Source organism: Gossypium arboreum, chromosome 3 (assembly GCF_025698485.1).
Source record: "Gossypium arboreum isolate Shixiya-1 chromosome 3, ASM2569848v2, whole genome shotgun sequence".
Classification (NCBI taxonomy): domain Eukaryota; kingdom Viridiplantae; phylum Streptophyta; class Magnoliopsida; order Malvales; family Malvaceae; genus Gossypium; species Gossypium arboreum.
The window spans coordinates 53,550,102-53,611,049 of record NC_069072.1 but is presented as its reverse complement, the minus strand read 5'-3'; the positions used below and the strand labels follow the sequence as shown (position 1 = coordinate 53,611,049).

The following is a 60,948-nucleotide window of genomic DNA, read 5'->3' as shown; positions in this document are numbered from 1 at the left end:
AGATTCAAGAGTTATTAGATCGAGGGTTTATTCGCCCTAGAGTGTCTCTGTGGGTGCACCGATTTTTCTTGTGAGGAAGAAGGATGGAACCATGCGTAAGTGCATTGACCATCGACAACTGAACAAATTGACTATCAAGAATAAGTACCTCTTACCGAGGATTGACGATCTATTTGAACAGTTTCGAGGAGCTTCGGTCTTCTCTAAGATTGATCTCTGATCGGGGTACCATCAACTAATGGTCAAGGAGACGGATGTTTACAAGTCAGCTTTTAGGACTCGTTACGGTCATTACGAGTTTCTAGTGATGCCATTTGAACTGACAAATGCACCATCAGCTTTTATGGATCTGATGAATCGAGTGTTCTAGACCTATCTGGATCGGTTCATAGTGGTGTTCATAGATGACACTCTGCTGTATTCAAAGACTGAGGAGGATCATGATGCACATCTCTAAGTTGTTCTACAGATTTTGAGGGAGAAACAGTTATATGCTAAATTTAGTAAGTGGGAATTCTGACTACGAGAGGTAACTTTTCTGGGTCATGTGGTGTCTGTAGAGGGGATTAGGGTTGATCCTTTGAAAATTGAGGCTATTTTGGATTGGAAATAGCCTAAGTCGGTATCTGAGATTCGAAGTTTTCTAGGTTTGGCAGGGTATTATAGACAGTTTGTTAAGGGGTTTTCATTGATTACTGTACCTCTGACTAAGTTTTTGCGTAAAGGAGTGCCATTTAACTGAACTGATAAGAAGCAGGAAAGTTTTGAGAAACTCAAGAAAATTCTGACTGAGGCCCCTGTCTTAATATAGCCAGATTCTGGAAAGGAATTCACTGTCTACAACGATGCATCACATGTGGGTTTAGGATGTTTGTTAATGCAAGGGGGTAAGGTAGTGGCTTATGCATCTCGTCAACTTAAGATACATGAGAAAAACTATCCGATGCATGACTTGGAGTTGGCCGCAGTGGTGTTCGCACTGAAAATTTGGATGCATTACCTATACGGTGAGAAGTGTATCATTTACATGGATCACAAGAGCCTCAAGTATCTCCTCACTTAGAAGGAGTTGAACCTTAGACAGCGTAGATGGATTAAACTACTTAAGGATTATGACTGTCCAATTGAATACCATCCTAGCAAGGCTAATATGGTAATCGATGCACTGAGCCGTAGGGCTGTTACTGATTTGAGGATGATGGTTGCTCGTCTTAGTTTATTTGACGATAGTAGTTTACTGGCTAAACTTCAAGTTAAAACGAGGTGGATTGAACAGTTTAAAGGCAAGCAGATGGAGGATGAGTCACTGGGTTCTCGCTTCTGACAGATAGAGAATAGGGAAACTTCAGATTTTGGACAGAATAGTGAGGGGTCCTTTGTTTCCATGGGAGAATTTGTGTACCAAAAGATACTGATTTGAGGCTATCTATACTACAAGAGGTGCATAGTAGCCCTTATGCTATGCATCCTGGAGGGAATAAGATGTACCAAGACCTTCGAGAATTATATTGGTGGCTAGGTCTTAAGCGGGAAGTTACCAATTTTGTGAGTAAATGCCTGACTTGCTAGTAGGTTAAAGCGGAGCATCAGTTGCCTTAAGGGTTGCTTAAGCCAGTTAAAATTCTGCTTTAGAAGTGGGAGAGAGTAACTATGGACTTTGTTAGTGGGCTACCCCTAACGTCTTCTAAGAAGGATTCGATGTGGTTCATTGTGGATCGATTGACCAAGTCTGCCAATTTCATACCTGTTCGTACTGATTACTCGTTGTAGAAACTGGCTAAGCTATATGTTTCAAAACTGTGAGACTGCATGGGGTACCAGTTTCCATCATATCCGATAGAGATCCTCGCTTCACATCTTGGTTTTGGAAGAAATTACATGAAGCATTGGGTACAAGGTTCGAATTCAGTACTGCGTTCCATCCTCAAACAGACGGTCAGTCAGAAAGGGTGATTCAGATATTGGAGGATATGTTAAGGAGTTGTGTGATTGGCTTTCGGGGCAGTTGGAAGGATTATTTACCGTTGGTAGAATTTGCGTACAACAATAGCTACCAGTCTAGCATATAGATGGCACCTTATGAGACATTATATGGTGAAGTGTCATACTCCTACATGTTGGACTGAGTTAAGCGAGCGGCGTGTTTTAGGTCCCAAATTGATTTCTGATATAGAAGATAAAGTTAGATTGGTTCGGGATCGACTAAAGGCGGCATCTGACAGGTAGAAATCATATATTAATCTAAAGCTTAAAGAGATTGAGTATTCTGAGGGGGACCTGGTGGTTCTTAAGGTCTCGCCATGGAAGAAGGTACTGAGGTTTGGTCGGAAGGGCAAGCTAAGCCCTAGGTTCATTGGGCCTTACCGTATATTGGAGCACGTAGGACTAGTTGCCTATCAACTTGAGTTACCTCTAGAGTTGGATCAGATTCATGATGTGTTCCACTTCTCTATGTTGAGGCGATATCGCTCTAATCCTACGCACATCGTCTCGAAGGAAGAGATTGAGGTTAGGCTTGATCTGACTTTTTATGAGGAGTTGGTTTAGATTTTAGACCCTGATGTGAAGGTTCTAAAGAGAAAGTCGGTTGTATTGGTTGAGGTACTTTGGCATAATCACAGCTCTGAGGAAGCCACGTGGGAACCCGAGGAGGCGATGCGACAACAATACCCCCATTTATTTTAACCAGGTGAATTTCGAGGCTGAAATTTTCTTTTAGGGGGTAGAGTTGTAATGCCCCAAAATTTAGGAATCCATTTTTATGTTGTGTTGCATAAATGTATACTTGCTTCAATAGTTGAGTGTTCTGAGGAGTGTGGGGGAGGTCCTGAGTTCGAACCTCGGCTTGTGCAAAATTTTGATTTTGGCTTGAATAAACCCTGTCTTCTGTTAGTGAGTTTCTTAAATAAATATGGTTAGGATGTGTCATGAAATGCTTGATGGTCTAGGGGATAGAGGCGTGTAGAGTGTTTTAGGGGGCCTGGGGTTCGAGGCTTGGTAACGCAGGAGGAGCTTTTTATTTTGCTGTTAACGCTAGGGAGGTGTTATTGTTTGACTAAAATTGACTGCTTGTGTGGTGGAGAAAGTTGTGGCCGAATTCTAGGTGTGTGTTGGAGAGAATTTCGACTTGTTAAGATATGGTTAGGTGGGATGTTTTTGAGAAATCTTAGGAGTGATATAGGGAGAGAAATAAGGGAAGTATGAAGGGAGTGAGGAGGGTGTGCCGTTTGGGGACTCTGCCTCTATGCATTTTTGGCTTTGTGCTATTGACTGAGGGAGGTTTTTGGTTCTTTTCTTTGCCAAGACTAATATCGCATTTCGAGACATTCTCTTTATTTTGAATGAATTTTCTCTCTTTTTGGGGCTGAGCTCTGCATTCAATTTTTTTTGTGTGGTTGTTCTTTACCATTACCGATTAAACACCTTTCTTGCTTTTCTCAATTGGTAACATTTTTCTTCTCCTTTCTCTTAAGCCTTGCCGACTACTCTTCCCTCCTTCCCTTCTCGTGAACCTTTTTTCTCTTCTCAATTTGTTGGCCGAACTCCTCCATCTTTTTGTCCCACTTTCGGTTTTGGCAAGTGGTCTCAGATCTGTTGGGTTTGGTTACACGACTATTTCTCCTCTCCCTCAACTGTCTTCTTTGGCCGAATATTGGTAAGTGAACCTATCTCACTCTCTTCTTTTACCCTGTTTTGGTTCTCCCTTTTCTAACATCATCTCTTTCCCTCTTTTCCCTTAACATCGATTATCTTCCTTTCCTGTGTTACTCTTATAGATTAATCTTTATTCACATTCTTGTTCATTTCATCTTCGGCCTACAATCCCCTTTGTCGTTATTGGTAAGTAGGTATAATTGAGGAAGTGTGATGTTTCAAGTATAAGTTTTTTGAAAAGGGGTGATTTTTTTGTAGGAAGTAATTGAAGTCGGTTGACATTCCTCTCTGGAAGCCGAAGGTGTGATTGCTATTGTTTGGGGTAAGAAGTCGGTGATTGTTTTGGGGACCTCGTTAATTTCCTTTGTTACTTGGGTTAAGTAACTGGTTAATTTTTATACTATTTTCTTTTCAGGTAGGGAAAGTGTTCGGAGCGTGGATTAACTACAATCACATAAGGTGTGTAATCTCACTACAAAGATTGTGAATTGACAAAAGCCTGAAAGCATGTTCATAGACGCCACACGAGCGTGCATTCGCTCATATGGTGAATCAAATGCATAAACATATGTGTTTGACAGTAGAGGCCACCATTAGCGATCTCATGGGTTTTACATCATTTTGGGCCACGTTGGGCTGAAATGGGCCGTGTGGGCCCTGTATGAGCAAACCACACTGTTATGTGGAGATAATTGGGTTGATTGTGTAGTTTACACGGCCAAGGCTATTATTTGGGATCATTGGGCCACACGAGCGTGTGGACCCACATGGGTCGTATTATGGGCTTTGGGCCCATTTCCATTGTTTGACTGTTAAGGTTACACGGGTCTCCTAAGATGATTGTAGGCCTACTAATGTGTCAGTAGGTACAATTAGACCCCATACTGATGAAACGACTCTTATACCCCTTAAGGTAAAATGACTGATATACCCCTATGTTATATTTGACTGTATTTGAGCATGACATTTTGCATATACGTATATATTATGACATGACATGTTGCATGGGGTGGGTTTGATATATTTTGAGAAAGTGTACTATACTAGCAGCTCTACTGCATATACTGTTTCGTGCCGTAATTGGTGCTATATTCTGGAGTGTAGGGATGGGTGGGTCGATTTTATCCTCACATAGATTGTAGGGTTGGATGGGGTGGAGTGTAGAGGATGGATGGCTAGGATCTCTGTTTGCATCTCTGATACTATACTGAATTAGGCTAAGGCCCACACTGATACTGTTATCGTAATGGGCTAAGGCCCATACTGATATTGATACTATTAAGGGTTTAGGCTCAGACTATTTGCACTGCATGATTTACTGCTTGATGAATAGGGATTACACACTGAGTTTCCATAAACTCATTCTTCTGCTTATCTGAACAGGTAACCCTTAGGCAGGTCAGTGCTGCGAGGAACTCATAAACTCACTCTTCTGCTTATCTGCACAGGTAACCCTTAGGCAGGTCAGTGCTGCGAGGGACTCGGAGATGGCCACACCACTGTTTATGTTTTTAGTGTTTGATTTCTAGTAAAGGTAGTTTTATTTGGGTAAATTTTATGTAACAAGGTCGTTTTAAGTTTTTATTTTTATTTGTGGATTTAATTAATTTGACTTAAATCTGTTAGCAGTAGGACTCAGATTTTTAAAAGGCAAATGGTTTTCAACTACCATACTACGTAACTTGTTTTAAAAGTTGTCACAACAAACAAAGTTTTAAAGTGTAATAACGATTTAATATGAAACATGTTTTACTAGACAAACCTGTAACTTAGTAAATGAGTAATATAAGTTAGCTTCTCATAAAGCACACAAACGAGGTTTTAACACAAACAGACTTTTCTAATAGAACTACGTTATTCAAAACTCACTCCAGTGTGACATCACAGATTCGACCATAACATCTAGGTCGGGTTTGGGGTGTTACATAAAGAAAAGAAGCAAGCAGAGAAAGAAGCTCGGATTTCTGGTAAAAGATTTATGGGCAAATCACAATCATCTACATCATAGAAATCAAAAAAGTACCATGATCGTTTTAATGCTTCTGCGGGATATTTTGAAAAAAAGCAGAGCTCTTAACGCTCTAACCCGAGATCCTCATCTCTATCTGTAACAAGTGTTTGAAGTGTCGATAATCCCAAACCAAAATGAAAATATTGCAATAAATTTCATTTTGGGGAGTGCCATTTGAGAAGTTGAGCCTGTTACTAATGTGGTTCTCTTGATCATTTTGTCAAAGATTGCCTTGAAAGAATTGAAAAAGATACTGATCAAACTTCTAAGCCAAGTAATCTCGCCTCTCGAGGCAGACCACCTCGTCACCCTGGAAATGTCAGTGGTAGTCGAGGTATTACAAGGGATTCAACAGTCAAATCTGAAGCACGAGCACCGGCAAGGACAAATGCTATTCATGCTAGAGAAGATGCTTCTGCACTAGACGTCATTACTGGTACATTTTCTCTACTTGATACTGATATTATTGCTTTGATTGATCTTAGTTCCACACATTCATACATATGCACAAATTTATTGTTTGTTAAAAATTTACCAGTTGAATTCACTGAATTTGTGGCTAAAGTTTCAAACCCCTTAGGACAATATGTTATAGTGGATAAAATTTGTAAAACTTGCCCATTGATGCTAAAGGGTTATTGCTTTTTGGCTGATCTAATGTTGTTTCCCTTTGATGAATTTGATGTGATTTTGGGAATGGACTAGCTAACCTCAACATGATGCAGCGGTGAACTGTAAACAGAAATAAATTGTGTTAAAGTGTCAAAATGGTGAGTTATTTCACATTGAATCTGATAAACTGGATGGGCTATCTACTGTGATCTCAATAATATCAACATAGAAATATATCAGAAAGGGGTATGATGCTTATATTGCATATGTGTTGGATACTAAAGCATCTGAGTTGAAAATTCAGTCAATGCCAGTTGTTTGTGAATTTCCTAATGTATTTTTAGAGGAATTACCTTGTTTACCACCAGTTAGACAAGTAGAGTTCTCTATCGATCTTATTCCAAGGACAACAACGATATCTATAGCACCCTACAAAATGAGTCCTACTGAATTGAAAGAGTTGAAAGTACAATTGCAGGAATTGATTGACAGAGGCTTTGCTCGACCTAGTTTCTCACCTTGGGGTGTACCAATTCTATTTGTAAAGAAAAAAGATGGATCATTGAGATTGTGCATAGATTATAGACAATTAAACAAAGTCACAATAAAGAACAAGTATCCACTGCCTCTAATTGATGATCTATTTGATCAATTGAAAGTTGACACTGTATTTTCAAAGATTGATCTTTGTTTCGGTTATTATCAGCTACGTGTAAAAGATTCAGATGTGCCAAAGACAGTTTTAGAACCAGGTATGGGCACTATGAGTTTCTTGTGATGCCGTTTGGGTTGACAAATGCACCTGCAGTATTCATGGATTTGATAAATAGAATTTTTAGACTGTATCTAAATAGGTTTGTGGTGGCATTTATTGATGATATTTTGGTATATTCCCGAGATGAAAATGAACATGCTGAACATTTGAGAATAGTGTTGCAAACTCTGCATGAGAAGCAATTGTATGCCAAATTTAGTAAATGTTAATTTTAACTGCAGGAAGTTGGTTTCCTCAGACATATAGTATTTGTAGAAGATATTCGAGTGGATCGGAACAAAATTTCAGCCATTGTTAATTGGAAGCCACCAAAGAACGTGTCTGAAGTCTGAAGTTTTCTAGGATTGGCTGGATATTATCATATATTTGTTAAAGGATTTTCAATGATAGCTTCTTTAATGACTCGATTGTTGTAGAAAGATATGAAATTCGAGTGGTTTGATAAATTTTAGCTGAGTTTTGACAGGTTGAAAGCCTTATTGACAGAAGCACCAGTATTAGTTCAGCTTGAATCGGGGTAAAGAATTTATAATTTAGAGTGATGCGTCATTAAATAGTTTAGGTTGTGTATTGATGCAAGAAGGTAAAGTAATAGCCTAATGCTTAAAGATAGTTAAAACAATATGAAAGAAATTACCAGATACATGATCTTGAATTTGCAGCAATGGTGTTTGCATTGAAAATCTGGCGGCATTACTTATTTGGTGAAAAATGTCACATATTCACTGATCATAAAAGTTTGAAGTATTTGATGTTGCAGAAAGACTTGAACTTAAGACAACGCATGTGGCTTGAATTATTGAAAGATTATGATATGGTTATTGATTACCATCTAAGAAAAGCCAATGTGGTTGGAGATGCTCTGAGTAGAAAATCCCTATTTTCTTTGCGAGCAATGAATACCTGATTGTCATTATCTGATGATGGTTCAATCATTGCTGAGTCAAAAGCTAGACTGACGTTTTTGCAGTAGATTTCTAAAGCTAAAAAAATGATGATGAACTACGAGCTAAATGGATATAGTGTGCGTTGAATTCTGATTTAGAATTTTGGATTGGTTCTGATGGTTCTTTGTTATTCAGAGGTAGAATATGTATACCTAAGAACTTGGAATTGGTACAAAAGATTTTACATGAAGCTTATAATGGTAACATGTCTATTCATCCTGGTAGTAATAAAATGTCCAATGATCTAAAAAAGATGGACTGGTGGCCGGGAATGAAATGGGATATTTCTGAATTTGTATCAAAATGTTTGATATGTCAGCAAGTAAAATTTGAACATCAGGTGTCTCTGGGATTATTACAGCCAGATTTAATACCAGAATGGGAATGAGAAAGAATTACCATGGACTTTGTATCAGGGTTACCCCTATCTCCGAAGAAGAAAAATTCCATTTCGGTAATCATCGACCAGCTGACAAAGTTTGCACACTGTAGTCCAGTATGTATGGATTTTTCCTAGGATAGATTGATTGAAGTATATGTTTCTGAAATTGATAGACTGCATGGAGTGCCTGTTTTCATTATATCTAATAGAGATCCTCAGTTTACATCCCGATTCTAGAATAAACTACAAGAAGCCTTGGGTACACAGTTACATTTCAGTACTGCATTCCATCCTCAAACTGATGGACAATCAGAATGTGTTATACAAATTTTGGAAGATATGCTTTAGTGTTGTGTGCTAGAATTTGAAGTTAGCTGGGAAAAGTATCTACCTTTAGTTGAACTTGCCTATAATAATAGTTATCAGTCTAACATTAAAATGACACCGTATGAGGCTTTGTATGGCCGGAAATGTAGAACTCTATTGTATTGGATGAACTCAGTGAGAAAAAGATACACGGAGTTGACTTGATCCGTGAAACAGAAGAAAAGGTAAAGGTGATTCAAGACAGTTTAAAAGTAGTATCTGATCGTCAAAAGTCTTATGCCGATCTTAAACGAAAACAAATAGAATTTCAAGTCAGTGACAAGGTATTCTTGAAAGTATCACCTTAGAAGAAAGTTCTCAGATTTGGCCGTAAAAGAAAACTGAGTCCACAGTTCATCGGACCATATGAGATTATTGAAAGAATTGGACCCGTTGCTTACCGGGTGGCATTACCACCAGAACCTGACAGAATTCATAATGTTTTCCATGTGTCCATGTTATAACGGTATCTATCCGATCCTTCACATGTAATTTCTTAGACAGAAGTTGAGATTCAACCCGATATGACGTACAATAAGTAACCGATTAAAATTTTGGCACGTGAGACAAAAGAGTTGAGAAATATAAAGGTAGCTCTAGTAAAAGTTCTCTGGAAACGACATGGAATAGAAGAAGCTACATGGGAACTGGAGGATACCATGAGAAACCAATATCCAAATCTCTTTACTGGTAAGATTTTTGGGGACGAAAATTCTTAAGGGGGAGAGTTGTAACAACCCATTTTTAGTGAAATCAGAACAGTGGTTTCGAGACTATAAATCCGAACCAGAAAGAAAAACTATTTTAATATTATTGTATGGTTTGCATTATGATAGGATTATTCTATAAAAATTCTGATAAGAAACTTTTATCGATTATGTGTTTAGTTATGGAAAGGACCAAATTGTATAAAATTCAAAAGTTGAGTTCTAAGAGCTATAAGTATCAAATAGCTATGGAATTCAAAACTTGAGGTCCTTATATGGTAATTAGACCATTAAAGAAAAGTTAGTAGATATTTTTGGTGATTTTCATCCATGGAAAAATTAGAGAAGGCTTAGGACTAAATTGGAAACTAAAATTAAAATATGATAATAGAAATATCATCTTATTTTATATCATCTTCCCCAAATTAAGACATGGAAACTCTTGGAAAGAGAAAAGTCTTCATTGGTTCAATTGAGTAAGAATTCTTGTCCCATTTTTAGTGAAATTTATATTTTTGAGATCGAGATAGTCTAATCTATCTATTTTGGGGATTAAATTGAAAAGTTATGAAAGTAACAAAGTTTTTCCATGGATGAATATGCTAAAAATTTGAAATTTATGGTAGAAAATGAAAGGTTGTTGATAGATAAACAACTTTTACGAAGGGAATTTTGATGAAAAAATGATTTAAGGACTAAATTGAAAAGTGGTAAAACCTATGGAAAAATTCTAAATTTTGTGAAATACAAGTGTTGTAAATGTTATATGAAAATTTTGATTAGGCTTGGAATAAGGATTGAATTGCATGAATTTCATTTTCCGAGCCTAGGGACAAATTGGAATTTATGGAAAGTTTAGGGGCAAAATGGTAATTTTGCCTATGGTGTAAATTGAATTCAATTGAGTATGAAATGGATTAAATTGATGTTTAAATTTATTTATATAGATCCAAACAACTCAAATTCGAAGCTAGATCAAGGAAAAAAAAAAGTTTTGGATTAGTAGATTTCGTATACAAACAAGTATCGAGGTAAGTTTGTGTAACTTAATTATGCATGTTAATATGTTTGAAAATGAATGTTGCATTTGGGTGAATTATATAAATGCTTAAAGTATGAAAGAAATTATATGCCTGATATTGCTCGAATAAATGACAGGTTTCGGTTGAATTAAGAAATTCGATGGATATATGTGATTTCTCTTATTAATGTGGTCCTTCATATGTTGCGGATAGAAAATAGCTCGGACGAGAAATCCTGTTATAGCCCTCTCGAGCATCCTGTTAAATAGTTCTTATGAGCATCCTAATCGATAGTGATCCTGCATGTGTTGCACACTACCACAGCTCTGTGTGAGCGTCCAGTTACATGATTCGATCGGTTGTGATCTAGCATATAATGCAGACACAAACGCAGCTCTACGTGAGCGTCTTGATATAAGATCTTATAGGCTTTCTGACATGGCTCGCTTGAACTCCCTGTTACCTTATCCTGTGCTCCCTGATAATAACTCTTCGGAGTTACCTATTAATCTCTATGAGCTCTCTGAATAAAACTCTTATGAGTTTCCTATTTAGCCCAGATAAGTGTCCTGTTACATGGCTCATGTGAGCATCCCGATATGTGACTTGAGAGTGTGCTCCCTGATTAAGTGCCCTAATGGGTACCCCTGATTATGAGTTGACGGTTTATAGTTTTGTATGCCTTGTGTGTACTACCTGAGTATGTATCGAAATTTCAGTGTTTCAATGGATAAATTCCTAAAATGAGAATCTATGAGATTAAATGAATTATATCTTGAATGTTCCTGAAATTTTTGAAAAATTGTAACATGATGAGCTCATCTATACTATTTAATGTACATGTGAATTATGTAACTAACATACTTGTTTGAATGTATGTGATTAGATAAATTTTCCAAATTGTTGGGAATCATGTTATTGTATGCTTATTTGTTTGAATGTAAATGGTAAGTTTAATTATTTTTATACGAACTTATGAATAATTAAATGCTTACTAAGTTTTATTTTCTCTGTTTTATAGTGCTCGGAAGCTCATAAAGGTTGGAGACCAGTCGGAGCGTCATCATACTATCTCCAATTCGTTTTAGTATAAATAGTAAACTTACTCTAGTATAATGGCATGTATAAGCTAGTGGTAACAAAGAAGACATATAATGGTTGGTTGAAAATCTAGCCATTTGAAATGGCTAGAGTGGTATATTTTGGTCTGTTTTTTTAAAACCATAATATGTTTGATGAGTTTTGAAATGGTTAAATAGTAAATGAAATTTAAAATAAATGGTAAATGAAGTTGAGTTGGAATCATTGATATAACTTGTAAATTAAACTTAATTCGATTTGAGGTAAGTTTGGGAACACGTGAACATAAGTGATAATATATCACACATTATTCTTGCAATTGGCCTGAATAATATGTATTGAATAGATTGTTATATATCTACAAGTGTGGTTGTAGTTTCATGGAAAATTTGGGTGAGAAATAAAGCTAGAAAATGGCTTTATTTTGTCCAAACGGGTAGACACACGAGCGTGTGTCTTGACCGTGTATGACACACGGCCTGACACATGGGCATGTGGTTTGGCCGTGTGTCCCCTGCATCCTAAAATTGAGAAATAGAATGCTCAGAATTGGGCACACAGGCGGAGACACGGGTGTGTGTCTCAGCCGTGTGAAACTTGCACCTAATTTGTGAAAATTAAATTGACCACACGGACTAGCACACGAACGTGTGGCAAGCTGTGTAGCACAATTCAGGGAGTTATAAGAGTAAGGACAAGGGCTAGGACTCGATCGTGTGCCTCACATCGAATGCCCACACGGCCTGAGACATGGGTATGACACATGCCCGTGTGAACCACACGGCCTACCCACACGGGGTATGACCCCAGTATATAAGAAAAATTTTGAAATTTTATGAAAAATTTTCTAAGTTCCAGATTTATTCTCGACTTAATTCTAACATTTAAATTGGGCCTCAAGGATCCATTCAAGGGACAATATGATTAATTTCAGATATGAAAAGTAAATGACATGAATTATATGAAATTTCTCTGTAAAATCTGGTAATGCTCTGTAACTGTAACACCTCTAACCCGTATCCGTCACCAGACCAAGGTTATGAGGCATTATAGGACATATCGAAACATTAAACAAACATTTCACAAACAACAATTATACGTCATCATATCATCAATAAGTCCCTTTCTTAGGTCAACAAGACCTTAAATAAACATTAGGAAGGGGTCCGGACTAAGCCAAACACATACAAAAATTTTTCGAAACTCAACATTTTTCCTAAGTTACAAAGGTAACACGCCCCTGTGAACTGGCCATGTGCCTCACATGGCATTAGACATGCCCGTGTGTCAAGGCCGTGGCATAACAGGGCATACATACTGACTTATCCATACGGTTGTAAGACACACCCGTGTGTCTAGTCTGTGATTGAAACTGACTTGACCACACGGCCTGGCACACGCCTGTGTGTGTGCGACCATGTGGTCTGCTCAGGCTCAGTTCGAAATGGCCCTCGAGCAACACGGCAGAGACACACGCCCCTGTCCCTACCCGTGTGGGCAAAAATAGGCCATTTACAATGCCAATATGCCACCCGTTTGGTTCCTCCCTACAATACCAAAATCAAGCATCATATATGCAACATTTTCAGCCAAATTCAACTCCAAACATATATTAATCAATCCATAATATCATCAACCAATTTCATGCTCATTCTCTATATGAAAGCATATTAAAATCACATGCTAAACATTACTAAATTCCCAACTATGAACATACCAAAATGACCATTTCACTTGGCCATATACATATATATATCTCTAAACATATCACATTATTTATCTTTTCAAACCATATTCAAATAACTAATGCATCATGAATGTTATACTCATCATTTTACCTATAGAAATATGAACCATAAGTTGAAAATACATTCGAGATTTCACCATAATGCTCAAGCCAAATCATATAACCAATTACACCATACATATAAACCATGAATCATACTTCCCAAAATAAGCTCTATGCGTAACCAAATATACACAATATTAGCATCATAATTAAGCCATTTTCGCATGGCTATATATATACTCAAATCAAAATGAACCATCTCAAAACTAGCCTATACATGCCACATAACCAAAACTCAAAGCTTTTATTTACCGAAGCTATAACTAGATAGTGTGATGACGTCTCCTACAACTTCCAACCCAAACAAGTATCTAAAACTCTATAGACATAGGAAAAAACACACAGAGTAAGCTTTGAAAGCTTAGTAAGCCGTAAGCAAATAAATCATTTCAATAATAATCTATAAACCAATATCACTAAACTGAATTTATAAAATCTAAATCACATATACATTTATTGTACTCGCAAATTCATATAATCACATTAAATAACTCCACTTATCTTATTTATCAATGAACGTATAACCATGCTTTCAATTTTGAATAATAACCGTTAACTCAATCATATAAGTCCAGTTCACACATATTCATTACATCGCTAATCAAACTATGTTCATTTTGTAACACCTGAAACCCGGCCCAGACATTATGGCCAGATCTGACGTGTCACATGGACTTACGACTTAGTATGCATTCGCTGGTTTAAGTGATTGGGGTGGTCTTTGTAAAAATAGCAATTGAATGAAAAGTCGGTTTATCAATCTTTAGGCTATCTATTTATTGTGCTTGTTGAGTCTTGAAAACGTTCATTAATTTTGAAAACCTGTGTAGCCTAACATTAGCAGTTTCGTCATAGTATAAATATAATCAGAAAATAAAACCATAGCGGAAAAAATAAATTTAAATAGTGGCCTTATTACAACTTAAAACCAAAAATTAAATCAGAATATAAAAATAATAAAAATAAACTAACTTAGAAAAACCAACTTTGCAGATGATGTGGCCACTCCGAATCTCTCACAACTCCAAGCCCACTATGGTTGGGGATTTCCTGCAGAGATGAAAATAAAGGGTGAGTTCGGTAAACTCAGTGTGTAACATAACCCAACCATAGCCCAAAACAGATCAAACCTCGAGTCGACTTATCGGGCCTTGGCCCAAGATGAAATCGAATGAAACCCATAGGCCCATAGCAATATAGAACAAATATATCATGAATGCAGAAATCCCAACCCAGAGCCATCTATAACACCCCCGTACCAGCCTTACACCATGTGGGGAGACTACTCGACCCACCCAACCGCTACACACCACAGAAGTTGCAGCGAGGCTGCCAGATATTGCGACAAAGTCACCAGATACAGATATTGTGGCTAGGCCACCAGAACAGATATATATATATATGTGGCGAAGCCACCAGATTGCAACGAGGCTGCCAGATATTGTGACGAAGTCACCAGAACAGATATATGTGGCGAGGCCACCAGATTGCAAATGAGGTCGCCGAACGCTTCCTCCATCAATATAAACCCATGTCCCATGCAATGAAATAATATGTCATGGCATACGATACGTAAGCAGAACATCATGCTTTTCGGAAAAAAAACCCTAAGGGTAAAATCGTAATTTTGCATGCATAAGGGTATTTCAGTAATTATTACCTATTGCTAAGGTTTCATGCTCATTCTATCATTTACCAAGTAATCAGAAGTACTTACCTCGTCTTTTTACCAAAGTGGGCCTGTTGGCCCATTGGCCCGTTTTCCGCCCATTAAGCCCAAAATACCGTTGTGCGAAAATGCACACTCTACACTCTAATCATCCAAATGCACCATATTCATTAACAATCGTCTCACGAAGGCCAGACGTCATGAGCTCTAAAATACCAATGTTTCGGTATTTTGGCTTTTACCGATTCAGTCTAAGGGAGGGTGTCGTTTACACACCTGGTTGATGACGATTGATGACGATATCTCCCACGCGATAATCCTGTTAGGAGACTGCAGTTAATCCGCACTCCAAACACTCTTAGCTGAAGCCCAACCCAAACGAGCACATCACAAAATGAAAGGGATTAGCCAAGAAGGGTATGCCTACTCTCCTCATGGTTTGCGCTATTTAAAGCCAGCTCTCCATCTACTCTTATGTTAGCTTCTTGATATGGGATCCCTCCATCACCAGAGTTTAAAACCAACACCAACTCTTGTCATCCCAACATAGCAAAATAATCAACCTTTGTGTGCCAAGGGATTCGAACCAAAGTCCTCTCACATGCCTACTCACGCCACCACCACTAGGCCATCAACTCATTTGTGTCATAAATCCAACACATTAAACTTTAAAGCGCACCTACTTGCTTCCAGATTTATTGAAAAGAGAAACCAAAATATATTGCAAGAGCCAAGACTTAAACCTTGGACCCCTTGCTTCCTTTATGGTGTCACTTCCTTGTCCCCTAAGTGGCGCCACCTTGCCACTACACCATACTCCTTTTTGTGTCATCTTTTACACCTTTACTCTTAAAAGCCCAAATGCCAATTGCATCACCTGTTCATAAAATTAAAATTCCGAAGACTACCACGGATTTAATTTAAGTTTGGGCCTTCCAAAGGCTTACTAACCTACTAAAATATATATTTTAACCAACCAGAACACACAAAAAATTTTAAAAATCATAGAAACACAGAAAACCCGAAAATTGGGGCGTTACACATTTATTACAAATCATACATAAGGTTATTTCAACTTCTTTATAAACACTTCCAAACTCGAACGTCCATAAGTCCCTTATTCACATAAACCAAATTTGCCTATATGAACCATATAGCCAACTCAACCATTTAAATTTCATTATCTATTCAAGTTTTCAAACCAAGAAATCATACATCAAAACGATGTTTCATATGTCATAACTCTCATGTCCGAAACATAGAACCACAATTTCATATAACGAGCATATATAACACATCATTCATTTATATACATTCATATCATTTGTTGTCATATATTTCACATATAGTCATATGATTCATACTCACCTTTCATTTTGGAATTTCATAACAAATCATAGGTACCTAAATCGGATACAATTTCACATGGTTATTCATTTCTCAGAATGCCCTTTGAACCATTCAAAATCAATAAGGATACTCGGATAACTCATGAGCTCCTACAATGCTAACGTTCCAGATGTAGTCTTGCATGTAATAAAATATCGATGCCACTGTTCTAGATAGGGTCTTACACGAAATCATATACAATGCCAATGTCCCAGACATGGTCTTACACGTAAATCACAAATCGATGCCAACGTCCCAGACGTGGCTTACATGATAACATATATTGAAATCCTATGTCATGACATATGTATCCTAACTATTCATATGGTTCGTACGGGGCTTTTCAAACATTGTCACATTATCGAAACATTCTCAATTTCACCTATTCAAACAATCCATGATCGGAACAGATTCTCCAAAGCTTGATTCAATTCGGCATCACATATATATATTTCTTTACAACTCAATTCAGCTCATATAATTTATCGACATTTCAATTTAACAACATCTATTTATTTATGAACTTACCCCGTAATAACACGAACTGACCAGAACAAGTATTTAATAATTTTCGACTTTCCCCGATCCAAATCCGATTTCCTCATTTCTTAATCTAATTCAATACAAGTTTGACTTATTTAATCATATAGTCAATCAAATTCATCCAAAAACACATAAATGGGCTAATTACACTTTTGCCCCTAACATTTCACATTTTTCGCAATTTAGTCCCTATTTCACAAAACACAAAATATTCAAGATTTAACCACACCCATGCTTGACCGAATTTCACTAAGGTCCCTAGCAGCTCATTTCCTTCATTTATTTCACATTTTGACACCTCAATTTACAAAATTTACAATTTAATCCCAAATAGGCATTTTTACTAAAAATCGCTTAATTAATTATGAAAATCTATTAACACATATGTATTTTTCATCATCAAACACAAAAAACTCAAGCTATCAACAATGGAAAATCACAAATTCTTCATAAATTCTGAAAATTAAAGCATGGGCTGGCTAATTTACGAAGCAATGATATCAAAAACGTAAATATTATCATAAACCGAACAAAATCCATACCTTAATTTGATCTCCAAAGTGCTGAACCATAAACAAATAAAATGGCCTCTTTTTCTTTCTTACATTCGGCCAACAAGGTGTAAAATGACAACCAAAATCAAATTTTGTTTTATTTTTATTATCACTATTAACATAATTACCAAACTATCCTTAATGAAATAATATAAAAACTTAATAATGGTTGTCCACTATTGTCCATACTATCATTTAATGGCCTAATTTCATTTTAAGGCCTCCACATTAAAATAACATAGCAATAAAGCACTTTAGCAAATAGCAAGCCATTTTTACAATTTACGCGATTAAGTTCATTTTCGCAAATTAGCACTCAAACGATGAAATTTCATACGAAAATTTCACACATATCAATTCACATACTTTAAGAATGGAACATAATATTAAAATATTTTTCTGACTCAGATTTATGGTCCTGAAACCACTGTTCTGACTAGGGTCTAAATCGGGCTATTACAACTCTCCCCCCTTAGAGATTGTCGTCCTCGAAAATCTTACCAGAAAGAAAATTAAAGAGTTGCTTCCATATAGTACATTTCAAATTCACACATGGCTTCAAATTTCATATCTCTTTAATCTCACAACTAGGATTCTAATCTGTCTTCCGCTATACATCATAATAAGCTGAAACTGTTTATAACTAAACTGAATTACTTTCATTTTTTGCTCAATTTCATTGATGAATTTAAACTCGTGAATCCTTTTTTCTCACAATGCTCTGTCTCAAAGTAACAAAGTTCGGTAATTGCAACCATATGATACCTCATACAATGTCATTTTTATAATCACATGGTAGTTTATCAAACAACAATAGTCTTTCTTAGTTGCTTTCAAATTCTAAAACGCAGTGACAAATAAATATTTCAAGAATTTTCAAAAAAACCTTGCACTCACAACTTACCATAGTTTCTCCCAGAATTGCCATATAAATTTTAGAATTTTAATCTAAAATAATGATGACTGACACCATATGCAAACTAACAGTCTCTGTACGAATAACTCAACTGATTTATCAAAAGAGAAAACCATGCATACAGAAAGACTTATTCGGACAATTAACAATAATTCAGATAACATTTATCTTTTTCAATGATAAGAGATAATCCCGATACAAAATTCATCAAAATTCTATTTCACTATTACTTAAATATCAAAACATGCTGAATTAGTCCTGAAGACGCTTAATAATTAACTTTAACTTGTTGATAGCTCAAACATTTAAACACGAGGTAAGAAATATTATGTTTTATACCCATTTATCAATACCTCTTTCTCAGATTATCAAGCATCTTGTTACTCCTATATGAACAGTCTAACTAACACTATGAGCCACCTGCAACAATGGTTATTCAATCTCAGAGCTTCTTGATATACACACTCTTTCTCGAAGCAACAAACAATCATCCATTCAACGTCTGAAGTTTTGAATTAAAAATCAATTTATGTTGAACCCCTTTTTGACTTATAATTTGATAACACATCTCTAAGTTTCACGAATTCACTCAGTAAGAATCAATTTAACTTCTAATCCAGCTAACATATAATCATCCTCTAATAAGATCAATCACGTATTCATCGTTCGTAAAGCACACAAAAGTTTCTTATTCAAATCATTTGAAACTATAATCATTTCTCTCGGATAATAATATTTACTTATAGACTCAAAAGTTTTTCGACGATTTGAGCTAGCTTTGCTGTGCCAAGTTCAGGTCTCGCTCTGTGACAGCCCAAAATTGACCCTAGTCGGGAAGTGGTTTTGGGACCGCTAAACCGAGTCACCGAAATGTTTGAACGTAATATTTATTGTCTAGAATATGTATTTATGAATGTGTGAAAATTTCAAGCTTCGATTTAGTCGATTGCATGTGAATTCAGTTATTAGGACTTGTGTGACACTTTTGAAATGTGATAGGCTAATCTATAAGGACCTAATAGTGCATGTAATCAAAAGGGAGGACTTGCATGTCAAATTTCCCCCCCTAATAGCTAGTGGCCGGCCATGACAAGGGATTATGGGCAAAAACATGTCATAAAACATGTTGGGACAATGGTGTATGTAAGAAAAAAATAAAATAATGAGCATGGGAATTGAATAATGAAAGGGAAGAAAAAAAAAGAGAATGGTGAGTGTCCCCCATTGCCGTGAGTTGAAGAAAAGAAAAGAAAAATTTGTTCATCCTTTTCATTCTCTCTTGGCGAAAATTCTAAGGAAGCAGAGGGAGTTCTTGCCTCATGTTTGGTTTGGAAGAGGATTAGGAAGAGGTTTGGCCATACTTGTATCAAGATTAAGGTATGTTTGATGTTGTGCCATGAGATTCATGCATGTTTTGGTTGCTAACTTGATGTTCTTATTAGCCCATGGTTCAAATCCTTGCTATGTCATGGGGTGGTATTCGCCAAGGTGGATTTTGTGTTAATGCCATTGTATGTTGAATATGAAGCTTGCTAATGATACATGTGATGGTGGATTGATGGCTCTTGGACTTTCTTTTTAGCATTTTGAGTGAGACATTAAGTTCTTTGTTTAACCATGACCAAAATTGAAATGGTATGGTGTTGTGATGTATTCGCCATGGTACATCCATAAGTATAATTTATGCTTATTGCATGGTAGGTAAGATTTGTGTTTTGGATTTATGTTCATGTTTAGTTATAATCAACCTTGAGATTCGGCTCTAGCATATACATATATATATATATATATGTTTGCACATGATGTATTGGTATGACATATATACTATCTCAAGGTATATATTTTCATATGATGATGTTTGGTTATGAAGTAAATGATTGATGCGTATTGAGTTACAATATGGAATCGTTAGTTAGTAAAATGTATGCCGTTTATGTGTGGTATTAAGTGTATAATTGGCCTCAACATGGACATGCATATTCGCCACATGAGGGGATTGGTGTGCATGCATTCAGTTAGAGGCAAGCATATTGATGCCTATTCTTGGCTTGGAAAATTCGACTAAGGAGAGTACTAACTAATGTGTTGAGTTTGATTCATGATTTCCGTACATATGTGACTTAAATGTCTAATGAAAATATGTGGGCTAAGTACCTTGAATTCCTCTTTCGATGCTCAAATGATTAAATCAATTTATTTGTTAAATTAAGATCAAGAGCAAAGGGGAGCTAAATCCGATAAAGGGAAGGAAAATGTGGTCGAATAGCCATCGGAATCATTCGACAACATCCGAGGTAAGTTTTCGAGTAATGGAACTTAGATTATGATTTGATTAGATCATGTGTTAAGCAAATCGAAATCATGCTCTTTGTGTGTGGCTATTGAGCCGAAATTGTAAATATGATAAGTGTCTTGTGTTTGAGCTTTGGCAATGAGAATGTAATAAGAATGCGTATTGATTTGTTGATATATGTGCTTGGTTATTCGAATGGTATCCGGGCTAAGTCCCGAAGGCTTTTGTGCTAACTGACTAAATCCGGGTCAATTCCCGAAGGCATTTGTGCGAGTTACCAAAACCGGGTTAAATCCTCAAGGCATTTGTGCGAGTTACCAAAACCGGTTAAGTCCGAAGGCATTTGTGCGAGTTACTAAATCCGGGCCAATTTCGAAAGCAATTGTGCGAATCACTATAACGGGCTATGTCCCAAGACAATCGAGCGAGTCGCTATATCCGGTTAAATTCTGAAGGTACGTGATTCGGGAATGAGCAATCTTGCTGTAAAATTTCAGTTAATACGCTTGCAAAAATTCCAGCAATGAGGTATGTTCAGTATGCGCTTGAATTAGTTGAGCCCTTACAAGTAAGTATTCGCTCATTGATAAACGAGCTACCGCCTTTGGCTAAGTTGATCTTTGTGTATGAACATAAGGGTTGGTAATGTGAAGTAAGTATGATATTGAGAATGTGTGCATATGAAATTATCCGTTTAGCTATATGAATGCTATGCTTTTGTTGTGCTGAATCCCTTGCTCAAAACTTACTAAGCATAAATTGCTTACTCCGTTTCTTTGTTCTCTATTTTATAGATTTTGGCTCGTCACCATCGGACTCGGGATTTTTGGAAGTCGAAGTCTCCCACACTATCAAAGTCCCTTTTGGTACAATTTTGGTTGAGCTTTGAAATGGCATGTATAGGACTACCCTTTGTTGTTTTTCTAGTACTTTTTGTGATGTATGTGTGTGTGACCATGCGAAAATGGCGCATAGAAGTGGAGTATGGCATTAGACCATTTGTGTTTATGTATATATATATGGTTTCATGATGTGACTATGGATTGGAATGGAAGTGTTGGGCAATGATCAGCCCTTGGAATGGCTAAATATGATCATATGTGGACCTATGTATGACAAAACTCTAGTTGGTCCATGGAAACCACGAAATAGGTAAAGTTTACCTTGAAAATAGATGCTGACAGCAGCAGTGGTGTGGATGTGAAAAATCACTAAAAATAGCAGGAATGGAATTAAATAGCGAATAAATTATGTAAATGAGCCTTGATGAATCTACTTTCATATGGAAGAAATGAGACGGTCATATGAGTTGTATGTTAAGATATATTTAGGTATTCGTGAAACAGGGCCAGAACGGTTTCTGGATTCCCTATTCCGACTTTGGAAATTCATTATAAATTAACCAGAGATCATTAGGAGTCATGCCATATATGTATAGATTTCTCTTTGAGTATAGTTTCTATAGAAACAAACGGAATCAGTATTGAAGCCCTGTACAGGGAGATATTAAAGTTGTAACGTGCGAAAGTCAGTGTAGCCGACCCCTGTAACATGGGAGACTTTAACTAATAAACTGTACTAATTGGCTCGACCAAAAATTCTAGAAAAAAATATGTAGATGGAAATATGAGTCTGGTTTCAGGGAAAAATTACGAAACTGATTTTTGAGTTTTGAAACTCAATATATGATTTTTAAGGCGACAGTGATGCAGTAACCAGCTTGTCTGGAAATTTTTTTATGGACTGTGAAAACAATTAAGTTAAGTCTGTGTGCACCTTGTGTTCGACTCCGGTAACGGACTCGGGTACGGGGTGTTACACGCTCTACAATGTCAAACATTTTAAACTCTTGTAATCATCAAATATGTCACATAACTCTTTTCATGCAGCTTTAACCGTATAGAATCACATAATATCTCTGTACACTCTATTATTAGAACACACTTCAAACCGTTCATTGACACATGACTGAAGATCATAAATTTTTTCTTCAAATTAGACTAAACCAGTAGTGATGTTTCGGTTGACAATATCTCTATGCAAAAAAGAAAACTTCAACAATCGAACTAACTTTAATTCACCACAACATTTCTCAGATAGAATTGTTCCGATAGATATAATTCTGTATCAAGTCTTCAAGAATACGAATTCTTCCTCCAGACTATCCTTCAATTTACACATATGCGTTCAAAGTTTATTTCCAATCCGGTGTATAGATTCAAACACATATAACCCAATTAACTTTTCAATCAAATAATTTTAGATCAGATTAAACTACTAAATCGGTCTTTTTGAATAAATCTTTTCCTCTAGTTAAAAAGGATAACCCAGACATATCATTATACAGATGCCACAATCATCAAATAGAAATCATAATGTCATAATCTTACTCGTAATAATAGATAATATCTTGACTGTTAATAAAGCATTTGAACCCAGAAGAAAATAAAATATGATTTGAACAACCACCAATGCAAAAGCACAACTTTTATAACCTGATAATTGTACTGCAATACTTCCCAAATTTTAGAACAGAAATTATGATTATAACAAATATGTCATTTCTGTCAAATAGATATCTCTTATAGATAATCACATAGAATCATAAGAAAACCAGAATAGTGAAATTTTCAACATTTGAAGCTACACAGTATATCAGAAAATTGCAACCCACATAGAATAATATCAACTCCGATGATATCCCAAAAATGTCCAACAAGAACAATATCACTCATAAATATTGGAATCCACAGTAACAAAAGCAATATAATCTTCACATATTTTCAACAGAACAATGCCCAGTAGAAACAGAGTATTAGCATCATACATTTTTTCTACTGTCAATTTTCATATCCACACAAGAGAATAAATACCCGAGAAAGACATAGCAATGTCGAATATAACCCAAACAGACCAATGATACTTTCATCTATTAATACGTTTAGCTAATGCTCTCATACGATAAGAATTCTTCCTGAAACTAAACAGTCACATATGCTTTTGAAGATAAATGTACACATAGAATGTCCAGAAGAAGTCATAGTAACTGCTTGACTATAACCACTGCACTCAGCCATCAATATAATTCAAACATTATTCAACTGTCTAATAATGTCATCATTAAGTCCATATTATACCATCAATAACAGAAATCAATTCAAAAGAACTTTTGGTTAATACCTTTCTTTAGATATCATACCTGAATACTTTTATTTCATCCAATTCGACTTATTCGTTAACAGTGACTTTGCATTATTTGAATAGTCTTTAGAACTTTTAAATATCTTCTTTAGTACTATGTTCATTTGCTGGTTCATTTACTTCTCTGACCATATTATTAATCTTCTGAACACGAACTTCTGTAATTCCATACTCGTAGGCTTATTCAACCCAAATCTTACAGATTTCATTGTAACATTTTACGGATAAAGAGGGTTAGGGTAGCAAAGCCTCAAATTTAACTCTCTCATACATGCATTTAACACATACTATCACAATAAGCAGTTCATTTCTAATTTCACATTCTTAAAATATTTAATAGACATTTGCTTTTAATCACTTTTGTTCTTAACACATAGTTCATATGGGAACTCAAATACTAATTCACGATCAAATCATTTCATATAATAATCATAATCCAAATATCATAACTTATATGCTGATATAATTCTATCATTTATCAATAACAAAATGTCATACTCTTTAATCCATACCTTTATGAGTTTCAACCCATAATCAACACATTTCCATTCAAACATTTGAGTACACATTCTGTTCTATCAGAATTAGCTCAGTTGGAAAACTTATTTGTCTCATCAAAACAATTTTCGTCAGAGTCGGGAGATATCACACAATCACAGGTTAAATGTGGCATGTATAACTAAACTCACATTAGCTATGTTAGTCCTAGAACTGACTAAACCATAGCTCTGATATCAACCAAATGTAACACCTCTAACCCGTATCCGTCACTGGACTAAGGTTATAAGGCATTACCGGACATATCGAAACATTTCACAAACAAAAATTATACATCATCATATCATCATAGTCAAATATCATCAATAAGTCTCTTTCTTAGGTCAAGGAGACCTTAAATAAACATTAGGAAGGGGTCGGGACTAAACCGAACACATACAAAATTTTTTTGAAACTCAACATTTTTCCTAAGTTACAAAGGTCACATGCCCGTGTGAACAGGCCGTGTACCTCATACGGCATTAGACACACCCGTGTGTCAAGGCCGTGGCATAACAGGGCATACATATTGACTTATTCACACGGCTGTAAGACACACTCGTGTGTCTAGTCCGTGGTTGAAACTAACTTGACCACACGGCCTGGCACACACTCGTGTGTGTGCGACTATGTGGTCTACTTAGGCTCATTTCGAAATGGCCCTCGAGCAAAACGACAGAGACATACGCCCGTGTCCCTGCCAGTGTAGGCAAAAAAAGGTCATTTACAAGGCCAATATGCCACCCATTTGGGTCCCCTCTACAATTCCAAAATCAAGCATCATATATGCAACATTTTAAGCCAAATTCAATTCCAAACATATATCAATCAATCCATAATATCATCAACCAATTTCATGCTCATTTTCTATATCAAAGCATATTAAATTCACATGCTAAACATTACCAAATTCCCAACTATGAACATATCAAAATGACCATTTCACTTGGCCATATACATATATATATCTCTAAACATATAACGTTATTTGCCTTTTCAAAACCATATTCAAATAACTAATGCATCATAAATGTTATACTCATCATTTTACCTATAGGAATATGAACCATAAGTCGAAAATACATCCAATATTTCGCCTCAATGCTCAAGCCAAATCATATAACCAATTACACCATACATATAAACTATGAATTGTACTTCCCAAAATGAGCTCTATACATAACCAAATATACACAATATTAGCATCATAATTAAGCCATTTTTGTATGGCTATATATATACTCAAATCAAAATGAACCTCTCAAAACTAGCCTATACATGCCACATAACCAAAACCCAAAGCTTTTATTTACCGAAGCGATAACCGAATAGTGTGATGACATCTCTTACAACTTCCAACCCAAGCAAGTCTCTAAAAATCTATACACATAGGAAAAAACACATAGAGTAAGCTTTGGAAACTTAGTAAGCCATAAGCAAATAAATCATTTCAATAATATTTATAAACCAATATCACTAAACTGAATTTATCAAATCTCAATCACATATACATTTATTCTACTCGTAAATTCATATAATCACATTAAATAATTCCACTTATCTTATTTATCAATGAACGTATAACCATGCTTCATATATGTCCAGTTCGTAAATATTCATTACATCGTCAATCAAACTATGTTCATTTATTACAAATCATACATAAGGTTATTTCAACTTCTTTATAAACACTTCCAAACTCGAACATCCATAATTCCCTTATTCACATAAACCAAATTTGCATATATGAACCATATAGCCAACTCAACCATTTTAATTTCATTATCTATTCAAGTTTTCGAACCAATAAATCATACATCAAAGCCATGTTTCATGTTTCATAACTCTCACATCCGAAACATAGAACCAGAATTTCATATAACGAGCATATATAACACATTATTCATTTATATACATTCATATCATTCGTTGTCATATATTTCACATATAGTCATATGATACATACTCACCTTTCGTTTCTGAATTTCATAACAAATCACACGTACCTGAATCGAATATAATTTCACATGGTTATTCATTTCTCAGAATGCCCATTGAACCGTTCAGAATCAATAAGGATACTCGGATAATTCTTAAGCTCGTACAATGCCAACGTCCCAGACGTGGTCTTACATGTAATCAAATATCGATGCTACTGTCTCAAACAGGGTCTTACACGAAATCATATACGATGCCAATGTTCTAGACATGGTCTTACACGTAAATCAGAAATCAATGCCAACGTCCCAGACCTGGTCTTACACGATAACACATATCAGAATCCTATGTAATGACATATGTATCCAAACAATTCCTACAGTTTGTACGGGGCTTTTCAGACATTGTCACATTATCGGAACATTCTCAATTTCACCAATTCAAAAAATCCATGATCGAAATAGATTCTCCAAAGCTCGATTCAATTCGGCATCACATATATATTTCTTTACAACTCAATTCAGCATATATAATGCACATACATTTCAATTTAACAACATTTATTTACTTATGAACTTACCTTGTACTAGATCGAACTGACCTGAATGACTATTCGATAAATTTTGACTTTCCCTAATCCAAATCTGATTTCCTCATTTCTTGATCTAATTCAATAAAAATTTGACTTATTTAATCATATACTCAATCAAATTCATTCAAAAACACATAATTGGGCTAATTACACTTTTGACCCTGACATTTCACATTTTTCGCAATTTAGTCCCTATTTCACAAAACACAAAATATTCAAAATTTGACGACACTCATGCTTGTTTGAATTTCACTAAGGTCCCTAGCAGCCCATTTATTTCATTTATTTCACATTAAGACCCCCCTAATTTACAAAATTTACAGTTTAATCCCAAATAGACATTTTTACTAAAAATCACTTAATTAAATATGAAAATCTATTAACACATATTTATTTTTCATCACAAAAAAAACCTCAAGCTATCAACAACGGCAAATCACAAATTCTTCAGAAATTCTAAAAATTAAAGCATGTGCCAGGTAATTTACGAAGCAACGATCTCAAAAACGTAAAAATTATCATAAACCAAACAAAATCCATTCCTTAATTTGATCTCCAATGTGCCGAGCCATAAACAAAGAAAAGGGCTTCGTTTTCTTTCTTACATTCAGCCAACAAGGTATAAAATGACAACCGAAATAATATTTTATTTTATTTTTATTATCTTTATTAACATAATTACGAAACTATCCTTAATGAAATAATATAAAAACTTAATAATGGTTGTCCATACTATCATTTAATGGCCTAATTTCATTTTAAGGCCACCACATTAAAAGAACATAGCAATAAAGCACTTTAGCAAATAGCAGGCCATTTTTTCAATTTACGCGATTAAGTCCATTCTCAAAAATTGGCACTCAAACGATGAAATTTTCATCCGAAAATTTCACACATATCAATTCAAATACTTTAAGCATGGAATACAATATTAAAATATTTTTTTGACTCAGATTTGAGGTCCCGAAACCACTATTCTGACTAGGGTCTAAACTGGGCTATTACAGTAACCCTATTCCGACGACAGGTACAGTTTAGGGGTGTTACAAGACAGGATAACATTGAAGCTAAAGTTTTATAATAACCTAACAGTGTCTTGAGACATACAAAACTATAATTGAAATTTTTTAGTCCGAGTTAAAGAGACCTGAAACCAATTTGCAATTAAATTAAAATTTATTGTTAGTCTAATTAAATTCTAATAAGGGATGTTACAATATGTTTCCTTCGGGCTAAGTAGTCACATGCATATTCTAAAGCCTTTTGGCTTAATACTTCGATACTCTCTTTAGTGTGGTGTAGTTTTTGCTCTCATGAACTCATTAGTGTGGTGGAGGGATGTGTTGTGCTACTATTTGATTATGCACTTCGATGCCCATTGGTATGATGGATGAGTCTTGTGAATCCAAGCCATTTTTCTCGAGTGTAGTAAAGGCATTAATGAACTAAAATGTTGATAACATTACTTGCTTGTGAATGTTAATTATTATATGTAAAATTTTTGTTATGCACTAAGGTCTTGATCTAAACAAGATAAAAAGAAAAAATAAGCTAATAAGAGTTTACACTGAAAACGAGTCCTAAAAATGTGTGGTCTAGTGAACTTGCCTTAAATTCCATAAAGGAGATTATGTATAAACATGTTAAGCAACTATTGGTTCTTTATAAGAATGTTGAATACGAAAGTCATAATGTGAATTAGCTAATAGATCATGAAAATGTAATGTGAGCATTATAAGTCGATTAATCTAATAAATCGGTTAATGGCACCAAAATTGTGACTTATAGGAATTTTTATGACAAGTTTAAGAAATTGATTAACACTATTAAGGGATATGATGAGTAGGTTAATCCATTGATACTTACTAAACTCATCTAGCACACTCATTAGTTGTCTAAATGCATAGGTATTGACTTAGGGCCCCTTTGGATGGGCAGTGTGTTTACCTACGATTAGTGTAAAAGCAGTGGTGGCGGTAGGAATAGATACTGTAGTGTATTGTAGCATGAGACAAAAAGAAAGTTAAATGCACTGTACTGGAGGTAAACACCCATCCAAAGGGGCTCTTAACGAAAAGCCATGATGTCGACTTGGGAGCATCGTATCACCCATCAAGCTTTTAAGGTTGTATCTCAAAGTGTTTAAATGTTAATGGCTTATTAGCATGTATTTAAAGACTCAGATAGAAAAGGAAAATATAATTTCAAATGGCAAGTTTAAGTGATTTTGAATTTTCTTAAATCAACATTTGTGCCATTCTATCTTTGAAAGTGTTTATGCTATGTATTTGAGCCTAAATGAGTTTAAATTTTGTTTTAAAATGTTTTGTTTAATGATGAAATTATACAATGATGTGTAGACATCTTTTAGAGTGTTTTTAAGACTAGTTTTCTACTTAAGAGGACCAGGGTTGCGATAAGTATCAGACTAAAATAAGTAAGTAGCTAAAATGCTACAGTATATGCCCAAGGTTTGATACCCTTGCAATAAGTATGAAACTAAAATAAGTAAGTAGCTAAAATGCTATAGTATATGCCCAAGGTTTGATACCCTTGCCATAAGTATCAAAGTGAAATAAGTCAGTAGCTAAAATGCTACATTATAAGGACTAGGTACTGGTACCTAGGTCTCTGGTACTAATACGTTGTCCATTGGACAAGTTCCCTGCACTCTTTTGTCTGTTTGGAGTTGAGCACTCTAAGGCTCTACTTGTCCTCGGACACCATTGATCACCCATGGAAGGTTTCTAAATGATTCTAAAATTATTTCAGTATATTTATACAATTTTATTAATTTTTTTTAAAACTTTGAAGTATGTAGAAAATCCTTATCGTTCTAAACCCGAACGACCCCAATTTAAGCTGGTAAGCTTCAAATATTTGGTTTACAATTTAAATAGGTCCTAACATGTAATCAATGAGCCAAAATGATTTCAAATCACATTTGGTTCTTTCTTAAATCTCGAGAATTGTTTTCAGGAATTCCATGAAGTTGTGAAATGGTGTTTTATTAAAAGAATTTTTTTATTCAAGTCTAAAAGTGCTCTAATAGCACCTCCCATTCGTATCATATGTTGGAGTGAGTGAGAGGTGCTACAGCTCTACAGAGTAAGATTGTTTTCCAAGTTGATTTAACAAAGTTTTTGTGCCTACTTCTCCTTTTCTCTTATTTGCTTAATGCCTTTGTTACATAGTCTTATTCGAACTTGTGTTCAAACATCTGTTAAGATATTCAATTTGGACAAAATACAAATAGTTGTTTTTCCAAAGTTGTTAAATACCAGTAATTCACTTTTATGTAATCTAGATCAATAAACTAAATTTTAAGTAATCTAAAATCAAACTAAACAAGTTAGTAAGACTTACTAAACTAAAGGCAATGAAAACATTCTAGTTTTTCAATCAATTTTATGAACTCTACCTCTAACTTCATCTAATTCAGTTAATCAATTATCTCTAATTTAATTGTTCAATATATGTAATTACTAATACAAGATTCAATGACATTAACTAGACCTTTTCAAGATCTACCTAGGTTAATCACTCATCCCCACTAGCTATATTCTTATGCTTGGTAAGTATGGTAAAATCATTAAACCAAAAACTATATAGTATCTTCCTATCCTAGCTCCAAATTAACTTTTTCATTGAGTGCTACTAAAGTTAATCCCAATATATTTAATTTAGATCTCAAGCATTTCTCTTCCAAGAAAATTTGAAGTTATCAAATTAGTGCCACTTGTTAATCAAGAAAGTAGATTAAGTAAGCACGGGACTAAAAAATTAATTAAGATAGATCAAAACAATTGAAGAAAAATAATCAATTAACTAAGATATATAATCCATCGTCATTCTAAGTAAATAAAATTTTGTTCATTTAAGTTGAGAAAACATTGAAAAAAAAATCGAAACAATTTTGCATTAAAACAAATTAAAGGCTCTAGAGGGAAAGTGGGTGAAGATTAATTAACCTTTCTAAATATTTCTTTCCTTTTTGTCTTTGCCAATTTCTCATGGTTTGAGAGTTTTTTTTTTTCTTCGAGTGAATTCTTCCTTTTTCTTTTCTCTAAAATCCTTTTAATCATGGAACCCTTAAATTTTGGGCTTTTATCTTTGTGGCCCACTAGACAATAAAGTTTAGTGGATCAAACTATTGGATGCTAAATTTCTTCTTTGATGAGCAAGCTTCACCACTTGTATTTGTTTGGCCGATTAAAGGACATCTCTTATACTATTTTTTCTTTATGCTCTAATTTTTTCATATTTTATTCTAAGCATACAAAAGTAAAGAAGCCAGGCAAATTAATCCAAATTAACTCCAAAAAATAAGATAAATAAACAAAATATGAATAAAAATTAATCTAAAAATTATAAATTCTAATGGAAATTAATCTAAAATCAATAATTTATACCTAAAATATTATGAAAATTAGACTAAAATAACTCTGAATATGATATTTATCCTTATGATTTTATTTTTAATAAACTTTTATATATATTAAAGTCAAATTCTCTTATAAAGAAAGAAAATTATATGAATTGTTTAATTTCTCAACAGGTGTATAATTTTAAGATGTTGTATTTGTCATTTATTAATTTTTAAAATCTATTTACTATTTAATTTATCTTTACATTTTAGTTGATTTACCATTTAATTCACCTATAGAAACACATAGTTTATTGTATGAATTTTTTTTGTTATTAAAATAATTAATTTTATGAAAAATTAGATTTTAAACTTTTAACATTATTCTTTCTATTATTTTCACAAAAATCAATTGTATGATTTATTTCTATCAGAAAATCAATTATATGAAAATTAAAATTTTGACTATAATTAATATATAATTTTGTTGAAGTAATTAATTGTATGGTTTAATTATTTTTGAAATTAAATTATAAATTATAAATTAAAGAATAAAACATCTCTAGGTTTTTATATTTTGTATATTTAAAACTTAAACCTCATACATTTATTTCCAAAAGTTTAATCTCTCTGTTTTTCAAATTTAAAAATTCAAATCCAATCATCAACACTAATATAATTATTTTGTTAAATTTGTTAGTATGACATTTAAAAGAAACTCACTTGGTAGTCACATAACAAAAAGTATATTGTAATGAGGTTGAATTTAACATAGAATTTTAACAAAGTTAACAACTCTTAAAATTCACATAAGTATTTTAATAAGAATAAAGTACTTAGAATAATTAATGATATATCAAAGTTGAGGTGTCAAATTATGTTAAAATTAATGTATAAAGACCAAACTTGAAATTTCATCATTATTGTAAATCTTTAAAAAAAGGATTAGAATTGAAAATTAACCGTGAGCTTATAAATTCAAGAAAAAAAAAGGCTTAATGCACACTTTTGTTGTAACAACCCGATTTTAGGTTTAGTCGAAACAGTGGTTTCGGGACCATAAATTTGACGTAAAAAATTTTTTTATTATATTTTTATGATCTACAATTAATAATTTCATGAAAATTTCGTTCAAAAATTTTGACGTTTGGGCACTCAATTTGGTCAGAAGGACTAAAATGCAAAAAGTGCAAAACTTGAGTTCTATAAGCTAGAGGTGTCTAATTTTTATGAATTTTTAAATTGGAGGTGGGTTAAGTTTGTGGACAAAAATGGACATGGTTAAGTATGTTTCTAAAGTTTTTCATTAAGGGCATTTTAGTAATTCGGTAATTAAATGAATTAAAAAACCAAATTAAAAGCCAATTTTTGACCATCTTCCTCCCATGGCTGAATGTACCAAGAAGAAACCATGACTAGGGTTTTCAAGCTTCCAAGCTCGATTGTAAGTCCGTTCTAGCCCCGTTTTTAATGATTTTTATATTTTTAAAATCCTTGTAACATGATCTATCTATTACTACCACTAATTTAAGACATAATGAAAGTCTAAAGTTTTACCCATGATGGATATTTGTGTATTTTGATGTTTAATGGTAGAAAATGCATTTTATTTGTTTGATAAACGACTTTTGCTAAGTTATTTTCGATGAAAATGCCTAAAAAGGACTTATTTGTAAAAATTTGTAAAATGGGTGTTAAAATGTGAATAAAAGGAAAATCTTGGCTCCCATAAGCATGTACAAGGTTCATCTAGGCATGGGTATTGAAAGAATTGAGTAAATTTCATTTTACGAGCCTGGGGACTAAAATGCAAAAATGTCAAAGTTTAGGGACAAAAATGTAATTTTTCCATAATGTGATTTTGGGTTGATTTGGATAGTATAATGATTAAATAAGTTAAATGTGATATTATAGATCAAGAAAAACAAGGTTCAGAATCAGAATGGGGGAAATCCAAGTATTTGACTGTTAGGCCCTTTCCGTCATTTTTATGCCGAGGTAAGTTCATATGTTTAATAAGCATTAAATTATATATGTATAAATGATTAATTGATATAATTGAAGTAAATGCTATATTATTAAAACGAAATTGGAATGCTATTGAGTACGATACTACAGAAATGACCGACAGAGATTCGATACAAAGAAAGTCCCGTTTGAACCTTAGCAATAGATAAGATACAAATGTCATGACATTAGGGTTATTAAGATTACGTGTAAGACCATATCTGGGATATGGCATCGATATGAGACTTTGTGTAAGACCATAGCTGGGCTATTGCCATCGATACGGTATTTCATGTAAGACCACCATATCTACGATATGGCATTAGTATGGTACTGTGTGTACGAGATTCTTAAGTATCCTTTAGTATTCCAAGTGGTTCAACGGGAAATTCAATTGGTATGTCAAAGAAGATAAAAAGTATATAAGTATTACGAATTGGTATAGGTATGTACGTAAAGTTTATATACATTAACTTCATGAAATTGTGAGTTCATGAGTTCCACGAAAATGATTTTGTGAAAACATTGTGATTTTCGGCCTATACTTGTGACGTATGAAATTCATGATAAATTTGGTTGAGGGTCATGTGATTGGCTTCAAGGCCAAATTGAGTTATGATATAACATGTTTTATTCACACAAATTGTAATCTATCGGACATGAGAAAAAGGAAAGGTTCAAAATCGGGACAATGACATTTTATTCATGTTTTCCATCTTATAATTATTTCATAGGGTGTATCATTACGTATATATTATATCAATCACACAATTTAATTAAAACATAATAACATACCAAATTAAATTACACGAACTTACCTTGAGAATGGTTCAAACAAATATTTTGAGATCTTTCATTTTCCTTGATCTAGCTCCGTAATTGGTTGTTCCGAGTCTATATAAGCAAATTCGACAATCAATTCATCATTTTTGTAATAGTCCAATTTAGAACCTAGTCGGAATAGTGGTTTTAAGACTATAAATCCAAGTCAAAAAAATATTTAAATATTATTTTACGTGCTTATAACATGTAAATTGACATGTGTGAAAATTTCGTGTGAAAATATTATCAATTTTGTGCTTAATTTGATAAAAGGACCTAATCACGTAAAATGTAAAAGTGGCCTTCTATTTGTTAAAGTGCTTAATTGCTATGTCTTTATATATGTGGGGTCCTTATGATGCAATTATACCATTGAATTTATGAATGGACATATTTGGTCATGAGTTAGTGGATTTTAAATGAAAATAAAAAGGTTTGTAACGCCCAAAAAATGTAGAGTTTTTAATTTTGTATTTTTTGACACAAATGATATGTTGGGGTTATTGGTTTGGTAATTTGAGTGGGTTTGGAAGTGTCTGAGAAGCCGGGGTACAAGTCTTGGCTTTTGCAAAAATTTCTGTGTTGTTCTTAAATGAATCTGGGCACTGTCATATAGGCCTTTTAAATAATAGTGCCTGGTTTATGACATAAAAAGAGCGTATGGTCTGGCAGCATGGTGGCGTGTTGCTTTTGCTAGGGGACTTGGGTTCGAGTCCTGAGTTGCACAATGGAGTATTTATTTTGCTGTTAAGCTGGGTAGGTATTGGAGTTGGACTGAGACTCTGAGGTTGAATTGGAGTTTAGCATGGTTTAAAAGCTTCCGCAAATCTTAAACAGTTTAGCATATCAAAGGTAATTAAACTGGTAAAACGTTTTGACACAATGATTTGGTAAAAATAGAGAACTTAACTCCCTAGAGTTTTCGTAATAACACTTCGATTTGACACATCAGATTCGACCATAACGTCTGGGCCTAGTTCAGGGTGTTACATTTAGTGGTATCAGAGCCAGGTTGCAAAACTCAGCTGTGGAATGGGTTTTGAAAATGTTTGAAATTTCTAGGAAACAATTTTTGAAATATTTTAGAGGATTCGTAGGTGCGACACACTGAGTCTCCGACGCCAAATCCGTAATTTCCTTGATAACTGATGATTGATCAGCTTGAAATACAATACTGAGATTACTTTAGACATGAGATGGTACCGTGATACTTTAGATAAAGTAAGCTGAAATTGTAGTGAGACCTTGATCTGTGAAAACCAACTCTGATTACTATTTTTCATAAGACATCTGTTAATAATTACTGGAATTACTAACTGATACATAAAACTTCTAAATCAGATAATACATGAATCGATATGAGCACAAGGGGTACTCGCGGAAGAGGTACAAGAGGCCGTGGTAGAGCCGTGGGAGTGCTAGGGTTGGGTCTTCAGCATCTAGCCATATGGCTAACGTTGAGGCTAGGGAGGCACCAGCTTCACCGGTAACTGAGATGGGATCATGCGATCGAGCAGCTGGGGATGATGCATTATCCCAGGCTATGCTCTAAATTCTAGAGAGAGTTGCTGGAACCAATAAGGGTGCTATGGGCCGTGGGTCAATCTCAGAACGACTACAGTCAAATTGAATAGAGATTTTTAGGGGTATTTCTGGAGTAGCCCCTAATGTGGCTGAATACTGGTTGGAAGCTACAGAGAGAATAATAGACGATCTCGACTACACTTTTGAGCAAAAATTAAAAGATGCAGTGTCTTTACTGCGAGACGAGGCCTATCAATAATGGCTTACTATGAGAGAGAGTACTCAGGCCGACCGGTTAACATGGGATTTCTTTAAGGTGGCATTCCAAGGAAAATATGTGAGGGCAAGTTATGTGGACGCCCGAAGAAGGGAATTTTTTAGCTTGGCCTAGGGGAATAAATCCGTGGAGGAATATGAGGCAGAGTTCTTACGACTTAGCAGCTATGACCGTGGGATAGTGGCGACTGAATATGAACGCTGTGTGCGTTCTGAGGATGGCCTTCGAGATGAGTTACGAGTCCTGATAGCTTCGCAAAGGGAGCGAGATTTTGTTGGCCTCGTAGAAAAAGTGAAGATCATCGAGGATGTGAAGCGCTCTAAGTGCAAGAACTGAGAGAAGGATAGGGGCAAAAATAAGAGGGATTTAGGGTGCTCATGTTTATTTGGTGGGTCTACAAAGAAAGCCAAGTTTGATGGGCTAGTTCGAGTTGGGGTTCCTGTTGCGAGAACGCAGCCTTGTGCAGATTATAAGAGACATCACTTGGGTGAGTTTTGGAAGAAATTGGGGCTTGTTTCAGATGTGGGTCTATGGAGCATCAAGTTAAGAATTGTCCTCAGAGACCTACTCAGATGCAAGCTACAGGACAAGGTTATGTACAGCCAGCGAGAGGTGTTCAGCAACCACCGAGAGGTCGTGTTTAGGCCAGGGAAGGAAATGGTATGGGGCAAGGTCGTGGAGCACCTGGCAGAGGTACTGGTAATACTGAGGCGAGGTAGCCAGCTCTAGTATACACTGCACGTCACCGAGAAGACAGAGACGCATCAGATGTTATAACCGGTACGTTCTTAATCCATAATGTATATTATACAGCTTTAATCGATATTGGGTCTACGTACTCATACATTGCATGCACTATGTCTAGAACCTTGGGTATTTTGTGTGAGAGTACTGTTAGTGAAATGGCTGTGATAAGTCCATTGGAACAGTCAGAAAGGGTAGATAAGTTGTTCAGGAATGTGCCCCTAGAGGTGCAAGGAGTAATCTTTCCAGCAGATTTGATAGAGCTACCGTTTGGAGAATTCGAACTTATCTTGGGGATGGATTGGTTGTTTAAATATTGTGCAAGTTTGGATTGTACTGCTAAGCGAATGGTGCTGAAGACTGTTGAGGATAAGGAGGTGGTTGTGATTGGGGAGCGAAGGGATTATTTATCAAATGTAATCTTTGCACTAAGGGCCGAGAAATATGTTCGTAAGGGTTGCGAGGTGTTTCTAACCTACATTGGTGTATCTGATTCTAAGGGTTCTTCTATCGAAGGTATTAGAACTGTTAAGGATTTTCCTGATGTTTTTCTTGATGAACTCCCTAGGTTGCCTCCGTGCCGTGAGGTCGAGTTTGGTATTGAGCTCCTACCAGAAATAGCTCCAGTGTCCATCGCCCCTTATAGGATGGCACCGAAGGAGCTGATGGAGTCAAAAGCTTAAATTTAATAATTGTTGGACCGAGGGTTCATATGACTTAGTGTGTCTCCATGGGTCTATACGTATGTACATTGACTATCGGTAGTTGAACAAGCTGACTATCAAGAATAAGTACCCTTTGTCGAGGATAGATGATTTATTTGATCAGCTGTGAAGAGCTTCGGTTTTCTCCAAAATATATTTTCATTTTGGGTATTATCAACTGAGAGTTAAAGCGATTGATATGTACATGACAGCGTTTAGGACTCGTTATGGTCATTATGAGTTCCTAGTGATGCCATTTGGGTTAACGAATGTACCAGCTGCCCTTATGGATCTGATGAACCGAGTGTTCCAACCCTATATGGATCGGTTCGTGATAGTATTTCAAGATGATATCCTGGTGTATTCGAGAACTAAGGAAGAACATGATGCATATCTCCGTGTTGTTCTGCAGGTTTTGAGGGAGAAGCAATTATACGCTAAGTTTAACAAATGTTAATTCTGGCTGCGTGAGGTGACATTTTTGGGTCATGTGGTTTCTGTCGAGGGGGTTAGGGTTGATCCTCAGAAAATCAAAGCTATTCTGGATTGAAAACCACCTAAGATCGTATCCGAGATTAGAAGTTTTCTGGGTCTGGCTGGATATTACAGACGCTTTATGGAGGGGTTTTCACTAATTGCTACACTTCTGACTAAGTTACTGTGGAAAGGAGTACCGTTTGATTGGACGGATAGGCAGCAAGAAAGTTTCGAGAACCTGAAGAAGGTTCTGACTGGGGCCCCTGTTTTGATACAGTTAGAATCTGGGAAGGAATTCACTATTTTTAGCGATGCATCACACATTGGTTTGGGTGTGTGTTGATGCAAGAGGGTAAGGTGGTTGTTTATGCGTCTCGTCAGCTTAAAACCCATGCAGCGAATTACCCTACACATGACTTGGAGTTAGCCGCGGTGGTATTTGCTCTAAAAATCTAGAGACATTACTTGTACGTTGATAAGTGTATCATTTACACTGATCATAAAAGCCTTAAATACCTCCTCATTCAGAAAGAGCTGAATCTTAGGCAGCGAAGGTGGATAGAATTGCGCAAAGATTATGACTGCTCAATTGAATATCATCTTGGTAAGGCTAACATGGTAGTGGATACACTGAGCCATAAGTTCGGCAGCTGATTTGAGAGCGATGTTTGCTCGTCTCAGCTTGCTTAATGATGGTAGCTTGTTGGCTGAGCTACAAGTTAAACCGACATGGACTGAACAAATTAGAGATAAGCAGTTACTGGATGGGTCATTGGTTCCTTGTTTTTGACAAGTTGAGAATAGGGAGATTTCAGATTTTGAACTGAATAGTGAAGGGGTACTACGTTTTCATGGGATAGTCTGTGTACCGAGGGATTCAAATTTGAGGTAGTCTATACTACAAGAGGCGCATAGTAGTCCATATGCTATGCATCCTGGCGGAAACAAGTTCTACCGAGATCTTCGTGAGTTGTACTGGTGGTTAGGCTTAAACACAAAGTTACCGATTTTGTACGTAAGTGTTTGACATGTCAGCAAGTTAAGGCTGAGCATCAACTACCTTCAGGTTTACTGCAGCCAACTAAGATTCCACTCTGGAAGTGGGAGAGGGTAACCATGGATTTTTTTAGTGGGTTGTGCTTAACGACTACTAAAAAGGATTCGGTATGGGTTATTGTAGACCGATTGACTAAATCTGCCCAATTTATACCGGTTTGTACTGATTATTCACTGTAGAAGTTGGCTAAGTTATATGTGGCTTAGATTGTGAGACTGCATGGGGTACCAGTTTCCATTATATCTGATAGGGATCCTCGATCCACATCTTGGTTTTGGAAGAGGTTGCACGAGGCGCTGGGTACAAGGTTGGAGTTAAGTACTGTGTTCCATCCTCAAACAAACGGTCAGTCAAAGAGGGTGATTCAGATACAGGAGGACATGCTAAGAAGCTATGTGATTGATTTTCGAGGCAGTTGGGAAGACTACTTATTGTTAACAGAGTTCACATATAACAATAGCTACCAGTCCAGCATTCAGGTGGCACCGTATGAAGCATTATATAGTCGTAGGTGTCGTACTCCTACGTGTTGGACTGAGTTGGGTGAGCGACAAGCTCTGGGGCCTGAAATAGTTTTTGATACTAAAGACAAGGTTAGGCTAATTCGAGACCGTTTAAAGATAGCATCAGATAGACAGAAGTCGTATTCAGACTTGAAATGTAGGGAGATTGAGTACTCTGTAGGGGATTATGTCTTTCTTAAAGTCGCACCATAGAAGAAGATTCTGAGGTTTGGACGGAAGGGCAAGCTAAGCCCTAGGTTCATTGGGCCTTATCGCATACTGAAGCGTGTGGGACTGGTCGCCTATCAACTTGAGTTGCCTCTAGAATTGGAGCAGATTCATGATGTATTCCATGTCTCTATGCTAAGGCGTTATCGCTCTGATCCCACACATATTGTTCCAGTCGAGGAAATCGAAGTTAGGCCAGATTTGACGTTCGAGGAGGAGCCAATGCAGATTTTGGATAGTGAGGTTAAGGTACTGAGGAGGAAATCTATTCACTGGTTAAGGTGCTTTGGCGTAATCACAGCTCCGAGGAAGTCACGTGGGAACTAGAGGAGGCTATGCGACAAGAATACCCTCATCTTTTTTGATCAGGTAAATTTTGAGGTCGAAAATTTTTTTAAGGGGGTAGAGTTGTAACGCCCCAAAAAATGTAGAGTTTTTAATTTTGTATTTTTTGACACGAATGACATGTTGGCATTACTGGTTTGGTAATTTGAGTGGGTTTGGGAGTGTTTGAGAAGCTGGGGTTCAAGTCTTGGCTTTTACAAAAAATTCTGTGTTATTCTTAAATGAATCTGGACACTGTCATATAGGCCTTTTAAATAATAGTGCTTACTTTATGATACAAAGAGAGCGTGTGGTCTAATGGGAAGGTGGCGTGTTCGAGTCCTGAGTTACACAATGGAGTATTTATTTTGCTGTTGAGCTGGGTAGGTAGTGGAGTTAGACTAAGACTCTGAGGTTGAATTGGTCATGGGAGTTTGAATAGAGTTCAAATGGGATGTTAGAGAGATTTGTGGAGAGAACTAGAGAGAGATATTGGGAGGAAATCAAGGAATTTGAGGGTGTGGAGGTGGTAGTGATAATTGGGTTCTAGCTACTTAGAATTTCAACTGTAATTCCTTAAAGGGAGAGTATTCCTTGTTTAGTTTTACTTTTGGTCATTTTTTCTCTTTTAACATTTTTTCTCTCTGGCCAAATAAACCTTTACTCTTCCCCATTACTTTATCCTTCGATTTTCCCTCCTAGCTGAACCTCTCTTTTCACTTTTCTCTGTTCCTTTTCCTCCTTTCCTCTTTACTCCCTTTTGTTGGTAATTGATTGCTCACTGCCTCTTCCCCTCCCCTTGTTCATCCATTTCGGTTTAGCCATTGGTTCATGATCGATTCCCTCTTCTTCATCTTTTCATCTTGACTGCAGCTTGAGGACTATTGTAGGTACATTCCATGTCACTTTTCTGGCTCTCTTATAGCTGATTCTTGTCCTCTTGTTTTAGGTGAGCTATTCTTGTGATTCTTTGATTTTTCTCAAGAAGAGAAGGAGCTTTTGATGATATTTACCCGTCAAAACCATTTCCTTATCACTTGATTTAAGGTAAGTTTTTGGGCTAGCCTTTTGGGGTGTTGGCCGAGTGCCCTATCCCTATTTCTAAGTTTATTTAGGCAATAGGTATCGATTCAAATCTTTGGTTTATGCGATTTTTGTTAATGGGTTCCCTAAATGATGTAGCTATACGGCAGAAGAGTGTTCTTTTTGGATTAGTGTTCTTTTTGGATTAAGTATTATTAAGTGGGTGTTGACTCTAGTGATAAACTTTTTACTGAATATCTTAATTAATGTAGGTTCGTGTTTAAAGGGATCTTGCAAATATTCGTAACCAGGTGTGTAATCACACCCCCTTTCAATTGTAAAATGGAAAAAGTCGAAAAGCCGAAGGTACGACGTTAGGGGCCTCATGAGCGTACGATCGCTCATATGGTAAACCAAGCCCACGAATCATGGGCGTGAGACTGTAGAGGCCACCATGGGCGTTCTCATTGGTTTAGGCTATTTTGGGCCATATTGGGCCGAAATGGGTCAGTGGGCCCAATTGGCTCATAGGCTCTACATGGATGAAATCCACAATACGTGGAAAATACTAGGTTGGGCTGTGTGGTGCGCATGGCCATGTTTGAATCTTGGCTAAATGGGCCACATGAGTGTGTGGGCCCATTTAGGCTGCATAATGGGGCCTTGGGCCCATTTACACTGTTAGGATAGTTAAGACTATATGAGTTGCTCGAGGCGACTATAGACCTTCTAGTGGATCGAGAAGAGTACTTAGTCACCAAGGCAGGTAAAATGACCAAAATACCCCTATAAGGTAAAATGACTACTTTACCCCTCAGGGGTAAATGACTGATTTGTGCTATGATTTGACTTTTTCCCCACATGGTTTGTTGGTGGTACGGAGTGGTGTGTTAGATGGATTGGGATGGGTTGCATTACTATACTGTCTTGTTATTGTATTGGGTTATGGCCCACTCTGAACTATTTCTGAATAGGGCTCAGGACCAAAATATTATTGCATGTTGTATATTGATCGACTGATAGGGGATTACACAATGAGTTTATGTAAACTCACTCTTTCTCTTCGACTGTCCAGGTAATCCCCAGCTATAGGTGGTTTGGTGCTACGAGGGACTCGGAGGTGGCCACACGACTGCAGTTATTTTATATTTGGTTTAATTTCTACTTAAACTTTTGTTTTGGGTTTATGTTTTTATAATAAGGCCATTTATGGGTTATTATTTTTAATTAAGTTTTTAACATATTCACTTAAAACTGCTAGTTTTAAGATATCGTGTTTCCAAAATAATAATTGTTTATCAAATACACGTGTTTCAACTTCATGGTTTAAAAGCTTCCGCAAATCTTAAACATTTTAGCATATCAAAGGTAATTAAACTGGTAAAACATTTTGACACGATGATTTGGTAAAAGCAGAGAACTTAACTCCCTAGTGTTTCTGTAATAACACTTTGATGTGACACGCCAGATTTGGCCATAATGATTGGGTCAGGTTCGGGGTGTTACAAGGTCACTTAGGTAATTTGTTAAATTAATTATAGTTAATTAAAAAAAATTGAATTTTACTTCATTTTACTCATCTTTGTTGAAAAACACCAAAGAAAAGAGAAAGAAAAAGAGTTCTAGGGTTTGGCACATTGATTTGGTGATTAAGGTATGGATTGTGTTTAGTTTTCGATAATTTTTATGTTTTTGTGATCGTTGCTTAGTGTTATATCAAGCCCATGCCAAAATATCTGATTTTATTGATGATTTTGAGTTATGCCATTGATGAAATTTTAAGTTTTGTGAAGTTAGTTGTTGATAAATGGAAGATATGTTTAGGGTTAACATGTTTTGTCTTTGAATATTTGATGAATTTGAGTAATTTGGGTGAAATTGTAAAAATGAGATTTTGAGGGACTAAAATGTGAGATAAATGAAATATGTGGATTTGTATGTAACGCCCAAAATTTTGGGCCTAGAAGTTTTAAGTCTTGAGTGGGTGTAGTTAGTTGTAATGCCCCAAATCCCGAAAACCCAGTTAAAATTAGTTTCGTGTGTTGTGGCATGGTTGTATGCTTGCCTTAGTGGTTTAGTGCTCTGGGAGTGTCTAAGGAGTCATGGGTTTAAGCCTTGGCTTGAGCAGAATTTGTGCTTCTACTTGCGTTAACCATTGTCTCCAGCCAATAGACTTTTTTGTTTTTGTGAGGGTTGTTTGACATAAAAAGCTTGTTGGTCAAGGGGTTATTGGTGTGTTATTTGTTGCAAGAAGACTGGGGTTCGAGTCTTGCTACGTGCACGTGTGTTTATTTTTGCAAGCAGTGGTGTGGAAGGTTGTATGGAAATGGGACTCTATTGCTTGGTTGATTGAGTTGTTGAGTGAAGTAAGGGATCATGTTAGTCAAAATTGAGGAGAAAAAATGGGGATTGGGTGGTGATCAGTTTGAGAATATAGTTGAGAGATTTTAAGAGAGGGATATGGGGAGGAAATAGTGGAGACTGAGGTGTGGGGGTAGTTGTGGCAAATTTGAAGTCTTGTGGAGGAGGGAGTTAGTGTCATTTGAGGACTCTAGATGCACTAGGGAATTCGGCTAAAGAGTAGTGTGGTGTTCTCTTCATTCCGTTGGTTATTGATTGTTCCTCTTTTTGCTTCTTTGCTCTCTTGTTTTTGCTAGCCGACTTTTGTTTAGGATCACTTTTGGGCACTTTGTTTTACATTAGTTGTGCAACTTTATTTTGTTTCCTTTTAGGCAATTGTTTAGCCAACTTCTTTTGCTACCCTTCTTCTTGACTCTTTCTTGCAATTGTTTTTGGTTAGGCCGATCCCTATCTATTCTCCCCTCTCTTGAGCTTTGACCGATTTCTCCACCACTCCCTCACTGTCACTTTCAGTTCTGGACTCTATCTTTTTCCTTCCTCAATCAGTTGTACCTTGGACCGAAACTTTATTTCACCTTTTCTGTTTTTCTCCCTGTTTACTCGGGATCTTTCCTCTTTTCACTGGTGCATTGGCTGAATTTTTGTTTGGTAAGTCCTCGTATTGCCTCAACTTTTCAGCTTTTCTTCTCTTTTCTAGGCATGCCGAGTCTTAACATATTCTCTTGATTATGGTGTCTTTAGGAAGTGAAGGAGCCCTCTAGTGTTACAGAAATGATCAGAGCCTTTCTTGCGTTCTTGATCGGAGGTAATGTTATTCCTTGTCTTTGATCCGAACTAAGGTTATTTTGGCTTGGGTTATTATTGGCCGAATAGTCCTTCCCTTGTTTTGGCGTTGCGTTCATTTAGACTAAATACGTTGAATCAATCCACATGTTTGGGAAAACACAAGTAATAGTTTTGGTTGTCGTGTAGATAGTTAGCAGGGAGTCTTTTGTTAACTTTTGCCAGCGATCTAAATGGACTAAGGCTACACTCACTCAAGCAAGGCGATAGTAAGTGATCTTTGTACAAGTTTGGTTAAAGTTTCTTTCAACTCATGAGTTAGGTGTCTAACCAAAGCTTTTATTGAAACAGGTTGGAGTGTGCGAAAATTGGTATTCTCTCATCTACAGGTGTGTAATCACACTACAAACACTGTTCAACGACAAAAGCTAAAAAACCGATGAGTGCACCGTTGACTTCACACAGGCACGTGGCCACCCGTGTGGCAGCCCTAGTAGCAAAATGAGGCCGTGTTGTCGATGAAATGGCCATGAGTGATTTCATAGGCCAAAACGGTATTGGGCCATTCTGGGCTGAACTGGGCTGTGTAGGCCTAATAGGCTTGTGGGCCTCACACGGAGAAATTTCACGAAGTGAGGTAAATTGTGGGCCAGGTTGTGTGAACTACACGGCTAAGGCCATTTTTGGCTATGTGAGCCATACGAAAGTGTAGGCCCATATGGGCCCGCAATACGGGCTATAGGGCAATTAGCATTGATTGACTGTTAAAGTTGCACGGGTCGCTCAAGACGACTGTGACCTACTGTTGGGTCGGTAAGTATACTTAGACCCTATACTAATGAAATGACCGTTATACCTTTGTGAGGTAAATTGACTGAAATACCCCTGTATTATGTATGACTATTTTTGAGCATGACATTTCTGCATACACGTATGATACTATGTTGCATTACATGGGTGGGATATATGGTTTTGGAGGAAGTGTACTGAAAGGCTTTAAGCCTATTACTGGCAGCTCTACTGAAAATACTGTTTTAGTGTCGTAACAAGTACGACTTGGTGTGTAGGGTTGGTACGGAGATGGTGTGTAGAGGCTAGATTGGGTAGGATTTTCTGATTGCATACTGTACTGATTCTGTAATAGGCTTAGGCCCCACTGATACTATTATTGGATTGGGATCAGGCCCACACTGTTTTTAATTCTGAAATGGGCTATGGCCCTAACTGAAACTAAAGGGCTTAGGCCCAAGTTGTGTTTACTCTGATTGTTGCTTATATGGGATTACACATTGAGTTTTCATAAACTAACCCATTTATTTTAACTGTTTAGGTAATCCCCAAACTTAGGTGGTTCGATGCGATAGAGGACTTCATGGTGGCCACTCGACTTAGTAATTTTTAATATTATAATTTAAGTTGTTTTGGGAAATTTCTATGTAATAAGGCCGCTTTAAGTTTATTTTTAATTTGGGGATTTAATTATATTGGTTTATACCTGTTAGCAATAGGTCTCGAGTTTTCAAAAGATAAATAATTTTCAATTGTGACGCTTACGCAGCTTGATTTAAAAAGCTTCCACAACAAACACTGTTTTTCTCAAAAAAGGCTAATCACAATCTAAAAAGACTTACGTTTTACTAAACCAACCGAAGTTTTAAGAATGAACAAGATACCTTGACTTATCAAAATCATAACAAGGTTTTAGCATAAAATAAACTTTTCAAATGGAACTACGCTTTTCAAACACACTCTAATGTGACATCACAGATTCGGCCATAACATTTAGGCCGGGTTCGGGGTCTTACATTGTATGAATACTATGAAAGTTCGGCTAAGCATATGTTTAAAGAAATTTTGTATATTTTGTGATTAGGGCTAAAGTGTCAAAAAGTGAAAATGTGAGGGCTAATTTGTAAAATGCCTTAAATATGTGTTTTTGGATTTAATTGAATGATCTGGTGAATAAAAGGGTTAAATTTGAATGTGTATAGATCAAGAACCAAAGAAAAAGAAATTAGATCGGGGAAAGTCAAAATTCATCGAGTAGCCGATTTGTCTATCTGAATCCAGACGAGGTAAGTCTATATACAAATAAATGTATTTGAAATGGTTTATTTATGCTTATATGCTATTGAACAATGATGAATTGTTTTATGCCTTGAATATGAGATATCCGAGAAAGTATCAACAAAGTTATGACGTCCGAAAAGTCCCGTACGAACCCTAGGAATAGTTAGGATACATATGTCATGACATAGGATCTGATATGTGTTCTCGTGTAAGACCACGTCTAGGACGTTGGCATCGACTTATGATTTTGAGAAACGAATGATTATATGAGATGTGTATTTGATTCAGGTACATTTGAAATGTATACTATGTTTGAGAATAAAAGGTAAGTATATGGACAAGTGATGATATGTAATATAAGTATGAAAAAGTATGCTATATGTGCAAATGAATTGAGTATATGGGAAATGTATGTGAATTATATGGTTTGTAATAGTATTTGACAATGGAGTATATGTAATTAGATGATGCTTATATACTTTATTTGATAAGTTTATTTGTATATGGCTTACTAAGCTTTTGAAAGCTTCTCTGTGTGTTTTTCAATTGTTTTATAGATATCGAAGCTACTGAGAGCTCCAGAATCGTTGGGGATCGTCACCACACTATCGAACCTTATTTTGGTACCTTTTGAAAATGTATGTTTTGAAGTAGGGCATGTATAGGCTAGAAGTATTTGGATATGTTTTGTAATGTATATATCATGTCATGTGATATGGCTTTGTGTTTGAACTTATGGTTTGCTTTTGATATATGATATGTGATGCAAATGTGCCATTATGATGCGCATTTGGTTGGCCAAAAGAAATGATCAATTTGGTAATTTTGGTATGTGCATATTTTAGAATTGGGTAAGAATTTGGTATGAGAATAAATGGAATGTATCAAGGTTATAAACCTTATGTTTTGGTATGTTTTAGTTTATGGAATGACATGAATTGGTATGTGTTATGAGCATGAAATTGGTTGACAATATTATGGCATGATTGGTGTATGTATTGGTTGTGAAATGAATGAACATTTGGTATGCAATTGATGTTTATTTGTTGCTTGTAGGAAGGACCCTTATTGGGTGGCATTTTGGCCTTGTAAATGGCCTATTTTTTCCCACATGGGCAGAGACACGGCCATGTGTCTCAGCCATGTTGCTCGAGGGCCAGTTCAAAATGTGCCTGAGCAAACCACACGGTCGTACACACGGGCATTGTGCTAGGCCATGTGGCCAAGTCAGTTTCTAGCACGGGCTAGACACACAGGCGTGTAACTGGCCATGTGACACAAATCAGTAGCCTCCCTAATTTACACACGGCCTGGAACACAGGCGTGTCTTGTGGCCGTGTGGACAAGTAAGTATGTATGCCCTGTTTTGACATGGCCTAGACACACAGGCGTGTCTAAAGTCATGTGAGGCAACAGTATGTTCACATGGGCGTGTGACCTGTACAACTTTGAAAAATTGTTTAAGTTTCGAAAATTTTTGTAAGAACTTGGTTTAGTCCCGACCCCTTTATAATGTAGGTTTAAGGTCTCGATGACCTAAATAAGGGACTCTATGATAATGTTTGACCATGATTTTGGATAATGTATATGAATTGTTTGTAAAATGTCCGATTTGTTTGGTAACGCCTATAACCCTAGTCTGGCGACGGATACGGGTTAAGGGTGATACATTTGGTTGGTATTAGAGCTACGGTTTAGTCGATTCTAGGACTAATGTAGTGTATGTAAGTCTAGCTATACATGCCATATTTATGAAATACAATAGTGTGATGAATCCTGACAATGAAAATATGTTTTTATATAGTAAATGGATCCCGAACGAGCCGTAGTTGATGATGTCGAAAGTAATGCGCCTGCTCCCGCCCAAGGGATAGCGGCATACGATTCTAGATCGGCTATAAGTAGCCATGATGGAGAGGCTAGACAAGCCTTCTATCAGATGATGAATGATTGGTTCACCCAATACATTAGAACTAATCCGGCTGTTCAACAACCCCCAACCCCAGCAAATCCTCCTCAAGTCCCTACTATGTCATAAGCGAATCCTATTCAGTTGAATAAGCCTCTGGTCAATAAAATTAGAAAATATGGGGCCAAAGAGTTTCGAACTACCACTAGTGATGATGCTGAGAGAGCCGAGTTCTGGTTAGAAAATATAGTACAGGTATTCGATGAATTGTCATTGACTCTTGATGAATGTTTAAAGTGTAACGTTTCGCTTCTGAGAGATATGATGTATCACTGGTGGAAGAAATTAATATCTGTGGTTTCAAGGGATTGAGTCACCTAAGATTTTTTTCAAGCTGAATTCCGGAAGAAATACATTAGTCAGAGATTCATAGATCAGAAACGTAAAGAGTTTCTTGAACTGAAGCAAGGTCATATGTCTGTTACAGAATATGAACGAGAATTTGTAAGACTGAGTCAGTATGCTCAAGAATATGTATCTACTGAGGTAATAATGTGCAAAAGATTTTGTGTAACACCCCTAACCCGTATCCGTCGCTGGACTAGGGTTACGAGGCATTACCGGATATAACGGAACGTTTCACAATCATTTCACAATCAAAAGTCATACACGTCAAATCATAGTCAAATATCAAAACCAATTCGTACAAGTTTCATAATTTCAAAGTTTGAACCATATAGCAACCATTTCTATATCATTCGAATACCCAAGTCATAACTCAACCATAATTCACTTCATATACATAGCATATAACAAGACATCTATATCCTTAGCTAAATAAAACCATAACAGTTTGAAATCTTTATACAAGCACATATTAAACCAATTTGGCCTTATGTCAATGCATAAAACATTAGATACCAACTATACTTTAAACATTATCAAACCATTTTTAAATACAACTAAATGTTAGCATTTTAAACATTATAACATTATACGCATTTTACCAAATCTAATTGAACCATTTCTTTATCACGATGTCAAGTCATACCATACCTAATTCACAATCTAACTAATATAGTCAACCACACACATGAACCGCATACTTAAGCCAATTTTACTGTTACATATATATGTCACATTTATGATTACTCATTGAACCAACAATTCAAATAGACAACTATTCATTATCAAATTTAGCCTCACTAGGTTCTAACATTTTCATCGTCCAAATTTTAAGCTAAACATGCTATTTCATAACTTGACATTTAAACAAATGGGTCACATATAGCTATTTAAAATGACAATCGAACATACCTGTAATCTAATCATTGTATTACCTTATTTTCAAGCCAAAATAAACCACAGTACCTATCTATCATATAGTAAAATATTTAAACACAAATATTTCACATTTCAACTCAAATATTAAACCTAACAATTTGATCTTCCATTTCCAAACCTCAAACAAAACATATCAATCCAATAATAATGTAACCTATTCAAATAATTTCATGATTTAAATCACCTAGGCCTAATCAAAATATAAACTAAAACCCTCATCTATATTTACAATTTAGGATGAATCAAAATGGCCTTTATATATTCGGCTATAAATTCATCAACTACTCCATTACTAATGCCAAATCTCATGACTAACCAACTATCCAAATCATACCATATACCAAACTTATTAAATAAGCTAATTATAAGTTGTTCATATCATTACCCAAATCAAGACATAAAACAAAACACCATTCAAATATGTCATATAACATATTTGCCAAAATGAGCTTAAACCATGATTAAATATAACTAAACATAAACTTAATGATCAAGCCATTTTCGTATGGCTATATTTATATACACTTTCAAAATCAACCAAAACAAGTGCTAACCTATACATGCTATAGGTTCAAAATTCAAACTATTTAAAGTACCGAAATAATAATCGATAGTGTGACAGATTTCCTTGATGATCCCCGAGCTCGTAACTAGATTCCAAAATCTATAAAACAACAAACGAATACACACAATAAGCTTAAATAGCTTAGTAAGTCATAAGCAATTAAATCAATTTAATTCATTGACATTCATTGTTCAACTTAATTAAACCAAACCATACTAACCATAACCACATATACAATTATTAAGCTTGTAACTACATATATCAATACATGTACTTTACCATTATTATGCACTTGGCCAAATACACATATATTTATATATTTATTTAACTCTTATTTTCATAATGCAAATTTCATATATTCATATAAAGTATATACTTACCTTACTACTCAATCATTTAACTTAGTAGATACCTGTCCTTTTAGCTCTATTTCACATTCAATCTTAACTCAATATTGCCCGTTGAACCATTGGAAATTAATAAGGATACTCGGATAGTCTAAAAGCCTGTACAATGCCAACGTCCCAGACGTGGTCTTACATGTAATCACATATCGATGCCACTGTCCCAAAAAGGGTCTTACACGAACTCATATATGATACTGATATCCCAGACATGTTCTTACAAGAAATTCACAAATCGATGCCAACATCCCAGACGTGGTCTTACACGAAATCACATATCGGAATCCTATGTCATTACATATGTGTCCTAACTACTCCTAAGGTTCGTATGGGACTTTCGAATGTCGTAATTCGGCTTGAACATATATATACAAGCAATAGTTCAATCCGACACAAATATAATATATATACAATCAAATTTAATGACATGTATTTACTTATGAACTTACCTCGTACGAAGACGAACAAACTAGGTCGACTATTCAACAACTTTAGAATTCCCCCGGTCCAAATCCGATTTTCTCTTTTCTTGATCTAAATTAATATAAATTAAACTTATTAAATCAAATATTCAATCAAATTCATCCAAAAACACATAAATGGGCTAATTACACTTTTACCCTTGACATTTCACATTTTTTTACAATTTAGTCCCTATTTTACAAAACACAAAATACTTAATATTTAACTACACCCATGTTAGGTCGAGTTTACCCCTAGCCCATATAAGGCCATATATTTCATTTATTTCACATTTTGACCCCTCAATTTACAAAATTTATAATTTAGTCCTAAATAGACATTTTTATCAAAAATCACTTAATTAAACTTGACAATCTAAGAACATATATTTATTTTTCATCATCAAACACAAAAATCATCAAGCTATCAATAATAACAATTCATGAATACATCATCAAATTCAAAAATTTAAGCATGGGCTAGCTAGTACTCAAAGCAACGATCTCAAAAACGTAAAAATTATCAAAAATCGAACAAAATCCTTACCTTAATTGAGCAAAATGAGTGTCGAACCTAAAACCACATTCAAATCTTTCTTTTCTTCTCAACTTTCGACAATTAGAAAGATGAACATGCAAAAATTTTACTCATGTTTAATTATATTAGCTTATATTACTAATTTACAAAATTAACCTTTATAATTTAATAAGTAAACCATATATTATAAACCCAAAACTGTTCATGCTACCCTTTAATGGTTTGATTTCCTTTTAAGGACCTCACATTATTAAAAAAAATTCAACTTACACAATAACCTAGCCATTTTTACATTTTATGCAATTAAGTCCTTTTAATTAAATCGAACACTCAGACGATAAAATTAAATCACGAAAATTTCACAAATATAAATTAACATGCGTAGACACCAAAAATAATATTAAAATATTTTTATGACTCAAATTTGTGGTCTCGAAACCACTGTTCTGAATAGGGTCTAAACCGGGCTGTTACAACTCTCTCCCCCTTATGGATTTTTGTCCCCGAAAATCTTACCAGCGAATAGGTTTGGTACCAATCTCTCATAGCATCATCGGGCTCCCACGTAGCTTTTTCAACCTCGTGTCGATGCCATAAGACTTTCACTAAAGAAATTTTCTTATTTCTTAATTCTTTAAGCTCGTGATCTAAAATTTAGATTAGTTCTTCTTCATATGTCATATCGGATCGAATCTCACTCTCATACGGGGAAATCACATGCTATGGATTGGATTAATATCGTCAAAGCATCGAAACATGAAATACGTTATGGATCTTTTCTAATTCAGGTGGCAACAACATTCTGTAAGCAACTGGCCCGGTACGCTTAATAATCTCATACGGCCCAATAAATCTCGGACTCAATTTGCCTTTACGACCAAATCGAAGTATTTTCTTCCATAGTGAGACTTTCAAAAACACTTTGTCCCCAATCTGAAACTCAATATCTTTTCATTACAATCTTTGGCGATCTGACGCTGCTTTTAGACTATCACGAATCACTTTCACTTTCTGTTCAGTCTCTTTGATCAAATCGACCCCGTGTATCTTATTCTCACTGAGTTCAGTCCAATATAAAGGTGTTTGATATTTGCAACCGTACAAAGCCTCATAAGGAGTCATTTTGATACTTGATTGACAGCTATTATTATACGCAAATTCAATCAGTGGTAAGGATTGTTCCCACGTACCTTCAAACTTAAGAATGCAACATCTCAACATATCCTTGAGTGCCTGAATAATCTACTGGGATTGACCATCCGTCTGTGGATGAAAAGTAGTGCTAAAATGTAGTTTCGTACCAAATGTATCTTGCAGTTTCTTCCAAAACCGCGATGTGAACCTCAGATCTCTATCCGATACAATAGAAATAGGTATTCTGTGCAATCTCACAATCTGAGAAATGTACAACTGAGCATGCTTATCAAGTGAATAATCTGTGTGAATCAGAATGAAATGAGCCGATTTAGTCAATCTATCAACAATAACCCAGATTGCATCTTTCTTACTCGGTGACAGAGATAAACTTGATACAAAATCCATCGTGATTCTGTCCCATTTTCATCCGGGTATCATAATTGGTTGAAGTAACCCAGATGGTACTTGATACTCGGCTTTGACTTGTTGACAGACTAAACATTTTGAAACAAAGTCAGAGATGTCTCGTCTCATACCATGCCACCAGTAAAGCTGTTTCAAATCATTATACAGTTTTGTACTACCCAGATGAACAGAAAACTGACTGCTATGAGCTTCATTTAAAATCATCTGAATCAACTCTAAATTTCTCAGAACACATATTTGGCCTCTGAATCTCAAATAACCCTCAGCATCAACTCAGAATTCTAAATCAATGTTCAAATCACATTGAGCCCATTTTGCTAAGAATTCATTATCGACTTTTTGAGCTTCGCAAATCTGCTGCATAAATAACAGTTTCACTTTCAACTCAGCTACAATCGATCCATCATCAGATAGAGCCATATGCGCATTCATTGCACACAGAAAAAATAGAGATTTTTGACTTAGAGCATTAGCAACTACATTGGCCTTTCTCGGATGGTAGTCAATTACAATCTTGTAATCTTTTAATAACTCTAACCATCTTCACTGTCATAAATTTAGATCTTTCTGAGTCATCAAGTATTTTAAGCTTTTGTGATTGGAATAAACGTGACATTTCTCACCAAACAAATAGTGGGGCCAAATATTTAACGCAAACACAATAGCTGCCAATTCCAAATCGTGCGTCGAATAGTTCTTTTCGTGTGGATTTAATTGTCTCGAGGCATAAGCTATAACTTTGCCTTCTTGCATCAAAACACAGCCCAAACCATTCAAAGATGCATCACTAAAGATTACTGATAAACCGTAATTTATACATATTTCTATCCCATGCTTAGCATATTTTATGGATGATTTTTCCTTAAAATTGGTGAATTTGATGCTCCTAATGCCTTAATTTCATGTTTTATACTTAGGTGAGCATAGGAGAGTGAAAGGAATGAGAAACGAGCCAAAAACGGAGAAAATAGGCCAACGTATGAAACCAACATGGCCTGGACTTCCTCAATGGTCAGACCACACGCCCGTGTCCTTTTGGCAAGGTCAAAGCATGATTTACATGGGTAGATCCCACCCCATGCCCATTTAACAACCTTGACCACAGCCTTAAGCAATCGTACACAGGCGTGTCACACGGGCGTGTCCCTGCCGAGCCCAAGTTTACTCCAATTCGGAAAAGGCCAATTTTGAGGGCTCTTAGGCATTCCAAAGACTATTTAAACACATGAGGAGGCACTTAGACAGGGGACACAGAGGAGGAAGCAAGGAATTGCTCAAGGAAAGCTGATCGATCTATCTCAGAAGCCGGATTCACCATCAAGAATGAAGATCTCCCTTCAAATTCCCTGAGGAGTTTTGTTTTTCTTATGTTTTGTTATTTTTATTCTTTTGAGATGTTTTCTTTCATTAGTATGAACTAAAACCCCTAAATACCTAAGGTGAATGAAACCTAAGACGAATCTTGTTATTATTATCTAAATTGTATGTTAAATATTTTACTTATTCTTAATTATGTGTTCTTAATTCTTGTTTTGATAGTCTAGGATATTGATTCAAGTTAAGCTCTAACTCAGAGGAGGAATAAACCATGTCTAAGAGTAAATTTGTCATAATTAAGCTGTAACAACCCGATTTAGGCCCTAGTCGGAACAGTGGTCTCGGGACCACAAATCTGAAGATATAAAAAATTTATTTTATTATTTTTATGAGATTATAGCATGATTATATTAGTGCATGAAAAATTTGGTGAGTTAATTTTAATATTTTAAAGCCCGATTATGAAAAAGGACTAAATTGTAAAAAGGGCTAAATCGTAAAAAGGGCAAAAGTTACATTTTAGTACCCAAATGTATTAAATAGCTAGAAAATCAAAATTGAGGGCTTTTAAAGGGAAATTACAGCCTTTTTAATAGTGTTGGCCGGCCATGTGATTGATTTTAAACAAATAATCAAAGTATTAGGTAGATGATGTCATGATTTGGTGATAAAATAATGCCTAAAAGCCTAGCTATCATTTTCTTCTTCTCTATCTTCTTTCTTCACCGAAATTATCATCAAATATTGAGGTTTGAAAGCTAAAAAATCTACAGAAACTTAAAACACTCATATGTAAGTGATTTAATTAGTTTTCTTCAAGATTTTTACACTTTTGAGACCCTTGAAGCATGAGCTTTCAAATTAGGGTGATATCTTACAAAATGGTCAAGAGTTTTGTAACACCCCTAACTCGTGGTCGACGCCGGTGTCGGACACGAGGGGTTAACGAGACAAATCCTCTTAAAGTACCGACCAATTTGGCATTTCTGGACAGGCTGGAAAACTGCGTCACCGTCGCCTTAAAAATCATATCTCGAGTTCCAAAACTCGGAAACTGGTTTCGTAAATTTTCCCTGAATTTAGACTCATATACTCATCCATGGATTTATTTTTAGAATTTTTGGTTGGGCCAATTGGTACAGTTTATTAGTTAAAGTCACCCATGTTACAGGGATCGACTGCTCTGACCTCCGCGCGTTACAACTTGAATATCTTTCTGTACAGGGCTTTAATACTGGTGCCGTTTGTTTCTAATGAAACTAGACTCAAAATGGAATCTGTACATATAAGGCATGACTCCTAATTCTTTCTGGATAATTTATGGTAAATTTTCAAAGTCGCGACAGGGGACCCAGAAATCGTTCTGGCCCTGTCTCACGAGAACTTTAATATCTCCCAGTATACTGCTCATATGGTCGTTTCGTTTCGTCCATATAAAAATAGATTCATCAAGGATCAGTTCCATAATTTACTCACTATTTAATTCTACTTATACTATTTTTAGTGATTTTTCAATCTCATCTCACTGCTGCTGTCCGCAACAGTTACTGCAGTAGACTATGCCAATTTCATGAATTTTTCCTTGGCCTTAATCATCCATCATACATGACACAAATTATGGCCACCTTAACAAAATTTGAGTTTCTAAGACTCGTGGCTATAGGTTCTAGCATCCCACTCGACGACCACATAGGCCATTTTCACATGGCTTAAAGTTTACAACCCACAATTCGACAAAATATAATAGCCTATACATGCCAAATGTTCTTCAACAACAAAAACAATACCACAAGATTTCAGCCGGTGTGATGACTTTAACGACGGTTCCGAGCACGCAACAATACGAGTCCAAGAGACCTAAAATGGGTGACAAGAAAACACCGAGTGAGTTTACAACTCAGTAAGTCATAAGCATTCGTCAATCCACCGATAAAGTTACTACTACATGTACAACAAATGAGGCTAGGTACTCGTCCATTTCGAATCTATACCATAATACCTCGGACCTTTTGGTCCAATCTCGCACTCAATTCATACATCCACATTTCATATTCTACACAACAAGATAATCAAGCATTTTTACACATTAACTCATTTTCCAGCACAACCATACAATTTCAATCATCACATAGATTTAAGGCTTACCAAATTCAACCCCAAGCATGAACGTATTACCTATTCGTCATGAGCTCAAGGTACTTACCCGATCCGCTGTCCATACTCACTGATGGAGACACAACCTCCATATAATTGTTCGATTGGAGATATTTATATATATATAGAGTACGCACACAGTGCTTAATACTCGATTTCGCACACTTAGTGCCATGCGATTTAGGCCCGCACACACAGTGCCATGCCCTTCGAGCTCGCACACTTAGTGCCATATATTTCCAGCATGCACACTTAGTGCCATATATTTCCAGCACGCACACTTAGTGCCAATCTAAATCACCGCACACACGTATTGCCCGACACTTAGTGCCGAAAGCAAACTTTCTACACGTTTCACTATTTCTTTTACATTCAACAATTGTCATCACTCCATACATATATATTTTCATTTATATATATATATCATCCCATTAAACACAATTGCATAATTTTTACAATCATTTAAGCAATATCAAATACGTGCTTAATGACTTACCTCGTGTTGGGTAAAATAGTTCCAAGTCGGCTACTCGATGACCTTCGTCTTTCCCTTGCTTGATTCTCCTTCTTTAACTCCTTGAGCTTAATCAATAAATCACTAGTTTAACCATCTTGCTAAACATTCATAATTCAACTACACATGCATATGTATGCTTGTATATTCGGCAACCATTCTTACTAATCGTCCATTTGGTCGATTATACACCTAACCGAATATGCACCAAAAACTTGATTCAACATTACCTACATACTCACTTTAATGGCGAATATATATATATATGTACAATGTCAACTAACATCTTTTAATCACCTAATTTCATCTCATGAACATTTAATCAAATTTTCCCAATCTAGCATATTTTCACATCCATTTGTAACATCATGTACAAACACATATACACATATATCAAAACACAAATTTTTACCTATCATGCAACAAGCATAAATCGCACTTATGAGCATGCCATGGCGAATACATCCCACACCATCCCCTTTCAATTTTTGGTCATGGTTAAACAAAGAAAACTCCATGTCTTACTCAAGAATGCTAAAAGAAATTTCAAGAGTAGTCAATTCATCATTGCATGCATCATTAGCAAGCTTCACATTTAGCATGCAATGGCTTTAACATAATATCAACCTTGGCCAAATACCATTTTTCATGGCATAACAAGGATTTGAACCATGGCTAACATGCACATCAAGTTAGCAACCAAAACAAGCATGAATCTCATGACACAACCTCATACATACCTTAATCTTGATGCAAGTTTAGCCAAATCTCCTTCTAGATCTCTTCTAAACAAAGAAAATGAAGCAAAAATCTCTTCTTCCTCTTAGGAATTTCGGCCAAAGGAAGGAGGGGAAAAGATGAACAATTTTTTGTTTGTTTTTTTTTCTTTCTTAGTCTTTGCTCAAAGAAAGGATGAATGACAACTTTTTTTTTTCTTTCTTTCTCTCTAGCTACGGCACCATGGGGGGGGCATCCATGCTCATTTTTTTTTTTCATTTCTTAATTCTTTCTACATAATGCACTAACTAAACATGTTGGAAACATGTCCCCTTGCCCATAATCTAGACATGGCCGGCCACTCATTCAAAATAAATGGAGTATTTGACATGCAACTCCATTTATTTTGCTTCATTCCTTTATTAACCTCTTGAAATTAGCTACATATTTTTAAATCCTTTCACATGAGTCCTTTTTCTTTCAATTCACAATCAAATTAACTAAATCAAAGAATTCAAAATTCACACATGTGCACACACATATTATAGGCATCAAAATAAATTTTAAATTATTTTTATGCCTCGATTTTGTGGTACCGAAACCACATTCCGACTAGGGTCAATTTAGGGATGTCACAACTCTCCCCCACTTAGAAATTTTCGTCCCAAAATCTTACCGTAAATAGGCTCGGTATCGCTCTTTCATAGAGTCCTCAAGTTCCCAAGTGGCTTCTTCCATTCCGTGTTTATGCCACAACACCTTCACTAACGGGATTTTCCTATTGCGCAACTCTTTTACTTCACGCCTCATAATGCGAACCGGTTCCTCTTCATAGCTCAAATTAGGTGAATCTCAATCTCGATGGAGCAATTACGTGCGATGGATCGACCTATATCGTCAAGCATCGAGACATGAAAACGCTAGAATCCTTTCGAGCTCGGGGGCAAAATTAATCGATATGCGATCGCCCAACTCGTTCGGATACTTCATATGGCCCGATAAACCTCGGACTCAATTTGCCCTTACGACCAAATCTAAGCACCTTCTTCCAAGGTGAAACTTTGAGAAAGACCTTGTCTCCAACCCGATATTCAATATCTTTTCTTTTCAAACCGCATACGACTTTTGGCGATCCGGCGACTTTCAAACTTTCACGAATTACTCGAACTTTTGCTCGGCATCCTTAACCAAATCAACCTCAAGAATTTACCTTCACTAAGTTCACCGAATAATGGGTACGGCATTTACGATCGTATAAAGCCTCGTAAGGCGCCATCTTAATACTTGATTGAAAGCTATTGTTGTAGGCGAATTCAATCAAAGGTAAATACCGTTCCCATGAACCACTAAACTCAAGGATGCAACATCTCAACATATCCTCGAGTATTTGAATTATCCGTTCGGATTGACCATCGGTTTGGGGATGAAAAGCGGTGCTAAAATGCGCTTGGTACCCAAAGCATCTTGCAATTTCTTCCAAAATCGCGACGTAAATCTTGGGTCTCTATCCGACACGATAGAAATAGGCACCCGTGTAATCTCACAATCGAGAAACGTACAATTCCGCTAATTTGTCCATTGAAAAATCCAGACGTCACGGGATAAAGTGAGCCGACTTAGTTAGTCTATCGACAACGACCCAAATCGCATCCTTCTTACTCATCGACAATGGCGGTCCGGATACAAAGTCCATTGTGACTCGATCCCATTTCCATTCGGGTATCATGATCGGTCAAGTAATCCCGATGGCACTTGATGTTCCGCTTTCACTTGTTGACATATCGACACCTTGAAACAAATTCGAAATGTCTCGTTTCATACCGGCCACCAAAATTGGCGTTTGTGTCATTGTACATTTTAGTACTACCCGGGTGGATTGACATTCGATCGCAATGGGCTTCATTTAGAATTATCGAAATAAGTTCAATTCTTTGGAACACAGACGACTTCTAAACCTTAAACAATCGTCATCATCAATTTGAAACTCGATTCCTTGCTCGTAACACACTCACCCGTTTTGCAAGCAACTCCTCATCAACTTTCGAGCTTCCCGAATTTGATGAGCCAACAATGGTTTGGCATTCAATTCGCTACTAACACATTGTCGGGTAGAATAGACAAGTGTACATTCATCGTCAGAAGCAAACAAAGTGATTTCGACTTAAGGCATCCGCAACCACATTGGCCTTTCGGGTGATAATCAATAACGAGTTCATAATCTTTTAACAACTCGAGCCATCGTCTTTGTCGCAGATTTAAGTCTCTTTGAGTCATCAAATATTTGAGACTTTTGTGATCCGAATACACATGGCACTTCTCACCAAATAAGTAATGTCGCCATATCTTTAAGGCGAATACGATGGCGACCAATTCGAGATCATGGGTCGGATAATTTTTCTCATGTGGCTTTAATTGTCTCGACGATAGGCCACAACTCGCCCTTCTTGCATCAATACGCAACCCAACCCAAGTAGGGATGCGTCACTATAAATGACAAACTCTTTGCCCGATTCGGGTTGCACTAGAATTGGGGCTTCATCAAATAAGCTTTCAGTTGATCGAAACTTTTTCGACATTTCTCCGTCCATTCGAACTTAACATCCTTTTGGAGTAAGCCGTCATTGGCGTGGCTATCGTCGAGAAACCTTTTACAAATCGTCGGTAATAACCGGCAAGCCCCAAAAAGCTCCTAACCGGTAACATTCCTTGGTGGTTTCCAATCGACTATGGTCGAAATTTTGTTCGGTCCACCCGACACCGACGCGGACATCACGTGCCCCAAAAAGCTAACCTCTTTCAACCAAAATTCACATTTACCGAACTTTATGATAATCGCTTATCTCGTAAGATTTGCAACACTAGCCTCGGTGTTCAAAGATGTTCGGTTTCATCTCTCGAATAGACCAAAATGTCATCGATAAATACAACTACGAACCGATCCAAGTATGGCCTGAAAATTCTATTCATTAAATCCATAAACACCGCAGGGCATTAGTGAGCCCAAACGGCATCACCAAGAATTCAGTAGTGACCGTACCTCGCTCTAAAAGCGGTTTTGGTATGTCCGATTCTCGGACCTCAACCGATAGTACCCGACCTCAAATCTATCTTTGAAAACACCGAGGCTCCCTTTAATTGATCAAACAAATCGTCAA

General features: G+C 36.0%; 1 protein-coding gene across 1 annotated transcript; it reads left to right on the top strand.

The window, feature by feature from the left end:
* The first annotated feature begins 1,150 nt into the window (after positions 1–1,150).
* Positions 1,151–8,387, top strand: LOC128290563 (uncharacterized). Its single transcript, XM_053026266.1, has 4 exons — positions 1,151–1,310; positions 5,892–6,101; positions 8,135–8,199; positions 8,319–8,387. The coding sequence occupies exons 1-4, from the start codon at positions 1,151–1,153 to the stop codon at positions 8,385–8,387; spliced, it is 504 nt and encodes a 167-aa protein (XP_052882226.1).
* The last annotated feature ends 52,561 nt before the right edge of the window (positions 8,388–60,948 follow it).

Excerpts from the sequence above, each read along its gene's own strand:
- LOC128290563 (XM_053026266.1), top strand. The coding sequence starts at position 1,151 with ATGGTAATCGATGCACTGAGCCGTAGGGCTGTTACTGATTTGAGGATG. Across the intron at positions 1,311-5,891 it reads GATGGAGGATGAGTCACTGG|ATTGCCTTGAAAGAATTGAA; the intron begins GTTCTCGCTTCT and ends ATTTTGTCAAAG. Across the intron at positions 8,200-8,318 it reads TTTACATGAAGCTTATAATG|CAAGTAAAATTTGAACATCA; the intron begins GTAACATGTCTA and ends TTGATATGTCAG.